This window comes from Coffea eugenioides, chromosome 6 (assembly GCF_003713205.1).
Source record: "Coffea eugenioides isolate CCC68of chromosome 6, Ceug_1.0, whole genome shotgun sequence".
Lineage (NCBI taxonomy): Eukaryota > Viridiplantae > Streptophyta > Magnoliopsida > Gentianales > Rubiaceae > Coffea > Coffea eugenioides.
Genome location: NC_040040.1, coordinates 50,637,509 through 50,706,434, shown reverse-complemented (window position 1 = coordinate 50,706,434; position 68,926 = coordinate 50,637,509). Strand labels below are relative to the sequence as shown.

General features: G+C 34.8%; 4 protein-coding genes across 4 annotated transcripts; 2 read left to right on the top strand and 2 right to left on the bottom strand.

Moving 5' to 3' along the window:
* Nucleotides 1-18,964: 18,964 nt before the first annotated feature.
* On the top strand, nucleotides 18,965-45,146 carry LOC113774381 (probable leucine-rich repeat receptor-like protein kinase At5g49770). The gene is made up of 13 exons (XM_027318925.1): nucleotides 18,965-19,049; nucleotides 19,474-19,597; nucleotides 19,739-19,810; nucleotides 19,962-20,036; nucleotides 20,134-20,205; nucleotides 20,347-20,508; nucleotides 20,592-20,666; nucleotides 20,742-20,813; nucleotides 44,314-44,385; nucleotides 44,499-44,567; nucleotides 44,673-44,747; nucleotides 44,833-44,904; nucleotides 45,008-45,146. The coding sequence occupies exons 1-13, from the start codon at nucleotides 18,965-18,967 to the stop codon at nucleotides 45,144-45,146; spliced, it is 1,164 nt and encodes a 387-aa protein (XP_027174726.1).
* A 6,686-nt stretch (nucleotides 45,147-51,832) lies between these two features.
* LOC113774380 (putative late blight resistance protein homolog R1A-3) lies at nucleotides 51,833-56,427 on the top strand. The gene is made up of 2 exons (XM_027318924.1): nucleotides 51,833-55,575; nucleotides 56,293-56,427. The coding sequence occupies exon 1, from the start codon at nucleotides 51,833-51,835 to the stop codon at nucleotides 55,532-55,534; it is 3,702 nt and encodes a 1,233-aa protein (XP_027174725.1). The 3' UTR covers nucleotides 55,535-55,575; nucleotides 56,293-56,427.
* A 2,509-nt stretch (nucleotides 56,428-58,936) lies between these two features.
* On the bottom strand, nucleotides 58,937-60,118 carry LOC113774582 (cysteine-rich repeat secretory protein 55-like). Its single transcript, XM_027319142.1, has one exon. It carries the CDS (start codon nucleotides 59,963-59,965, stop codon nucleotides 59,210-59,212), a length of 756 nt encoding a protein of 251 aa, XP_027174943.1. The 5' UTR covers nucleotides 59,966-60,118; the 3' UTR covers nucleotides 58,937-59,209.
* A 6,110-nt stretch (nucleotides 60,119-66,228) lies between these two features.
* LOC113775371 (cysteine-rich repeat secretory protein 55-like) lies at nucleotides 66,229-67,174 on the bottom strand. Its single transcript, XM_027320212.1, has one exon. The coding sequence runs from the start codon at nucleotides 67,100-67,102 to the stop codon at nucleotides 66,344-66,346; it is 759 nt and encodes a 252-aa protein (XP_027176013.1). The 5' UTR covers nucleotides 67,103-67,174; the 3' UTR covers nucleotides 66,229-66,343.
* Between the last annotated feature and the right edge of the window lie 1,752 nt (nucleotides 67,175-68,926).

Sequence of the window (68,926 nt, the reverse complement as noted above, 5' to 3'; positions counted from 1 at the left end):
CAAAACGACTTGGGCAACCAGGCCAAGAACAAAAAAGGTTAAATTATAAATAACCCCTTGTAGTTTCATTTATTATCACATAACTCTCCTAACATTTTAAAATATCCACTTCATCCCCTAAAGTTTCATGTAAGGGAAAATCGTTCAAAACGTCCCTCACATTTTGCAAAATGACTTTTTTCATCCCTCACTTTTAAAAATGTATTTTTACATCCCTTACAAATTCACATTGATCAAATTTGATCATTATTTAGGTTTTCGACTAATTTTTTGTAGGAATCCACCACGTGCCTTGCACGTGATCATTTTTTAAGGGCAAAATTGTCACATCAAATTTTACATCATCCAATCCATAGTCTCTCACATTTCACAAAATGAAATTTTTTGTCCCTCACATTTCACAAAATAAATTTTTTCATCCCTCATTATACATGTGTACGAATAACTTTTTTTTAAACTAATGTATATATCTATTTGATCTCACATGAACAATACAAATAGCATGCAATATATCTCTATTTGATTTCTCCTGAATGTGTTCATGTGAAATTAAAATAGATATATACAGGAGTTTAAAAAAAATTGTTAGTTTTTCACTCATGTTCATTCTTTTTACTTGAAAATTGAAAACAAAGAAGACATTTAATTCTAAACATTATCAAGTTTTTATATCGAATTAAATTTGGACAAAAAAATTAAACAAAGGAAAAGTATGATAAAAAGAAGTAAGTAATTGACACTTTCAAATTTTAAAATAATTATAAGGCAAGAAATTCGACTGTTGGTCTTAAAAGTAACGAATAAAAATTTCAGATTTAAACTGCAATTTGTTAACATGACTATAAAATTCGAATTAACACCTATTAATTAGATACTCTTATTAAACAACTCAATAAATGAATTATTACTAAAATAGAAAATGTTATGAATATTGAATAGATTTACATGGTGAAATCACACATATATATATATGTTTAAAACAAAATTATTAGATTTAAACCCATGTATATATCGATCTGTTTAGGTGAAATCAAATAGAGATATATTACATATTATTTGTACTGTTTAGATGAAATCAAATAGATATATACATGAATTAAAAAAAAACTATTCGTACACGTGATCAATGAGAGATAAAAAAATTCATTTTGTGAAATATGAGAGATGAAAAAATTTATTTTGTGAAATGTAAGGGATGAAACAATTCATTTTGTGAAATGTAAGGGACTATACATAGATTATGTAAATTTTGATTTGATAATTTTGCTCCTAATAAATGATCACATGCAAGGCATGTGATGAATTCCGGCTAAAAACTAGTCGGAAACCTAGATAGGGACCAAATTTGACCAATGTAAATTTGTAAGGGACGTAAAAGTACACTTTTAAAAGTAAGGGACAAAAAAAGTCATTTTACAAAATGTGAGGGACGTTTTGAACGATTTTCCCTTCATGTAAAATAGAAATTTGATGGAATAGTTTATGCGACATCGTTAGTTAAAATACTAGTAGTGCCTCTAATTAAATGTTAAATCAAACCACGATTTAATCATCTTATATAAAACTACTGGGAGAATTACATGAATAAATGCAGAATCATAGAGAGTAAAATGAATATTTATGCAAACCATAAGGGATTAAGTAGATATTATCATATTATCATATGCACTTTTGGAGCACATCTCGTGTAATTGCCATAACTGATTGTACAATCCTACCATTTTCTAATTTACATAAAATCATATGGGAATTATATGGATATTTTGAAACTTTAGAAGTCATCTGACATAATGCAAAATGACAAGGGGTGTTCTATGTAATTTACCCAAAAAATGACCAAGTAAAACTTTTGATATTTTTATGTAAAACTTTTGATTCTTGCTCAAATAATAATAATAATAATAATAATAATAAAACTTTAGATTCCATTTGTAGGAGGGCCATAAGTGTTAAACAGTATATAAGTGTCTTTTATTTAGAAGTTGCAGAGGAGTTTACAAAGATATCAAGAGTTATAAAGAAAGTCCTATGGCCGGCAATGAGCATACTTTTAACCTTAGAAGACTTGGACTTGCAATAATGAAGCCAAAGTAAACCCGATAATATATTGTAGATGATCAAGAAAACTAAAATACGCTGGAAGTCAAATACCAAACGAAGCTGTCACTGTTGTTTGTAGGAATCCAAATGAAAATGATAATCCAAAATGCCAGAATATGCCATCCAGTTATATGATTTTAATGCATGAAAAGTACTGGTCACCTATCTTACAAATGTAGTGCATTAAGTAATAAAGGCATACAACTACTTTTTTTCTTCATAAGATGTTCCATGATTTGACTATTTTAAACTGCAAGTGCTCCGAAGTTTCGCTCAAAAGCGTTGGAAGTTCACCTTCTGACTTCCATGACAAAATAAGGCTAGTTTTTACCCTCTTTTTCCAATGTGTAGAACCCAAAAATTCTAACACAAATATATGGGAGACATATTTCATAAAATCAATGTATATGGGGAGACAATTAACACACAATAATATGTGTGGGAGAAAATGAATAATACTAATAATAATCTATTAATCACATCATAAGAACAAAACTCTCATTCATTCACTCTTCTCAGCTAAAGACAATAATATGACTTCCAATTTATAGACTAGATGACTTGATAAACAAGTCTTAGACCACAAGAAATTTTCTAATAAGATACTGATTTCTAAACAATAAAACTGCCATAATTTGACTCTAATAGAATTACTAAAACCCTAACTTGACTAAAATACTACTAAATAATAATATGAAAATTTTTAATTTTGAGTTTTGATTTAATATGCCAACACAATGAGTTAAAGCTTTTGCTTTTGTTATGGAAAGTTGTCATTTGTCTTTGCATATGTAGTTGAAAGTTGAAAGCTACATGGAAAATAATATGAAGCACGAAAAAAATGGATCTTTGGTTCGGAGCAAAAAAATCCCATTCCTGCTGCTACTAGAGAATGATTAAATTAACTTAAAATGTCAGATCAAAGGTTTTCTCATTTATCACTAGAGTCCCTAAAGTCATATTTTTAAATGTTTTACACCCAATATTTTGCTACCACTCATCTTTCAGCGGAGCACAGACTCCTCTCTCAAGAAATTTCTAAACTGGTCCATCTCCTAAAATATTCTGATAGCAACACTAACTAGTTAACTAACAAACTTGAGACCATAGACCTGTTCAATCGACATGGCACAACATAATAGGCCCTTAGAAGTTCCATGCAAAAGCAAGGAAAGTGCCTTGCTTTTGATAGTTTATCTGGTTAACAGGAAATCTATCCTGCGGGTTGCATTGCTAACCGCAAAAGTCCATGATCCTGATGTCTTAAGCTATGGCTGTCACGTCTCACAATTGGAACACAACGCTGTCATGCCTTATTTTAAACCGAGTACACAAGACTCAAAATCACATGAGTAGCTACATTCATTCACAGAATAATTTGTATCTTCAATTACATTTATCATTCAGCGTTATCTTTTTCTTCTTTGCTAGCTACAAGTGGAATTGGACAAAAAGGATTACGGTTTGGTGCAATTGGCTGGAGTACTTGTTCTATTTCTTTTAGTATTTGGTTTACATTATTTATGTACATTTGAGTCTTCATATTTCAAATTTGGTGCTCATGAACTAAATCAACGCATAGAACAAAGTTTTAAAGTGCATGCCAAATCATTCAAGAAGTGAAACAACTGCACTTGCCAACTAACTAATTAATTAAATGCATTACTCAACATATTCCCCCCTTATTGTCCTATTTTTGGACTTTGAACCTCTCTCAAAAATAGTTGAATTTGTCTTTTGGAAGTGCTTTGGTAAAGATGTCTGCAACTTGATCTTTATTCTTGTAAAATTTCAACTCAACTTCATCATTTTCAATTGCATCTTGAATAAAATGGTGCTTGATAGCAATGTGGAGAATTCTACTATGATAAACTAGATTTTTGGCATCACAAAACATCACCGTAGCTTCCTTTTGCTTCTCATAAATGTTTTCAAGAATTCTCCTCATTAAGCCAAATGACTAGCGATGTTGTCAAACTTGCAGACACATATCTAATTTTAACAAATGATTGTACCATGTTTTGTTGCTTCTTTGATATCTAAGAAAATACTCCAAAACCAAGTGAAAGACAATAGTTTGGAGTGCTCTTCAAGTTAAAAAAACAAGGCATATTAGCCCCTTCGAATAGTTTTGGTTAAGCATCAAATAGTTAACTAATTTCCTAACAAAGATTAGCAACGCTATCCTTCTAACAATTTACATAAACCAACAATAGTTAACTAACTTTATTTGTTAAGAATTACATATTATTTACAAATTTTGCTAACTTTATTTATTGTAATTATTGCTGTCCTCATCATTATTAATCGATTTAAAGTTTAATAAACTAAAAACAAAAAGTATAAAAGTAGACATTAATCCAATAGGAATAAGAAAAATATTTTAAAAATAAAAGGGAGTTTTTCATGCTTTTATTACTAAATATACTTGCACAGTCAACAATACCTATTTTTTTATCAATTGGAAAAAAAATACTGCCATATTTTGTTTGTTTACTTTTTACTAGTATGAAATATGGGAATACATATTTATTTTTTACTTTTTGACATCTTTTTAATGTGGACACTAATATATTATATAATAAAGGGAAAAAGTCTCTTTTATTTTTCCTTAAAATTTTTTTACTCATGTTGGATTAAGGTTTATAATCTATATACTACTTTCGATTTATCACATTTTTTTAATGTTAAAACCATGTACACAAGCGAGGAATGTTAGTCCTAAATTTTATTAATAAATTAAAATTAAAAGAAAAGGAACATAAACTTGACCTCCAGAGGTACGTGAATAATTTATCAAAATGAAAGGAAAAACTTAAATGTACTTGGACTTCTTTCGCAAAGATGGAAAATCTAATCTATCGACTCTAACTTCTCCTCTAACCATTCATGGAGGTTGATTATTGTAAGCACCAAATTTTTCTCAAAAATTTTGTTGATTTTTTATTGTATCTTTATACTATTGGTTAGGTAATATTTTTTCATTTTTTGTATTATTTTGTAGGAAAAAGAAGAAGAAATGGAATTTTAAAATATTATTCATTTTTAGCCCAATGCAAAAAAAAAACCCAATCAAAATTTTCTCCAAAGCCCAACGCAAAATCCATCAAAAGGCCTGGAAGAGAAAGAAAACAAGAAAGGCTCGTCGGCCCATTTCTTTGGTTTTCTTAAAAAAAAAAAAAAAAAATTTTGCTGCAATTTCACCCGCTTCTTCTCCATTTTGCAGCAACGCAAAAAACGGTACAAGGCGACGGACATCTGGTTTTTGAGGCAGCCAAAATTTTTTTTTTCTTCTTATCTCTCTCTCCAAGTTTAGCAAGTACTTGGACACCTAATCATCAAAAAATCTAGCAAGAGACAGCTATCAAAAATCATCAAAATGGATCAAAACAGCCCACATGAACCCTTTTTTTTTTCTCTTTTTGATCCCAACCATTCATTTTAGCAAAGAACGCGACTTTTAGAAGGGGAGAGGTGAGAAAAGTCGGCAAAAACAACAAAAAGAGAGAAAACGGGAGAGAGAGAAAAAGCAGAAATTTTCTGAAAAATTCGTGAGTAGGGCTGATGATTCAGCCTAATTTCTGCTCAAAATCCAATTTCAATTGTAGTCCTTTAGGTGATTTTTTGTTTCCGCACCATCTAAATTCATCAAGCAACAACTTTCATTCAGAGAAATTTTATAAAAAATGTCTATAGGTTCTTTGAATTTGGGCTTAAAGTCCTAGCTTCGCCAGCTCTTGAAATCTGTCACAAGAAGCTATCAGTTTCATCTTTCATCATTCGGATCCACTTTTCCTTAGATTTACCACATTCTTTCAACTCCATAAAGCATCCAAGGTAGCTTATTTCATTTCTTTCCTTTTCATAATATTTAGATCCACACTAGATCTATTGGCTGCACTTGTTTGTTTTCTTTTTTCTGCTGTTTTCCTCTTCTTGTTGCAGTCCATTAGTTTAGATTCTTATCACATAATCTTGTTTTAAATCATGCATTGATGTTTGGGTTGTATGATCTTGTGTATTTGGAACATGATGTGAATCTGTTGTAGTCATTTTTGTAAGTTTCCTGAGTTTGCCGAATCTTCAAATTCCTTTAGAGTTCGTGGACATTGCATGGTTTGATAGGGAATGTTTGTATCTTGCCCCCTTAATTTTGGTATAATTGTACTAAGGCCCAAAAATTTGAGAAAAATGAATCAATTCCTTCTGATTTTCTTTTATATGTTTCATGTATGCTATGAGTGAATTATTTCTAGTCTTTAGAATATAATTAGAGCTTAAATAATTTTGTTGGATTTAGATTACTTAATTAGATATCTTCTTTTGAGTCGGAAAAAATTAGATATCTTCTTTTGCTTTTGGGATTTATGAAAATGATTTAAGAAATGGGCTGATGTATTATACTGGATCTGGTTGGTTAAATCGTCGGATTTTGACACGTGGATTTGCTTTTATTTTCTTCAGGTTTATCACATGGTTTAGAATCTAAAGCCCAACATTTTTGGTTGAATGTATGTTTATCGAATGATCGTGTTAGGCGGTTTCTTTCAATAGGGCAGATCTGCTTATTTCCTTTTGGATCAAAATGGCCCAACATGGTTTTTAGTGTGGAATCAGAAACCAACTTTGCAATTTGACGTCTAATCTTTTGAATAATTTTATTATGGCCCTACAATTTTGAATTCTTTCATTTAGGACCTTAATTTAATTATATTTTGGTCTCTAAACTTTATTTTTCCTTGATTTTGACCTCTAATCTTTTAAAAATTATAATTTGACCTTAAAAACTTTTAATTTTTGCAAATGAGTCCCTAATAGTTTTGATTTCTTAGTTACAATTCTTCATCTTCTTTAATTGTTAATCATGGTTTATTTGAATGCATTTAATTAGTAAATTTTAGAAATTTAATGTTTATTCATATTTTTTTTATAATAATAAAGTGAGTTTATTGTATGTTTATGTTTTTCTTTAAATTGTTCATTAAATTAGTGTCTTGACCATTTTGTTGATTTTGGAGTATAAAGAGAACAAACTCTACCTCATTTAGCCACTACTTCAAGGGAGATACCCACTATTATTTTAATCTTTTTTATGTGCTCCTATATGTTTTATGTGTAATTGCATGTTTTAAGTACTTTTCTTTTATTTACTCATTTTATTCATTTTAAGCTCTTATTTATTTAATTTTGATATTTATTTGGGGGGCATTTAAATGCCAAATTGTATTAAATAGATTTTCCCCTTTTGCTCAAGAAAAATTTATTTAGATAGACAAATGTAATAGATAAATTTATTATTTTTAAAAATTCCCCTTCTACATTGTAGTTAGGGGCCCCAATATAATAGTTGGTTTTTATTTACTTGCATGCTTATGTGCTTGTGTGCTTATGTGTTTATTCGCTTTTTTTAGAGTTTTGCATTTAGATGTTATGTCTATATGCTATGTGCTCTACATGCTCTATATATTTTATGTGTTTATTAACTTTAATTATGTTTTATATATTTTATTTATTTATAATAAGTGCATGGCGTCAACACGCTAATCCAATGCTAGTTGTAGCTTTTCTCCGCGATTTTTCACTAGTCCAACGTTAGTGAGAACTTGTAGAAGCTTGTTAGTCCAATGTTAGACCCTTTAGGCCATCGATAAGCTAGATTCATACTTTGGTGTGACATTTATTCCATCTCATACATTTTTTTTCTATTTTTAGGTTATTTTCATTTGTATGATATTTTTCTACTATTATTTCCTTACCCTATATATGTTTGGATCATATCATTTAGACTTGCATTTCATGTAGATCATGTAGATCATTTAGACCATTTGCTTGTTTTAGGAGAGTTATCCTTAGAATATGGAAAATGGACGAATATAGCTTTTTAATTTTAGCTCACTCTTACCCCCTCTATAAGAAGGAAAATTGTGTCACGAATTTTAGCATTCCATAACCATTATGTTACATTCTTCTCTTTTAGATCATGTATATTTATTTATATAGCATAATTTTCTATTTTTATTTGAGTCTCATCTTTTTGCATATTCGTGAACTTTTCAAGGGATCATTTTTAGGATTTACAATTAATGTGATTTGCGCTAATTAAATCTCGAAGAGAAATTTCGTCCCTCTTGATACCCCCTGTTGGTTTGAGTTTTATCTCACGAACCATTTCCCAAACCCAATAAAATAAATAGTTGGTGGGATAAAACCCAAACCCAACACCCCCTAGGTATAGGTTTACATCCATATAGAAGCATCCAAATGTGATAAATTTTATAAGTTAGATTAAGAAAATTTTTGACTAAATCTTGCAACTAGTTTCGACTAGGTTGAAAGGGTGCCTTAAATCAAAATCTTTGTCATCCCTTTCTTCAATCGTGGCTCCCGAAATCTTTTCTCTCATTTTCAAAGACCTGGAGTCATCTAAAAGGGTTTTATTTACTTCTTTTTATTTTCAAATATTTTGGGTGATTTGGTACACCTAAACTCGATACCAAGTAGCATGTTATCATTTTTCATTAGTCAAATTAGTCAACTGGTAAAAGCTTATTGAAAACTATAGAATAGGTCTGACATGTCTTATTTTCATATTTTGAGGACAAAATAAACATGAAATGAAACTTTAGGAGGCAAAGTGAACATTCGCCATACCTATATTTGGTTTGGAGAGATTATTTAGAACAAAATCTAAAACTAGAGAGATGTAAAGACACTTTAAAAAGTCGAGAGACAGAATAGGATTATGGGAAAAAGTTAAGGCACTATGAAAGTTGTTAGATCTGGTCCCAGGAAATTAACTAATGAGAATAATAAGATTCTTGGCAATCTAATAAAGACAATAACAAAACAAATAAATTAACCAAAGCGAAGAGGTAGCATATTTACTATAACAAAAAGAGAGTACAAGACCCTAGGATATAATTGACAGGTGCCGAACCTGTGCAATAATAATAAAAATCTACTCGAGAAAAATACAGATTTTGTATATAACGGTGAGTAGGGTCGAATCCACAGGGACTGGGGATAATTCGTTTCTTCTAGAGTCCAAAGTATGGGGGGTTTTTGGATCAAATACTAACTAAATAAATTAACTGCAAAAAATAATTGATTAAGAGAAATAATTAAAAGAAACTCTAGCCAAGGGTACACTTCAGAAATGGTTCATGCACTGATCATCGATTCACAGATAATTCCACATTTATTAATAGATTGGTTATAGTTGTCATACACGCGATAAACAACCAACCCTTCCTTAATTTATCGATAGTCAAGGTACGACCGTTAACTATTTCCCTAACCCAAAAACAATCCTAGGTACGACCGTAAGATTTAATTTCTAGATTGCATTAATAATTAGAAAGGCCCAATCCTAACTAACAAACACGCTATGAGGGTTTGTTTAAATTAGATCGTATGTTTCCTTGACATAAACCCAATTACGCCAGTTGCTACTGAGATAGAGATAACGAACAATTACGGATTCAATTACCCCTAACTAGCAAAATAGCCTACATGAATAATTAATTATTGCGCACTAACCAATCATTCACACGAGCTATAGCAATTAAAAACAGGAAACATATAAATATCAATAAATGAAGAAAATAATTAAAATAATTTAGATCTCACAGTAATTACCGAACCAAATTTTCAATTGTCCCTTGACCAGAATTAAGAAACTAGTTCTCCATTAATGGAGAACCAGCCGTGCGAAAATAAAACAATCCCAGCTTTTCTAATGTTTTCTCCCTTCCCAAAAGTCGGCTGCGTAGAGAAAGTCAAAAGGAAAAGAAGGCGTCTGACAGGGAGACCCAGACGTGAATCTGGCTTTTCCTTTTTATATTCTCCAAGTAGCGCCCCAGCAGCAATGTTTTGAAAACCGGACCGGACCGGCCGGTTCGACCGGTTGAACCGCGAACCGGCCATGGCACCGGTCCGGTTCAATGACATTGTTGACTTTGCTAGAAACCCGGTCAAAGACCGGTTGAACCGTGAAAACCGCCGAACCGGATTGAACCGGCGGTTTTCCGGTTTTCAGCTTTCCCTCTCCCTTTTTTTTTTTTTTTTTTAAGTTTTGCAAAATGCAACAATCAAGATTCGAACCCAAGACCTTTGTAATAAAAGACCAATGTATTAACCGTTGCACCATCACATCTTATTAGTTTTTTTTGATAACTTATTTATATAAAGCAAATACTCATATTTCTTTTTTCCATTTTTCTTACAAAATCTCATCCCCTCATGGCTCTTTCTTTTTAATTTTCAACTCTCTCTCTCTATCATCTTTTCTTTTGTCACTCCCTTTTTAATCAAACCTCTTTATTTTTAATTTATTAATGTTTTCTTCCATCTTTTAATTTTGTTTTTGTCCATTAAATTGAAAAAAGTTAAAAAAGAATTTTTTTTAACCCAAATTATTTAATGCCACAACCACTCACTTTTATCTTATTTTTTGTTTCTTATCAAGTTTACATTTCTATTTTCGATTTTCTTGATTTCCTTCGAACTCCAAATTTTCTTTTTTAAATTGCAATATCTAAATCTCAAAACGTAAATTAAAATTTAAATTCATAATATCTAAATTCTCAGATACATGAATTTTGTATAATTTCAAAATATTGTGATATTTTGGGGTTGGATTTAGATATAATTGAAATTGAGATGAAATTTATTTGTTTTAACTTATAATTTAAAAAATTTATTTTTAAAAATCCAAGTTATTAAAAAATAGTAAACTTTCCATCATATAAAATATTAAATTAGTCCATTACATGTCTTATTTTGTACATATATATATATTTATATAAATTATTTTTTAAAAAATTCATTGAACCGAGGTTGAACCGGTCCGACCGGTTGAACCTCGACCCTTTCACTTCACCGGTTCAATTAACGGTCCGATTTTTAAAACATTGCCCAGCAGAGAAGTAAAAACGTCTGGGAGTTAGGCTTTGTCTAAGGGTCCTGATCCCATGCATCTGGTTCACGTGGACCCAACTTCTTAATTGGCCCTGCTGCTACCAATCCCGCGAGTCCGTCTTTTTCTCTTCTTTGCTTTGTTTTCTCCCAAATTAGCCAAAGCCCCAAATACAAAGGTCCACCACCGTGGCTTTCTCTCCATGGTCCCCACATAGCAAAGCCAAACGGAAATTCATGCCAAGCCAAGCAGACCTACTAGGAGTCTAATACTTCCCCCTTTTTCCTTTTAGTAGCCACGAAATTGAAGGAATTGATTTTCCTAATTTTTAGCTTTTTGAAACCAAATAGACTTCCTCCTAATCTTCCGTTAATAATCCATGTAGGCTCCCTTTTGAATTAGAAAACTCTTGAAAAATCAGATCTTTTATTTCTTTTTGCTCCACCTTCCTACAATTAGTACCAAATACCAAATATAAGTAGAATCGATCAATTAAAATAATATTTGGTATAATAAAAGAGGAAAATAATCATAGAATTAATGGCAAAAATACAACCCATCAATAATTCCAAGGCTCAAAGGCACCTAAAATTGAAAACATAAAATAGCCTAAATAACACACAATGCTTAGAGACCCAAAAAGCCCATAAGTTGCTCTTTTGGTTAGATGTCTAACCAAATTTCCTCTCAAATTAGGGAGTGGATTCTCTAAAACTCTCTTGAATTGGTGTATATGGCACTTTTGCTAGTGCTCTTAGCACACTTTAACTCATTTAAATCCACTATATTTATAACCAGCAAAAAGGGAGACTTCTTTATAAAACATCTGATGTAGGATACAAAGACAAACTCAACAAATCTCCGTCTTGGCGTGTATCCAATATTAATAAATAGCAAATAGCACATGTGCTCCACCTTCTCCATAAAAGTCCCAACGAATCCTAACGAACCACAAAAGTCCCAACAAACCCCAACGAGCCACCAACAAATCAATATGCAAAAGTCTCAACGGCTTCCAATGGGCCAAAACTCACAAAAGATTCAACAAATCCTAACGGGTTAAAAACATGAATATAGTAATCTTACTCCACCTTCTTCACAAAAGTTTTAATGAGTTCCAACGTGCCAAATACTTCTTCTTCAAAACCCAACTGAACTCCAACAAAAAATTTTCTTCACTCTCTATGGCGCTTAGCCTATTATCGTCATCACGAATGCAAAGTCTAACGTTTTGATACCAATTTATTAGGTCTGTGATAAGTGTTTATTATATGTGTTTTTAAGTGGTGTTTTATGTGTATTTTTGGTATAAAGTAGGAGTTTTAAGATGTAACTTGCTCTCTAAGCTTCTAAAGTTTGCAAGTTTCACTTAAGCAATTTAAAGTGCAAATTTGGTTATATTTGCAGGAATTGAAAAGAGTTATCAACATTGGATTGAGACAGATACACTTCAACTCCATTAGAGTTTGATTCAACGATGATTTGGAAAAGAAATAGGTTATTCAATGCAAATTTTATTGGAGCAATGCATGAACACAAATGTGACATCTTGTCTTGGATCTTAAAATTGAATTGGAGCAGAAAAGCAAAAAAACGCAACAAGAAAGAAAACGCGTCCTTGCATACGCAGGCTTAGGTTGCGTATTCGGAGCCGGCATATTATACTCTATTTTTCTACAACTTATTCTATTTTCACACTGCTTTTCAGCTCAATTCTAGCTCAGAATTTCAACCACACATGCTCAAGATTCCTTAGGGAAGAGAACAGGAACTTTATGTCATACCATTTACCACTTTTTGACTCTCCTAACAATATATATATATATATATAAGAATCATCGAAGAAAGAGGGAGTTAGTCATTAGAGAGAGTTATTATCATATTTTAATAAAAGAGTTTAGTTTTAGTCTTTTCTTATTCTCTGTAACTAAGAACTTGTAAGAAACTCTTGGAGAATTAAGCCTGTGTAATGCTACCTGAGGTAAAAATCACATACCGTAATCTGGTGGCGGTGCTCCATTCATTTCTTTTGGTCTTACTGTCATTTCCTCCTCCCAGACTCATGAACAACTCCACTATCACCGATTCTTCAAGATTTTGCATCCAATTTGCTGGTTTTATGCACAATGTTAGGTCTGGTTTTTTGTTCTCGTTTCTGGAGACCGAAGAGAAAGAAAGGGGGGGACCATTGCTAATTGTGTTTTGTCTTTGCTACTTAAAAAGTGGGGCACCAGAAAGCTGGAAATAATTTTTTATGGGTTTTCACGCATAAAAAATTGAGAAAAGGATTTTAAATGCCGGCACGTGCTCTCACGTGACTTGTTTCCGGCAAAAAATGAAGAAAATCAGTCAATTGTCCACTTTCGAGCAAAATTGGATCGATTGGGGACCGCATTTGTTCTCCCCAATAGATTGGGGACTAGTTTCGCGCATTTGTAATACATTGGGGACCAAAACTCCAATTCTCCCTAAATTAAAATTAAAAGAAAGAGAACATAAACCTGACCTCCGGAGATACATGAATAATTATCAAAATGAAAGGAAAAACTTAAATGAACTAGGACTTCTTTCGCAAAGATGGAGAATCTAATCTATCGACTCTAACTTCTCCTCCAACCATGCATGGAGGTTGATTACAGTTGAAACTATACAACAATGATGATAATGACAATAATAAGAAATAAATAAGGTTAGCAAAATTTTGTAAACATAAGATAATATTAAGTTTGTTGATTGTTAAAAACTAACTTTGTATTTTCTTATGCAAGTTGATAGAAGGTAATGTTATCATTTTTCATTAGTCAAATTAGTCAACCATTAAAAACTTATTCAAAACTACAAAATAGGTCTAACATGTCTTATTTTCATATTTAGAGGGGAAAATAAACATGAAATGAAACTTCAGGAGGCAAAGTGGAAATTCACCATACCTATATTTGGTTTGTAGGGATCATTTAGAACCAAATCTATAACTAGAGGGATGTAAAGACGCTTTAAAAAGTTGAGACAGAATAGGATTATGGGTAAAAGTTAAGGCACTATGAAAGTCATTTTCCGTTGATAAAATGAACTGATCAACAAGCCACATAGGACGAAAATTGGAGAAAGATCAATGATAAAGCTTGAGCATGATGGCAATCACTTTCATCGTATGCAGAACACAATATAGTTCAAGTGCCGCTGTCTATACGTAGTATAAAACAACCCGAGGAACTCAACCATCTTTGTTGTCTGGTTATAGATTTCTTGAGTTCTGGAAACCTTTGAAAACCTTCCTACGAGTAAATGTTCAAACAAGAATCATTCCAACTTGAGAAGATCTTTTACTGGAATCATTGGTGGTTGGACGGATGTCTTCTCTTTTAATATCTCATAATAGCTATTTTTGCATTCTGTTTTTTCTATTCAATAAAATCTTAAAGAAAATGCTAGTGAGAGTCATTATCATTTTGTCACATAAATTTTATGATCATTTGATTTAGTTGTACATTGATATGCACTTATCTAAACACCAAATCCAAGTGTTGAAAGATGTTTTGTTGCTCAATTTACGGAACTTATGTTCCTTGTTTAATTGATTCATTTTGGACAACTGACATGTGTCTCATTTCATGAGAATTGTTGTTAAACCGAAATTAGGTTCAATCTATTTCGTTTTTGCCCGTAAAATACCTCCACTCAAAATCTTTTCCCAAAACAATATTTGATTCAATTTAGCTAGCAAATTTCGAATTTCGAATACCTCTTTCGTTCCCTTTTCCTTATAACGCCATAATTCTTCTTTCCGTATTCTTTTTTTCTATTTTGTTCCCTTGGGCCGGTAAGATGGTCTCTTTGTCAAGTCCAGACATTGTACATAATTCCAGAAAACCACTGGATCATTTTCCTGTACTTTTGTGTAGGAACCGGTTGTTTGTATGCTAGTAAGTGTTTCCGCGGCTTTAGTATTTCCTTGGCTTCAGAAAAGTAACAATAAACGATTTTCAGCTGCAGATTGAATCGAGAAAACACCACTGGTAAAATCCAGCAAGCCGACTGTAGTGGGGCAAATTTCCCAGTAGCCACATGTCAGTTCGGACATGATGACCTGTCAGCTCGGCCAACCAATCTACGGATACTGTGATATGGCAGCTCGGGCAGAGCAGCTCGGAGTAGAGGGAGGTCAGTTCGGCCGTAGCCGCCGCCTCTCCATGAAGTGGGCCTGATGGGCCGCCGCCTCCGGATCTTTAGGGGTGTCATATGAAACCCTAGAAGGACTCCGAACCCTAAGGGGACTTTGACTCCTATATGGAAACTACTACCCATTAAGCCTATATATACAGCACCATAAGACGACACAAGGTACACCATCTACAGTTCTCTCTACTGTTGTTCTACTCTTGAGCTCTACTGACTTGACCATCGGAGTTATTCCGGGGACTCTAGTCCCGCCGTTGTTCTTTCTTCGCAGCTCAGGCTGCTCGGTCTTCCCCTGTCAGCTCAGCAGCTCCCGACCAGCTCGGCATCAGCTGGCCAGCTCGGGGAACTAGCCCCGTCTGCCCATTTCCAGGTCGGCTCGTTCACCTAACCAGCTCGCCAGCTCGCTCCCACTCAGCTCGCTCAACCCGTCGCAGCTCAGCTCGGATCTTGTTTTTGGCAGCCGCATCAATTGGCGCCGTCTGTGGGAAGCAAGTATTCTCTTTTGCGAAAACATGCCGAAAACTAGATCTCAGAGGAATGTGGACGGATCTAAGGGGAACGAACAGAGTAATCCACCGCACCCCCGTCAAGATCCAATCTTGGAGAATGAAAGGCTTGAGCTCTCACGGATCCCGCCTGAACAACTGGTTCAGACGGTGGCGAAAAACCTACCTACCTTTGAGGCAATCATGAATTACCTCAAGGGGCAGATGGGAGGTCATCATGATCCGGGGCTCAAGTCCCAAGGAGAGGAAGGGGTAGGGCTGTCAGAATCCCGAACAGGGAGCCCTAACCCCCGGCCCAAGCGGGTGTGCCGGGAGCTCACGCGTGAACAGGTCGACGTCGTGGAGCCTTCTCACAAACACTCCCGACCTGAGCACCCGGAGCTCTTCCGAATGTATTCAAGAGGAGAGCTCTCCCAGCGGAGAGAGCCGCACCAGGTGCGGGACGAGCTGGACCTGCTGTTGGATTCTGAGGCGGACAGGTACATCGCCTCTCCCTTTGTCCTTGACATTGAGAACTACCCGCTGCCTGCGAAGTTCAAAATACCGACCATGAAATCCTACGACGCGACTACGGATCCGGAAGATCATCTGTTCACATTCTTGACACAAATGCGCCTACAAACGGCCGCCGATGCAGTTAGATGTAAGACCTTTCCAATGTTCCTGGAGGGAAAGGCACGCCAGTGGTTCCAGGGACTACCCCCCAGGTCAGTTCGGTCCTTCAGCCAGCTCGCGCGATTGTTCTCAGCTCAGTTCATTTCGTCGCGAGCCTTTTCCAAGAGTACTGCTCACCTGATGACAGTTCAGCAAAGGTCCGAGGAATCGCTGCGCGAGTACATGGTCCGATTCAACAACGAGTCCCTCCAGGTCCGGGATCGGGACGATAAGGTCGTCATGGCCGCCTTCATCAACGGACTGCGCAAGCAGAAACTATACACCGAATTCGTAGAGAGACCTCCCAGGTCAGTTCGGGAGATGCTGAATCGAGCTTACGAGAAAGCTAATGCAGAGGAAGCCAATCGCTTGAAAAGCGCACAAGAGAGGTCGGAGAGGCTCGCGTTGAGCTAGCTGAGGCCAAATAGGCCAAAGAAGCTTCTGCGCGAGCTGAGGCCGAGCTGAGGCCCAACAGGCCAGAGAGGCTCCTGCGCGAGCCGAGGTCGTATGGGCCGCAAGGGTCGCCGAGGCCGAGCTGACCTGAGACGCAGCTGAGGCCGAGTTGGTTAGAGACGCAGCTGAGGCCAAGCAGGTCGGAGAAGCTGCCGAGACCGAACAGGTCGGAGAAGCTGCCGAGGTCGTACAGGCCACAAGACTTGTCGAGGCCGGGCTGACCTGAGACGCAGCTGAGGTCGAGCTGGTCAGAGACGCAGCTGAGGCCAAGCAGGTCGGAGAAGCTGCCGAGACCGAACAGGTCGGAGAAGCTGCCGAGGTCGTACAGGTCGCACGAGTTGGTTAGAGACGCAGCTGAGGCCAAGCAGGTCGGAGAAGCTGCCGAGACCGAACAGGTCGGAGAAGCTGCCGAGGTCGTACAGGCCACAAGACTTGTCGAGGCCGGGCTGACCTGAGACGCAGCTGAGGTCGAGCTGGTCAGAGACGCAGCTGAGGCCAAGCAGGTCGGAGAAGCTGCCGAGACCGAACAGGTCGGAGAAGCTGCCGAGGTCGTACAGGTCGCACGAGTTGTCGAGGCCGAGCTGGCCAGAGACGCAGCTGAAGCCGTGCAAGCCGGAGAAGTTGCCGAGGTCATACTGGCCGTAAGAGCCGACGAGGCCGAGCTGGCCAGAGACAGCTGAGGCCGAGCAGGTCGGAGAAGCTGTCGAGGCCAAACAGGTCGTACAGGTCGAAGAAGCCAGGTAGGTTGCTGGACAGGCCATCCCAACCTAGACATCGTATATTGATAGAGCATCAAGCAAGGGTGTGGAGTCAGACCCCTCCTAATCAGCCCTACGGAGGAAGAATTGGCTTGCGCCTTGAGGTTCGACTTCAGGGCTTCCAATAACGAGTCCGAGTATGAAGCTCTTTCATTAAAACTCTCACTCTGTCCATACATGACCTAAGTTGTTTGGTCGCGCATGGTCCTATCTTTTCGTGCAAATATATGAACTATTTGGAAGTCAGTTCGCGCGCTAACCCAGGGTCTGCTCGCGCAAGTGTATTTAAATAGCATGATAAGAAAGACATGAATGAAAAATTTTGCTAAGTATAGAAGAAACAAAGGTCTATTCATTCGACAAGAGTCTACTTACAAAGGAGGAGTTCATACAAAAAACGAACTGGTCCTACTCAGTTCGGTCTTACGAGTTATTCGAGCAAGGGCCGCAATCGTGGAATCTGGGTCTCATACCGAACTGACTCTTCGCCAAGAAACTTGGTCCAGACTCATGCGACTTTTCGATGACTCTAGACTCAAAGGGGGGCTAGTGTAGTGGGGCAAATTTCCCAGTAGCCACATGTCAGTTCGGACATGATGACCTGTCAGCTCGGCCAACCAATCTACGGATACTGTGATATGGCAGCTCGGGCAGAGCAGCTCGGAGTAGAGGGAGGTCAGTTCGGCCGTAGCCGCCGCCTCTCCATGAAGTGGGCCTGATGGGCCGCCGCCTCCGGATCTTTAGGGGTGTCATATGAAACCCTAGAAGGACTCCGAACCCTAAGGGGACTTTGACTCCTATATGGAAACTACTACCCATTAAGCCTATATATACAGCACCATAAGACGACACAAGGTACACCATCTACAGTTCTCTCTACTGTTGTTCTACTCTTGAGCTCTACTGACTTGACCATCGGAGTTATTCCGGGGACTCTAGTCCCGCCGTTGTTCTTTCTTCGCAGCTCAGGCTGCTCGGTCTTCCCCTGTCAGCTCAGCAGCTCCCGACCAGCTCGGCATCAGCTGGCCAGCTCGGGGAACTAGCCCCGTCTGCCCATTTCCAGGTCGGCTCGTTCACCTAACCAGCTCGCCAGCTCGCTCCCACTCAGCTCGCTCAACCCGTCGCAGCTCAGCTCGGATCTTGTTTTTGCCAGCCGCATCACCGACCATGAAATCTTCATTTTTATCTTGAGGTAATTAGCCCTTCTTTTTTGTGTTAACATGGTTTATTCGGCTAAAGAAATGCTAAGGCCTGGTGTACCTGCATATATAAAAAATGCGAACATGTATCCTGAATTTTCCTATATAAGGCCATGCCACCATGCAACCAAGCACAAAACATTGTAGTAAACACTAAACATCTCTGCTTTGCTATTAGTCTGAAAAAAGTTCGGAGTCATGGCTTTCGTTCGGATGCTACTTTGCTTCCTGGTCTTGTCTGCAGGATTTCATGCAATCACATCCGAGACTAACCCCAGTGATGGTAATTAAGTGCTATATGAAATTTTCGCACATGGTTATCTAATTAAACAAATATATGTAGAATAGTTCATTTCTAATTTTTCGAACTGGCAAACAGGTGCAGTGAAAGAATTCTGACATTATAGTTCCTTAATAGCCATTTTCCACAAATTTCCATCTTTTGAATTGTGTGAATAATGACTCTGAGAAATGTCACTTATGCACATAGACATGTGTCGTGTTATAGCCTTTTTTTTGCTAGTTTTAATCATGAAAGGTATAATCTAAACGAATCAATCCATTTGCAACTGGACTTGAAGTACTAGACCAGGCAATATATAAAATATACTTCTGTGTGGTACGAGAATTGTTGTTCATTAGATATATAGGACTGAAAAACTCGGCAAATGTTATTAATTTTTACAAGTTGAAATGCCTTATTGTAGTTGCAGCACTTCAATCTTTCAAAGAAAAGTTGCAAAACACTCCACCGAGTTGGAGCAATGGGGATGATCCTTGTGGAGCAAAGTGGGATGGAGTTACCTGCAGCAGCACGAGGGTGACTTCATTGTAAGCAAATTGAATATTTTATGACTTCCAATAGATCAAAAATAAATTAAAAGTCTGGAAAGAATGTAAACAATTTTTTCATCATTTTGTATATTTTGATTCCATAACTAATTGTTTACCAACTAATGTTTTACTCACCAGGAAATTGTCATCAAAAGGACTAGTTGGGGAGCTGAGTGCTGACATCGGTGAACTCACTGAATTGACATCCCTGTGAGCTTTCCATCTTTCCTCCTGCAAAATTAAGATCAGAATAATATCTTGTTTCGTACACTAATTTCGACATGGAATTAAGTTTCAAGTTATAAGCACTTCTTTATGCAACCTGATTCATCTTTCTCAAGTTTTTCTTGATTATTTTCAGGGATCTGTCATTCAACCAAGGACTTTGCGGTTCCCTCACTCCTCATATAGGAGATCTACAAAAGTTGGAAACATTGTAAGCTCCTACAAGATGTGCTCCTTGTTTTCTGAGCATCCCTTTCATAACTTGAAAATTCTTTATAATTTTACTTACTGTCTTCTTTATTTCCTAGAATCTTACAAGGATGTAGCTTCACTGGCACTTTGCCTCCTGAGTTGGGAAACCTTGGGCAGTTGTCCTTTCTGTATGATCTGCCACAATCTTTTTCAATGATATTTTCTTGCATTGATAGTCTTGCTATATAACTATCCTTTCTTGCATTGATAGTCTTGCACTCTTGCTATATAACTATCCTCTTCCACTTCTGATCTTGCACTGATAATAGATCGTTGAGAGGAAATAACTTCACTGGTGAGATACCATTTAGTTTGGGAAATATCACCAAATTGCAATGGCTCGACCTAGCTGATAATCAGTTGACAGGATCTATCCCTGTTTCAACATCAACATCTCCAGGATTGGACCATCTTAAAAATGCTAAACAACTGTGAGTAAAATCTGAACCTCAAATCACTTCTTTTTGCTATTTGTCCTTGTTTCGACAATTGTCTCATTATTATGGCTTTACAGCATTTTTAGCAAAAACCAGCTATCTGGTCCAATCCCTCCCGAACTTTTCAGCTCTGACATGGTCCTAACACAAGTGTAAGTTACTAGCCATTCTCCAATCATACCATCCTCCAAGAACTATTCCTGATAGTTTGTGCCATTGGACGACAGAATGTTTGATAAAAATCAATTCAGTGGAGAAATTCCTTCTAGTATTGGACTAGTACAAACAATTCTCACACTGTAAGTAAAACTTACCATTTTCTTTTTGAGAATATTTAGGTTCTGTTAGTTTCTTAATTCGTTTTTGGAGACGTATTACAGACGTCTAGATGGAAATTCCCTCGTTGGCAACATCCCTTCAAACGTTAACGAACTGAAGAATCTCATGTTGCTGTGGGTATTTTTTCTTTAAATTCAATTAATCATCTATTTGACAATGATGAGAGCTGGCACTAAAGGTCCTACCTCTTACAAAACTTGCAGGGAATTACAAAACAATAAGCTATCTGGTCCATTGCCAAACTTAGCTGGATTGAATAACCTTTTTCGCTTGTAAGGAACAAACAGAGATTTTCTGCAATCCAATTCTTCATACCGTCACAACATTGAGATTTTGTTAAACTTATTCACAAATTCTCTTCACAGGGACTTCAGCAACAACTCTTTTCAAAAATCCGAAGCTCCAACCTGGCTTTCAGCCTTACCTTCTGTTATACCAAATGCAGCGGAACAGAAGAACAAACAAGAACAAGCAAGAACAACTTTGGAGGAAATCAGATTTTATTAGGGTTCTAATCGGAATAGTTTACAGACCAAATATACGGTGTATATATATATATAACCAAAACGGACTGAACCCAAAAATAGGTCCAAAAACAAGATTCAAAATAAAACAGACACGGTAGCTAATATGTACCGTAAGCTTCGGGGGCGTTGCCCCTGAACCCCCACCGGGGGCAACGCTGCCCCCCGGGCACCCCAGCCGGGGCGCGTCGCCCCTGGACCCCCGACTCGATGACCGGGCAACGAGACCCCCGAACAGCTCGGCGAAGGTCAAAAACCTGATTCAAGGCATCTCAACACCATCTCTTAATATACAGTAAGATTCGGGAGTTCAAGGACAAATTCTACAGTTTTTTGGCCTTCTGTATTCATCCTAGTTTAACTTGTTTGGTGCTCAGGATTATTGACAACGGACCATTTTATGGATTGGTTCCCACAGACATCTTCAACTTGCCACGGATTGTTGTAGTGTAAGCAAGAACAATCCCTCATATGTGTGAAATTCTGAAAATCAATTCAATGAAATCAAATGGATTCTTAACTCCAAATTGTCGGGTTTCCTTATGTCAAACTTTTACAGGAGTCTGAGGAGCAATGCATTTAGTGGCACATTACATCTCAGTAGCAACATCAACCGTGGACTTCAACTCGTCCGTTTGGAGAACAATGGCATATCCTCTATAACAGTTGATTCAACATTCAAGCAGACATTTAGGTAAGATAGATACCTGTTCTTGAGTTCCCTCGATTTTACTCTGTTTTCCTTTTCTATTGGCATTCATGATCTCTTCATTTTTATGCTCAACAGCTTGTCTGGAAATCCAGTTTGCAGTTTTGCTCAGGCCAATGTCACAACGTTCTGTCAAGCACCATCGACTGAGCCTTGAGTAATGAATAATGAGGCTAGCTCCCAGCAGAAAAGCCTCCTACCAAAAATGTTGACTTTACATTTTCACTGCAACTCTTTAAAAAACACTTCCAACATGTGTTGGATCAGTAGACCAAGTATGATTCTGAAGTAATTCTTGGTTTTTATCAATGTCTACTTGGTATTAATTATGGAAATGGAATAAAATGTATCAGCTTCTAAAATTCTTGTTCTTCTCTGTTTTTAGATGACAATTTAGCTAATATGTTTGCTACTGTTTCTTTATGGAAGCATAACCATCATATAGCTGCTTCAAAAACTACAAGCGCTAAAAGGCGTCAATTATATCTTAATCAACAAAGAGGAAATAAAGCAGCCATATGTTAGATTACGACAGGATCATGCATGCATTCACAATAACAGCCAAACTAGCAAAAACAAGAAATCATCTCAACTATCATTCCGATTCCCGCCCCTACCTAGCAGAAATTGTAAAACATTTAGTTCTCATTGGAATTTAGGCTATAAATAACTCCTCTTTTCTACGTCTATATCCACTAGGAAGGAGCGCGTGCTGAACATCTATGATTTAGCAATTATCATCTTCAGACTTTGGTCAACTTCAGATATTTTTTTCCTTTTGTCTGAAAATAGCTATATAACCAACGCTCAATTTAATCATTATAATACCTCATTTTGGTTCAGTTTCATTAGGTAACTCTTCAATAGTATTGTTAATCCACCCTTTATTATTAAACCAGTTGTGAATTAAATTATGAATATATTCAATCTTGAATAACAATTAGAGAAGTTTGGATTGTAAATTATTTGAGATATTTTTACCGTAGTACTTTTTGTGATGTGATGTATATGAGATAAAAAGGTAATTGGGAAGATAAAAAGGTGTGTTGAAAATTGTAATGATGATGTAAGCAAATAAATTTTGACAAATAATCCTCTATCCAAACAAACACCATATATTGAATTGTGGATGCAATATTTGTAAAAATTATTGGAAGAGCCAGATTCCAGAGCAAAAGCTCAAAGGAGCTGAGTTGTAGATGATTGGCTTAGTCTATACATTTTTCTCGCCCATGGAAAACTATACAAAGGTATATATACTATAAAATGAGGTTTCATCTTGAAACAGTTATGGCTAAGCTACAGTTCATAAGTATAAAGCCGAATCAATTGATCCAAAAACATATTCTGATATTCTCTGCCCAAAAACTAAACAGAAAATCACTACTATGATTAGACTTTATGTGTAGCTGCGTTCAAACTTTAATTCTTCTTCTAGAATTCTGTAGGTTTTTCTCTATTCTAAAAACATATTGATTTCCGATAATGAAAGCAACTGCTGTATTTTACTACAGTGCACACAATAAAAATTTGAGTAAATTACTAAGAACCCCATGTGGTGTCATCTATTGCCACATAGTCCCCTAATGTTTCAAAATATCTACTTCACCCCCTATGGTTTCATGTAAACTAGAAATTTAATGAAAATAGCCTATGTAACGTCATTAATTGAAACATTAGCATTGCCCTTGCTTAAATATTACATCAAATGAAGACTTAACCATCTTGTACAAAATCATAGAGGAATTATATGAATAAATACAAAAATCACAAAGAGATAAAGTGGATATTTATGCAAATTATAACGGAGTGAAATGGATGTTATGATTTCATCACATGCACTTTTGGAGTGCGTGTGATCTAATCGCCATAATTGATTATTTATTCTGCCAATTTTTCATTTTACATAAAACCATAGGGGAGTAATGTGGCTATTTTGAAACTTTAGGGGGTCATCTGACATTATGCAAAATTACAAGGAGATTTTAGGTAATTTACCCTAAAAATTTTATTGGTTTTTTCACCACCCGTAAACTTTAGTTTTGGTAATGAAAGCTCTTGAGGTGTGTGTGTGTGTGTGTGTGTGTGTGGTGTGTGTAAAGAAAAATGAAAAAATTAAAGTAGTATAAAAAATCTCATTATATACACTAATTTGGACAAACAAATGTTCCAACCAATGGTAAAAAGATTTCTAATTAGGAAGGCCTCTATTAAGCCTAATCTCAGATCCGCTCTAATAAGCCCATTCTCTAATAGTGAGATGGTTTGGGCAAAATAGCGACATTTGGATTTAAGAACTGGTTTATCTTTTGTATGTATTTATAGAGTATTATCAATTTTCAAGATCCGATTAAGCTGGTAAACACATTAGCAACCATGCATGAAGTTTTTTGTTTGACTCTCAATTTTTCTCTTTCCCCTTCCCTATTTCAAAGTTTGCCATCTCCCTTTGGGGGGACAAAAGTGCTATCATTAGTTGAAAATATGATGATTATAGAACTATCAAATCATACAAGAAGAGTTTTTCCCACCCTATATTTAAAGTTCATAAAGAGAATTAATTGGTTTGTGGGACTTGGCAACGATAAAATCTAATAAATTTCGTTATACAGAATTCTTCAACATCGTTATTAACTGAATTAGTTGATTTTTTTTTTCCGACAACACAAGTTACTTTATATGATCACAAAGTTATCATCTTTAGTTGCCTCTTTTAACCTAAAGTATTATTAATTTAATACTTTTACAAAATTATACCTTAAGGAAAGTTCAAAAATCATAATCTATTTTTCACTTGTTAGTATATTTTATGATATCATAAATTAACAATCAATTAAAGGATTTCAATATAGAAGGGCAATGTTGTAACTTTATGTTGATATTGTAATAATTTAGACCAATAGAAAAGTAAGAGTGGAATAATTAAAGGTTATTTGGAATACCAAAAACTAAAAATAAAAGAACCAAAGTGATTTCATTATCACTATTATTACTATATAAAAAGTATCATGAGTCTTGGCACTTTAGAGTGCAAGTGTAAGTATTGTTGTGATATTAATTTTTGCTATCCAATTATGCCGATATTAATTGATGATTGAAGATTCATATTATGCTCTTTTTAATCTATTATGATGATTAAAATTCATTATATCGTATTTATTGGTTTAGAAGAAAATAAGAATTCATTGTTACTATTATTATTATTGCAATATAAAAAGTACCATGAATTTTGGCACTTTGGAGTGTAACTATAAGCATTGTCGTTATCTTAGTTTTTATTATTCTAATTATGCCCTTATTAATTGATGATTGAAGTTTCATATGATGCTCTTTTTAGTTTTTAATTTATTCTGATGATTAAAAATTCATTATATCATATCTATTGATTTAAAAGAAAATAACGGTTGTTAAAAAGACAAAATTTTAAGCATTAGAAACTAAATTGTATTTGGTCTTTATTTTTTGTTCAAATTACCCCTCTCCCTAATAATTAGATTTATTGCATTTCAATAATAGCAATAATTGTAGTAGTTCAGAAAAAAAAAGGTAAAAAATAAACCAAAACATAACATTTCAAACCAATGTGCCTCTTTGCATTCTATTTTTAGTTTTTTATTTCCAATAAAAATTCTTAATTAGTCATGGCCTAATTAAATTTTCAAATCTTCAAAAATATTACTATTTATGCCAAAACAAGTTGCTCTTAGGACAATAAAATCATTTTCATTTGTGCTTTATATTAGATTGTGTCCAAAAAATTTAAAAATAAAATAAAACAAAACAAAAAAAAAAGAAAAACTCAATTATCTCTACCAATGAAATTTCAATTCTCCAAAAAAAAAAAAGCAGTTAGACAGAAAATTGTATGTGTGGTGGATCATTTATATTCCATTGTTAATAGAAATAGTACACCAAATAATACAAAGAGTTCAACTTCAAAGAATATATAAAGTGTGTTTGGATTGTAAGTTATTTGAGATATTTTTACTGTAGCATTTTTTGTGATGTGATGTATGTGAGATAAAAAGGTAATTGGGAAGATAAAAAGATGTATTGGAAATTGTAATGGTGATGTAAGCAAATATATTTGGGTAAATAACTTACAATTCAAACACACTCATCTCTTCATTTTTCAAAAAGCGCTACATATAACTTCTTATTGAGAAATTCCTTCAAGCAACTGACAAATTTAACTTATGTAACATGAAAAATAATAATGGTAGAGCATGCAACTGATATTTATGCAAATAATTATTTTTTTATTTTATTTTATTTTTACCCGTCCATACCTAACTGTTAGACACAAAATTCGAATTCTGAACCTGACATCCAAGAGAACCCTAAGAGTTCTCTTCTAACCACTGGACCAACCTCAGTGATTCACAAACAACTAACATTTGTTTAACATGCACATTCATGTCATCCAACTCCAAAAGAAAAATAAAAAAATTGTTTATATATCTAATTAAAAATAAAAAAAAACTTAGTGGTATTATCATAATTTATTTATCTTGGAAAAAACCAAAAGAAGTAATTAGAAGTATCAACATTATAAGTACCATTCAAAATATTGATACCTTTATCAATCATTTCATATTTGATCAAATCTTTGTCTTTTAAATGTTAATTTTTCATCTTCTTTAATAATTGTCCTTACAAGTCTAATTCCAATTGAGAATGCCAAAAATCCACTGGTTGCCTTAAAAGCATGAAATTCCATTATTATAAATTGAAAGAGACCGAATGTATCATCATTTATTTCTGGAGATTTTATATGAATTTATAGATAAAACATTTTGTGAACCTTTTTTTTTTGGCTTTTAAAATAACAGTTTTAAGGACAATTAATTAAAGAAGATGAAAACTTAAATAAAAAAAATATGGAGAGGGTTGAGTTGGGTGGAAAGGCAGGTAGGGTTATAAGTAGGAGATTCTGAATTCAAAACCTCCCACTTATTGAAAAAATAAAAAATATGAAAATAGAAAAAATATGAAAATGTTAAATATGTTTAAAAATTTTCACAAACAAATTTTAATATGCAAGAAATATTATAATTTGTAATATTATAATCACATACAAAACACGTGAGCAATTCATAGCTTAGAGGCTTAATGAAACATTAATTGCATAAGTTGGCATGGCATGTATTCATAGCAACAAAACTGATAAGTGACTAATTTACGCTATATTTGAATGATATTTTATGCTATTTTTAGTCACTTTGGCTATATTATAGGAAGAAAATGGATCATTTTGGCTATAATTAGTGTTAAATGCTCTTAAGTGTTTAAATGAGGTTTTTGTTATTTTTTACTTGCATTTTGTCCATAATTTGTATAGAAGTTGAGAATATACTTCATTTAGATGAAAAGGAAGTTGACAGCTTTGACACATTTTCGTATTTTGGCTATAACTTGAACTACAATAATCGGATTGAGATGATTCTTGAACCATTTGAAGATAAGAGATAGATCTACAATGTTTATGAAGACATCGAAATCCAGTTTGAAGGTTTTCCAGGTCAAAAGGCCGAATTACAGTAGCCAATTTCTATGGTTGAAACTGAAACAAGGCATTGAGCAGTCAAGGGTTTTTCAATCATTTCTCATCCTACAGAAATCCAAATGAGGTGATTCTTGATGCATTGAAAAGCTAACTCAAAGAGCTATAAGTTTTACATTTTGGTGAAGAGTTAATTCAGCTTCTATCATCAAGAAAAGTTCAGTTGAAGTTGAGGCAAAATTGGAGCAACATTGAAGACTGAACAGAAATTGCAAAGAAAGGCAGGGGGAACAATCCGACCAATAATCCGGCCGTATTATGGCCGGATTATTGGCCGGATTCTGGTTAGAAATGGCTGCTCTCCACTTGCACAACTTGTTTCCTCCTCCAATAATTCACAACTATTGATGGACGTGTGACAACCACTTTACAGCTGTAAAAAGGATGTTTGAAGCCTCATTTCTTGACTAAATTCATCTATATATAGCCGTGGACTTGCAAGATTCAAGAGAGCTTGGAGAGTACAAGACATACCACAAAAATGTAGTTCTTACATTTTCTTAGTGTTAGGTTAGTATAGTATAGGATAGTTTAACTAGTAGTTCATCCTTCTTGTTTATTAGCTAGACAAAGATGAAGAAGGCAAGGAAAGAGCTCTGTGACAAGGGTTACTTTTCATTTCCAACTTTTTATCTTTTGTACTTGATTCTAAGTTTAGTTAATATACAAGTGATAGGGTATTAATTTGTAGTACTTTTATTGTTAATTTTCCCCTTTGTTCTTACCAAATATTGTTTTAATTATTAACATATACTTATATTTGATATTTGGCTTGAATTACAGGAGGTGGAGCAGAAAAATGCTAAAAAAGTGGCCTTCTTGAGAAATATTCAATACGTGGGGAGCTTCCAAAAAGATCCACAACCATGGCCCCACAATTGTGCTACAACGGAGCCCTTTTCCTAGGGAGGCTGGACTCTCTTTTCTCTTCTTCTGCTGGGCAGCCGCAAAGCAGGAGGCTTTTTAGATAGGGAACTAGATAGAAAATAGGATAGTAGACAATTAGGACCATCGTTGAGTGACTTTTCCCCTTTCGTCTCTTAGTAGCTTTGTCTTCCCGCATGTCAGGAACAATTAGAAGATTTAACCATTCTATGCAGTTTTCATTTCCTTTCATTATTTGAACGAATTGAACTCTCAAAAATCAGCGACAAAGGCCGCAATTACTTCTGCAATTTCGCGTGGGTCTTTCTTATTGGGGATGAACTAAATTCTCTTTTCTAGTCAAGAAACAACGGAGGTCTTGGTTCATCTAAAAATTGTGAGATCGATTTAATTTTATCTTTTCCTCTTATTTATTGGTATTTGCATATTTCCTGATTGCAGTGCTTATGATTATTTAATTAATTGATTGTTTTGGATCCGAATAATGAGTTAATTTAATAATCTATTGTCAATTGGGGTATTAAATCCGTAATTGTTTAATTGCCTCGAAATAGTGACAACTGGCATGGTTAGGTTTGTGTCAGGGGAATACGCAGACTAATCTAAAATAACCCTGGTAGTGCGTTATTTGGTTAGAATAGGGCTCCTATAATACGTAAGGCAATTGAAGAATTAAATCTTATGAGCGTACCTAGGATTATTTCTCAATTAGAGTAGTGATTAACGGGCATACCTTAACACCGACACAGTAAGGAGGGGTTGATTGTCATCGCTTGTTTGACAGTTATAACCTATTTATTAGTAAATAATTGGAATTGCTTGTGCATCAATGATCAATTAGGTGAACCATTGTTGAAGTTATTTCTTGGCTTGACCTTTAATTATTATTACTCTGATTTTAGTGAATTGTCATTTAATTTTTAGTTGGCTATTTCATTTTTAGTTAAACTGCTTTAATTGTCATCCTTTATACAAAAACATCCCCCGTGTTACTTTGGATTTCAAAAGAGACAAATATCCCCAATCCCTGAGAATACGACCCTATTTGCCCTGTTTACAAATTAATAATTATTTGTGAAAAAGCTATCCCATTCGGGTATATCGGATCAAGCAAACTCTTCGGGAGTAGGGTGAATCAAGTAACCCATTGCACACCTAGAGTCCCTATTCCAGTACTTGGAATCGGGTTTTGGTTACTTTAATTGGCAATTAGGTTTATTTTTATTATTGCACAGGCATCGACAACCTGTCAACAAGTTTTGGATTCTATGTTTATAATGTATTTCTAAAATTTATGTCTTGGGTTTGGTTGAACTTTCTATGATTGTTAGTGTTTACTATTTGGCAATTTGATGCTATTATTTTGAGCAAATTATCTAGCACTTTAGCTCTTTAAATCATGATTAACTTGGTACCATTAATTGTGATTATCTAAAGGTGTTGTTTCTTCAACGAAAATTGAGATTTAACACTAGTTCAAGAAGTGCGAAACCTAGGACGTACACTCACGAGAGTAGAGGTGCACATTTGTGACTTTAGTGATTCATTTCGTGTAATTTTATAGAAGAAATGAACTTGTAACTAATTTCATAACCACGAGAGTAGGTATGGATTAGTTATAAGTATAGTTAATTCACTATGAAAGTAGGTTTCACATACATAAGGAAATTACGTCATAACTAGCCAAGATAGTAGTACTCAATGATCCAAAAATAACACTTATATGAGTAGTTAGGAATACCATAACCTAAGGAGCTTTCATTTGCTATTTTCGTGCATAAGTTTAACATAGTTTTATTTCTTTTAAGTCATTGATCGTCTAAATAATAGAGAAATTTTAGTAATGCCGGTAGTTGTTCAATCTTCCTCATGGATCGACTCGATATATACCCTTACTACTAGTTGACATGTATACTTACAGTCAAAACGGGTATAAATTGGACTTAAACTTATACTTATACTAAAATCCCATCAAGAACTTTGGGCAATTCTTGTTATAATCTTCAGGAAATGTGCGTAAGTTTATGACAACCGGGGTATTACTCTCGGATCTTCCAGATTGCATTAAATACTTCCTGCAGACTTGACGGGCGCCTTCGATCATCATTTAGTTTCTTAATAATCTGTTGCTAGGTCAAAAAAATTTCTTTCCCTTTCTCTTGATCATTTTGACGTAGTATCAAGTAACAAAGTTTTTTATCATTGTTCCACTAAGCTCTGATCAATTTCTAAATTCCATTGATTTGTTCTTTGGCTTTTGTCGATGAAAAATAACCCACCATGATGTTTACTTGTTTGTAGAGTACTAATGAAATTTTCTGTGTGGAATACAGAAAAGTCAAGAGTTAGATTAAACAAGCTATCCATGATGGTCGGTTAGAATGATTGCAGTTTCCAGCACACCAATAGGGAAGTATACACATATGCCGACTATACTCTGTTTTCTAGTTTGTATTTGTTATGAACATCTCTTTCTTGGGTGACAGGGAATTGATATAACATAAGTTGTCAGCTTACTGTTAGTAACTATAAGGCACACTTCTCAAGTGACCCTATATAAGGTGATGCCATGATCCATGCAATGCAACCAAAACTAGCACATCAAACATCTTCAAGTTTCAGTTGCAGGAATTTTTCTGCCATGGCAGTCATTAAGCTACTAATCTGCTGCCTACTCTTGTCTGCAAGATGTAGTTTAATCTCCTCTGAGACCGACCCTGGAGATAGTAAAGTGCCATTATAATTTTAATGGTCACTTTTCATGCTTCTTTTTGAGTTCATATTACTGGCATACACATTAAAACAAGTAAATGAACCAACTCCAGAGCAGCAAATGCCATACATGAGTTTGCTGCTAAATTCGAGCAAGCATGCTAGTGACTGTTACCTGGATAAATTCCAAACAGAACTTGGTGATGGCTTATCCCTTGAGATATGACTGGGTAAAACTAATGAACTGTTAACATGATCATTTGCTGCGGAATACTGACAAATGATAAAAGAAAACAGCCATCATAGGAAAAGGATGTTGAATAGATAAACATCAAAAGAAACCCTCCAAAATTCTTGTCTACTGTAAAAGCATTGTTTTTCAATTCATTGATTATATCTTTATTTCATCTGTCATTTCTTTTACTAGTCATGTATCTTGGTGTTTGTCTATCATGTGACTTGATAAACCACAAACCACAAGAAGAGACAAAAAAAAAAAAAAAAAAAAAAAAAAAAAAGAAGAAGAAGAAGAAAAGAAGAAAGTGTGGAAAAAATACACCAAAAAATCATACACAAGATGCTAGGAGTATAATCATGTGCTCGTAAATTTATGCATGTATGTTGAAGCTCATGGAAAATTATTTTAGCTCATATATATTCTCAAAACCGATTTTCGGTAACTTCATTGTGTAAAGAAATTATGGGTGTCTGGGATAGAAAATTTTGATTTTGGACACAAAATTTGGCACTTTTTAATCTGAGGCATTACACATCCAAGACGAGATGCATGTTTTTTGTCATACCAAAGAAGCCACATGACTGATTCACTGAATCAAGTTTCTTTTAGGACCAATTCTAACCTACAGCCTATAATACTCATACGAAAGCAACTGACCAAGAAAAAACATTCATTAGCAGACCAAAAAGCAAAACATGAACCAAAAATACAAACATTATCTTGCAGTAGAGAATTGGTTTTTCTTAATGAATGTATCCATCTCATTCTTTTTAATTTGTTCCATATTATTTGCATGTAAACTAGCCAAAATAAATGAAAAGAATCCATTATAGCCTAATCTTCTACAGTTTGAAATCCTATTTTATAAGCACATTTCGAGCACACTATGATCAATTGAGTAAGAAAATCATAGTCATTATTAGCAGCCGTTATTGTAATACCAGACTGAAAATGGGGTAGCCAATTTATTAGTGCTCCAATACCTAAAATATTAGTATCTATTAATCTTTTTTATTATTTCAGATATGGGACACGAAGTGCGACAATTTATGAGCAAGGATAATTAATTTTGCAGATTTAGCCCCTCCCTACAAGATATTGTACTTCCATTGGAATTTAGAATAATATTTAATTATGAAACCAAATAAAATGAGTCTTTTCATATCCATTGATTCTTGACTTTAACCAAAACATTTGTATGGGTGTGATTAATTTTAAAATCCATTTGTCGCTAAAAATACTTGCGAAATCCCCCCAAATAAAAATTGTGCATTATTTATTACCTCTGGGTCGGCAACTGTAAGACGCAATTAACTGGGTCACAAGCAGCCCAAACTGGGTTGCGCTAATGCGGCCCAAGTGTAAACTATCAATTTCAAATTTCAAAAGACAATGAACAGCCCATTTCAAAAGAACGCCATCACAACTTAATATCTCTCAAATGCTGTTAATCAATTGACTTTTACCTCACCAAAGGTAGGGAGGCCTAATTAACGACCATCCATTCTTATCTCTCCTTAGATGAGATCATAAAAGGCATTAATCTTTTAAGTAAACCCTTTGGGTTATGTACATTCTTTTTTCAGAAGCAGATATTTTTACTTTTGTTACTCATGGTTTGCCTAGTTAGCCATTAACCTTGACAGTAATCTGCGGGGAAAGGAAAACTTCTGTTTATAACTTGTAAAAAAGGCACATGATAGGTATGTTTGGCCATCAAGATTTGCAAAAAAAAAATTTCAAATTTTGTTCTGCTTACACATAAACACAATTTCCAACCACTTTTTTATCTCACATATATTACATTACAAAAAGTACTACAATAATTATTTCAAATAAATATTTCAAAAAAAATGATTCGTGGCAGTTGCTTGCCAATCTTAAATAACAACAATTGTAATTTGCTTTTTACTTATATTTACAAAGTGATTTATCAAACAAATAATAATAACCATAGTGATATTGTATGGGAAAAACTGAGCACTTGAAACTTTAAATTGGATTTTGGTTCCTACTCTCATTAGGGCAGCAAGTGAGACAAACCACTCATGAGCGATTTGGTCAAATCTCGACTCGAACACGGCCAACATTGAACTCAAGTCTAATTCAAGCAAACCAAGTCGAGTTCTAACTCGAGCACAATAAAAAAAATAGTTTGTTAACTCGTCAGTCGCTTGATTATATTTTTTTATATTTTTTATTTTAATAATGAAATTACACATATCTATAATATTTTATAATTTTTTTAAAAAATTTACTATTTTTTATCTTTTAAAAATAAAATAATTATTTTTTATTTTTTCAAGGTCGAGTAGGCTCAAACTCGAGCTCGACTTGACTCGAATTTGAGGTCAAGTTTAAGTTCTAGTTTTACATTAAGAGTTCGTCAAGTTCGAGCTTGAGTTTGAACTTGATAAAACTGAGGCTCGATTCGATTCGATTCAATTACGCTAAAACTTGATTCGACTCAACTTGTCTACAACTTTTGTACAGGCTAAACTGGAAGTTGAATTCGAACGTCCATAGTACATACCACCCGTTATATAGAGTTTTGACAGTTATACTAGACATCCCAAAATCTGGCCTTATTTCTAGTGGAACATTCTCTTTGTTTTGTCCTTAACTTTTGTCAATGAAAGGAACAAACTCATCTGGCTTACTTTGGTGTATACTCGTGTACACAATTTTGGGAAAGTACATATAAACAAAACAAACACAAAAAATTTAGTGATTTCAATTCCTACAAATAAATTTGTTTTCTAGTTTCGATTGGTTACTTCACATCTATTTCATTATCAGTGTCCACATGAAGTGAATATTATGATCAGGTTTGTTGTTTTGTCCGAGACTTCCCATGCGATCCTATATAAGAACAGCCCATAATATACGGGAAGCAAGCAAAGATAGCCTAAACATCTTAATCGGTTGTTGAAGGAAGTCTTCAGTCATGGCAGCAATCCGTCTACTACTCTGCTATCTGATCTTCTCTGAAGCATATCATTCAATTTCCTCGGAGACAGACCCCATTGATGGTAAAGTAGCTTTAATTTTGGGCCCCTTATCTTAACTCAAAGCATCGTATAAGATTTACGCCATTTTATGTTCGTACACGAGATCAAGTGAGACGTATTGTTTCTGTGTAAATTTAGTTTCATATTTTTGAACCATTTCACCGTGTTTGACTGGAGCTAGAATTGGATAATTTGTTTTGGTAATCTGTGATAATTAAACATCAATTTTTAGCCTTCTAGATGAAAGTTGATTGACTTAACTTTCACAAGTTCTAGTTAATGCTTACTGCTGGAATATATAGTATCAGGTGTGTCCAAAAAGTTCTAGTTTCAGGACTACAAGACAATCAAGGGCTACTGTAACTAAAGAAATGGCTTCTTGCAGCTGCAGTACTTCTCTCATTTAGAGAACAGTGGCAAAATACTCCTCCAAGCTGGAGTACGTCAGCTGATCCTTGTGGAGCTCCCTGGGAAGGTGTCACCTGCAGCAACTCGAGGGTGACAGGATTGTAAGCAAAATTTGTCTTGACCTTCATCAATATCATTGATTATTGCAATTTAATTCCTTTTTTATTTCCTATTTTTCTTTTATAGATCTGAATCTTGATACTCATTAACTTATCAGGTAGACAGAATCCTTGTAACTTCATTGATGTAGCTCAAGTTTTTGAATGTGTTGCAGGCATCTTTCTTTTAATCGGAAACTTTCAGGTTTACTCACTCCACAGATTGGAGATCTAAAAAAGCTAGAGACCTTGTAAGATGCAGTAGGATTTGAATGTTGTTGTGCTATAGCATTCTTGTTTAAGCTTACAATTCTTGTCCACGCATTAAAGAGATATTACATTTTTTGTTAATTATTTTCTTTCTGTTATTAGAATCCTACAGCATTGTAGCTTCACTGGTTGGATTCCACGTTCTTTGGGTAACCTTGCAGAATTATCCTTTCTGTAAGACCTCAAGACAAAGCATTTTCAACATATATTGTAACTTACAGGAAGTTATGATCTTATAAATTTCATCTGCTACTTTCTTAAACAGTTCTCTGAGTGGCAATAACTTCACCGGATGGATACCACGTTCTTTGGGTGCTCTCAGCAAGTTGCAATGGCTTGACTTGTCAGATAATCAGTTGACAGGATATATTCCGGTATCAACGCACTTCCTTCCAGGATTGGACCTTCTTCATAATTTGAAAGAGTTGTAAGTATAATTGATCTCTGAAGTCTTTCATTTTCCTTGTTTTCTGGTTTTTCCTTTGAATTGTTTAATTTTATTTGCCTGACAGGATTCTTAGTAGGAACAAACTATCTGGGAAAATCCCAGAAAAGCTTTTCCGTTCTAATATGGCATTAACACAAGTGTAAGTCAAGATCCACTCGTCAATAGTAGCATCCATTCATCCGATGCTGCTTCAACCCTAAAGTCTATGGTTTCTGCTTTTGTATGACAGATTACTGGATGAAAATGAATTGACTGGAGAAATCCCTTCTACACTAGGACTAGTTCGGACACTTCAATCTCTGTACGTGAAGCTTTTATCCCTTTTTCTTTGGCACAATGCTTAATCTACATGCATTCAATCTTCCTTCTAGGACTTCATTCTACATTCTGTTTCTGAAGTTAAGCGTGTCATGTTTTCCACATCCTCTGATGCAGACATCTGGGTGGGAATTCTCTGAATGGCAGTGTTCCATCAAATATTAACAATTTGATAAATCTTCTTGGCTTGTGAGTATTGCTTCAAGAGACAACAGAAGTTGTATTATTCATTTGATATTTTTATATATGGTTAAACCTGAAGTTCATCACAATGTTCTTGCAGGGACATACAAAACAACAAGTTAACTGGCCGACTTCCAAACTTATCTGGAATGAATTCCTTACTTCGAGTGTAAGATATGTGTGTCGAAACAATTTCACATTCTCCTGTGATATCAAGCTTTCCTGGTTACGTACACTTACTAGGGCAACTTTATTTCATATCTTTCTCTTCTCAGGGACTTGAGCAACAACTCTTTCGAGGAAACTGAAGCTCCAGCTTGGCTATCAACCTTACCATCGCTTGGAATTTTGTTAGTATACTATTTTGTTCACAAAATATTTATCAGTTTTAAGCCTTCTCTGATCAATATCAACGTCAAATTTAAACGTGGTGCTCAGGATTATCGACAATGGACCACTTAAAGGATTGGTGCCAAGAAACCTTTTTGCTTCACCTCGTCTTGTTGTTGTGTAAGTTTTAAGTGCCAGCATTCTATGCACAATTCTGTGAACTACCTATAATACAATCCAGAAAAAGAGGATCTTAAATACTAAAGCATTGTTTTTTTGTTTCTAAAACTTTTGCAGGAGTTTGAGGAACAATGCATTCAATGGAAAATTACGCATTGATAGGAATATCAACCATCAAATTCAATCTATTGACTTGGGGAACAATAGAATATCTTCCATATCTATCGACTCAGAATTCAACAATACACTAGTGTAAGACTCTCTTCGTGATTTCCATTAAAATAGGTGAAAATTAATCTGGCTTCTTCCTTTCTTCCCATTTCTAATGCATCCATTTCATGTACAACAGCTTGACTGGGAACCCGGTATGTAGCTCTTCTCCTGCAAAAGCAACAAATTTCTGTCGGGCTGAGTAACAACCTGCAAAACCTGGAGAAACTACAGCAAAGCTTGCAAAATCCTCCAATATCTTTTGGAGATTCTTCTTGCACTGCAGCTTCTTACAAAGCTTCAAGATATTGGCTCATTGCATCCTCTTTGATTTTGAAGAAATCAATGTTTTAGTTTATCGTAATTTTCCTATTCAATGTCTTCTAGTTTGAATTTCATGAGATAAGACTGTATCCAGATTCCTGCATTAATGTTTAAATGCTTGTGTGTTTATGTGTGTTGAAATATTCTCATTTCTCAGTCAAATTAATACAGGTTGAATATTTTCTCCACGAGTAATCGAACTGAAAAGCTACCACCAAAAGAGCTGCTTCGGCTTAGCAACCCCAACCCTCCCCCCCCCCCCCCCCCCCCCCCCCCGGCTCTCCTTCTCAACCTTATAAAAGAAAAAAGAGCTGCTTCATGGGCTAATACATTTCAAGCTTAATCCTAACTCAACTGAAGATTTCAATTAAATGACAGCATAAGCCTCAACAGATATGTGCAAAAGCCACACAATCCCATCAATACTCAAGAAAAGGGAATGAAAAGCAAGTTGAGTGAGAAGACAAAGAAGAAAATGACAATGAAGCCAAAAAGATACCAAATTAAATCAAGAAGACTTTACCTGCATGTAACCTTTTGTTCCAACTTTTCAAGTTTTGTTGTACTTCTCATGATCTTTAATTTCGCTGACTTGATTCGCGCTTTGGTTTTCTAGTCCTTTCTCCTTAGCCAATTGACAAACTTTTCTTGTTTACAAGGTTGGCTAGGCGGAACAAACTATAAAACCTTATAAACGTTGACGTCTGAATTAAAGTAATTAATCATCTATCACAAACGTGGAAAATTAAACTGATGCTACTATTCAAGAGGTGATGCCATAATGCAGCAAAGATTGTAGTAGGCATAGCACACTGATTTGACAGGAGCAAGCAGCAATGGCAATCATCAACTCTATGCTCTACTTTATGTCCGTATCTATAGAATTTATTGTTAGCTTCTGTCAAACTGATCCCATGATGGTAACAACGTAAAAGTCTTACACTATGTCAGCATTTTTCTGGCACAAACACAATTTTCTTTAAGTTAACAAAAGTCAGGCAACTGCCGCCGGCCATTTGGTCCAGTGGTCATCACCCTCTTTAGTGGTGCTGGAGGTCAGGAGTTCAACCCTTGCCTCCTTCAAATTTGTCACAATATATGGCTGGTCTTAGTTGACCATCTCCCCTTGTCCCTTTTTCCTAGATTAGGCTAGTTTAGGTTATAAGACATCTATCGTTACAGACAAAAAAAAAAAAAACGAAAGTCATTCAACTAGTTTGGACTCCCTTGGTCTAGTTGGGTCTGTATACCCACTAGTCCCTACAACAGCCTCCTTAGGCTCCCCTCCCCCTTAGATTAGGATAGAGTAGGTTATACACATGTATCGTTGCTGAAAAAAAAAAAATTCAACTGGTTTGGACAAAAAAACACAATTTTCTTTAATCCTAGCAACGCCTTGTGCTAATCCCACAAATCTGCATCTCCAATCGACTTGCGTTTAGCAATGTCAAAGCATTAACCAAGGGCTAATACGAATTCCGTGCCTCTAATGCTCCAATAAATCTCTGCCAGACTCAACCACCAGCATCACTGTTCGGATATGCCAATTTTTCTTATAGATTTTATTAAATTGTATTTGATATTAAAATAATTTAGTTAGTGCTAAATAAGTTTTGTTGTTAGGAAATTTATTAATCGAAAATCATGTTTAGTGAGTTGATAAATGAAAAGTATAAAGTTAATTTTTAACTCTTAGTACAAGTCTCTCATAAGTCTTTTTTTTTTTTTTTTTTTTTGAAACACTATGGTGTGTTGTTGCTTAATTTATGCCCCAAAAATCAACAATCACTTAGTAGAAATTTAATAGGATAGGAAAGACTTTTAATTCTCATGCAAAATTCTACTATAGATATATCATCATAAGTATGAGGGACAACTTGAAAAGCTCGTAATAGTGAGTAGAAAAATTTATATCCTTTAACTGCATCTGGATTCTCACTTTGATCACTATACTCAAAATTGGAACACTTTAGTTCCTAAATTATATTTTAATTGACACTTTAGCCCCCGCACTCTAAATTTGGACACTCTAGTCCAAGACTACACCTTGATTTCTGCTAATTAATCCTTAAACTCCTTTCTTTATTTCCATTTTGGGATTTTTTGGTTATTGTTTAATCTGATTGTCCTTTTAAGCTCTTAGAAAATGCAATCATGCTGCTCTACATTTCTAGCATTCCGTTAGTTTTAGAGATTTGGTTAACAAATTTACTTAAATGGAATGATTTTTATAAACGAGGGATTAAGTGTTACAATTTATAATTTAAGGATCAAAATAGGAATTGAGATATAGTGGCAGGTTTAAAATGAAATTAACCTGAAAAAACTATGACGAACTCTGAACCAAAATGCACATTATATGACTGATTTAACAAGACACAGTTCAGATTTGCCGATTATGAACCATTTCATGGAATTGTTCCCCAGAGCCTGTTCTCTTCACCTGGGATTTTTTTTTTTTGTAGGTGTAACACCTACAATCAAAATTTTTCAACTTCAAGATCAAACTTTCATTCTACTTATCTATTATATTTTCTATGAATAATGCATTAATTCAGCCAGATATTATATACTGGTCCGAACATTAACCCTCTACTTTACACTGTTGATTAACTGAAGAACAGCGTATCTTCAACAATCATTGATTCCGAATTCAAGCAGACACTAATGCAAGACAGATCACGGATTCTACTTCCTAAGTCACTTTGCATGATATTACTTACATAAAATTTACTTACATAAAGTTTAAATTTTTCTCAACTATTATCACAGACGTTTAGTTGGTTTATACCAACAAAATTAACGCGTACAATAAGATTACAGTAGTGTGTACGTCAAATCATGTAAGAAGTAAAGCAACCACAAAACCAGATCAAACCAGAACTTTACCTGCCCTAGCTTTGCATATACAATCTTTCTTGTTTAAGATTTGTTATATATAACTACTCAAATTGGTTTTTAAGTCATCTAATTTTTAGAACTAGCTTATTTGTCTCGCTAAGCTATCTTTACAAGTTTATTCTTTATTTTTTGCTTCAATTTTTATTCTACAAGTCTCAACTTTTTAATATTTTAATCTTCATGGATCAGTCGTGAATTAAATTATGAATATGTTCAATCTTCAATGACGTCGTTAAACCATTATTGAATTGTGGTGCAACATTCGTAAAAATTCCTGTACGAGCCAGATTTCAGAGCAAAGTCCCAAAAGAGCTGAGTTGTAAATGATTGGCTTAGTCCATAGATGTAAAGCCGATGGAAAACTATACACTAGAGTTCACAGGTGTATGGCCAAACCAATTGATCCAAAAAGATAGTTTGATATCCCCAACCCAAAAACAAAACAGAAAATCACTACTATGATTGAAGGCAGTTGCTTTCAAACTTTAATTCTTCTTCTAGAATTCTGTTGGTTTTTTCCTACCCTACAAACATTAATTTTTGGTAACAAAAGCAGCTCCTGTATTTTTCTGCCTTGCATGTAATAAAGTTGCTGTTGGTTTTTTCCCTACTTTGTAAACTTTAGTTTTTGGTAATGAAAGCTCCTGATGTATAGATAGATCCAAAAAATTTTGTCTTACAAACAAAAAATAAAAAATAAAAAAATCATATATATATATATATATATAATAAAGTCGTATTCGCATTCTTATTGCTTCATGTTTTCTCTTTTCTACGTCGCTTAATGATACGGCAAGTAGTTTCAACACGCTCTATAAAATGACCTACTATCTTCCATCTTTCTCTTCTTTTGCCTTTGTTTTCTCTTTCCTACATGGCTTACGTACTTTAAGCAACTTAAATTAAGATAAAACTACTTTTAATATTCTTATCAATATTTCTTTATATCCTTATCAATTCTTATTTCTTATGCCTATACTACATATAGCCTCTAATATATGAATTTCAAGCATCAAATTCATGGTTAGGTATTTGCAATGCAAGCAGTTGGCACATTAAAGCATCGGTTTTGGATTTCCATTCCTCTTGATTATCAGATACATCTTCCTTCAATACACTAAGACAGGTTATAAGAATATTTTATATTACAATGCGCACATAGAAATATACTTAAGACATGTTATAATAGATTATACATTAAGTTTGTATTTTATATCGACATTTTTATAAAATTGACTGAATAGTTTATTATTTTTCGACGATTCCCGTTCAACGAATGGGTACAAAACTAGTTAAAGTATAATTTGGACAAGCATATGATCCGATGAAAGGTAACAAGATTCCTATTTTAAGTAGGCATCTACTATGCCTAATCCCATTCTTTAATAAGACCATTCTCTAATGCTGAGATGGTTTGGGTACAAAAGCTATAGTTGGATTTACGAAATGGTTTATATTTTGTATGAATTGATAAAATGTTATCAATTTCCAAAATTCAACTAAACTAGTAAACACATTAGCAACCATGTATAGAGTTCTTAGTTCGACTCTCAAACTTTCTCTTTTCTCCTTTTCCATTTATCATTAGTTGAAAATACGATGGTTATAGAACTATCAAATCATACAAGAAGAGTTTCTTTTTACAACTAAAATTCATAAAGAGAATTTGTACCAAAAAAAGTTCATAAAGAGAATTAATTGGTCAATGGATCTTGGCAACGATAAAATCTAGTAAATTTCATTATATAGACTTCTGCGCCATTGTTATTAACGGTATTGGTGTGTGTTGATTTCTTTCGACAATACAAGTTACTTTGTGTATGATGATAGAGTTACCAGCTTTAGTTGACTTTTTAACCCAAAGTATTATTTTTTTAATTGATTTTACAATTTATACCTTAAGAAAAGTTCTAAAATCATAATCTATGTATGACTTATTAGTATATTTTATGATATTTCATCAATTAGCAATCAATGAAAGGATTTCAATATAGAAGGGAGATGTTGTAACTTTATGTGGATATTGTAGTAAGTTGGACCATAAGAAAAAGTAAGAGTGGAGTGCCTAAAGGTTATTTTGGAATACCAAAAATTAACAATAAAAGAACCAAGTAATTTACTTAATTTGGGCTTAAATCATATAAACAAAGATTAATTAGAGGCTTAATGAAACACTAATTGCATAAGTTGGCATGGCATCTATTCAAAGCAACAGAACTTTGGGCAATTGTAGTTTTAATCTTCAGGAAATGTGTGTATCATCATTTAGTTTCTTAATAAACTCTTGCTAGGTCAAAAAAAAAAATTTTTTCCCTTCTTTTTTCATTTTGACGTAGTATCAAGTTACAAAGTTTGTTATCATTATTCCAGCAGCAACTTCTAAATTACATCGGTTTGTTCTTTGGCTTTTGTCAATGAAAGTAACCCACCATGATGTTTACTTACTATTGAAATTTTCTGTGTAGAATATAGAAAAGTTAAGAGTTTGATTAAAAATATTATCCATGATAATCAGAAAGAACGATGGCAATTTCCAGCACACCAATGGGGAAGTATGTATGCCGACTTTGCTTTATTTGTTACTAACAACTCTTTCGGGGGTTACAGAGAATTTGATGTAACATAATTTGTCAGTTTATTGTTAGCAACGATATGGTATACTTCTCAAGTGATCCTATATAAGGTCATACCATAGTTCATGCAATGCAAGCAAAACTAGCACATTAAACATCTTCAAGTTTCAGTTGCAGGAATTTTTCAGCCATGGCAGTCATCAAGCTACTAATCTGCTGCCTACTCTTGTCTGCAGGATGTAGTTTAATCTTCTCTGAGACCGACCCTGGAGATGGTAAAGTGCCATTATTCTTCAGTTGAGTTTATAGATTGATGCATGCATTTTCTTTACTAACTAGAGCAAATGGCAAAGTGCAGCTGCAGTGCTGTGCTCTTTGAGAGAACATTGGCATAATACACCAGCAAGCTGGAGCGAGTCGGATGATCCTTGTGGTGGATTGTGGGAAGGAGTCACCTGCATCAACTCAAGAGTGACTGGATTGTAAGCAAATTATATTATTTCAGCTCAGAATCCCAATAAGACAGAACCAGAAGTGGTTATGGAATACGGTTACAATTAGCATGATCAGGTACTAATATTGATCGATTATGTTTTTCAGGTATCGCTCTTTTAACAAGGAACTTTCAGGTTGCATAATTCCACAGATAGGAGAATTGCAAAAGCTGAAGACTTTGTAAGATTCAGCAGAATGCCACTTGTGTTCTATGGCAATCCCTTTTCTAGTTTATAGTTCTTATCTTGAGATAAGCTGAACAGAGAGAAAACCTAATTATTGATTCTTTTTCTATTGTCTAGAGTTCTTGAAGAATGTAGCTTCACTGGGACCTTACCAGAAGAGTTGGGGAATCTAGAGGAATTGTCCTTTCTGTAAGAACTTCAAACACAGTACTCTAGTTTTCAGTGATTTTGTCATGCAAGATTCATCCTATTATAATTTCGCCTTTATCACTTGCTTTTCCAGATCACTTAATGGCAATAACTTTACCGGAGAAATTCCACCTTCCTTGGGTAATCTTAGCAAACTAACATGGCTCAACCTAGCAGATAATCACCTGACAGGATCCATCCCTGTATCAACCTACGGAATTCCAGGATTGGACCTCCTTCATAATCTAAAACACTTGTTAGTAAAATTTGATTTCTGAAACCACTTTGTGCCTTTTCTACTAATTCCCTTGGTTATCAACTGTCTTGTTTCTATGACAATCCAGGGTGCTTAGTGGAAACCAGCTATCAGGTCCAATTCCGCAGAAACTATTCAGTTCTAATATGGTATTCAACAAAATGTAAGTATGATATCTCCCACTTGAAAAATATCACACATGCACTGGTTGTTACTCTTCACTGTCTTATCCTTTTAAATGACAGATTACTTAGCGGAAATCAATTAAATGGACAGCTTCCTTCTACAATAGGGCTTGTTCAGACACTTAAAACTCTGTATGTGAACTTTTCTACATCATCCTTTGCATCCTGTTACAAGACTCAAAAATCTTGACATTTTGATCTTCTTTAGGGCTCTTCTTTTGTGTTTTAAAGTATAGATCCACTTCTATTGTTTACTCTATTACAGATTTCTTGGCGAAAACTCCCTAACTGGAAGGATTCCATCAAATATCAACAACCTGACAAATCTCATTGCCCTGTGAGTACTTCAGTTTAACTCAACAAGGCTGGCTTAGTTAATTACATAATATCCATGACCCATCAAACTGCTTATAATCTTTCAATATATAATGTTTTATTTCATTCTTGTAGGGACATGCCAAACAATAAGCTGTCTGGACCATTACCAAACTTATCCGGAATGAATTCCCTCCTTCGTGTGTAAGAACTACCTTCAGAATTTCCATCATCCAACTCAATTTATCTCTCCCTAGCCCCCAGTTTTCTGGATTACAACACAAGAGTTGGCCTATTATTCATTAACAGGGAATTGAGCAACAACTCTTTCGAGGAGTCGGAAGCTCCAGCTTGGTTTTCAACCTTGCCTTCTTTAAACATTTTGTAAGTTCACAAATGGCATAACTACAGGAAATAGGTTTTAACTTTTCTGATCCGTACCATATGAAAGTTTTAACACGACTCTCAGGAATATCGACAATGGATCACTTCGTGGATCATTGCCCCCAACCCTTTTCGGCTTGCCTGATCTTGCAGTAGTGTAAGTTTGGTAACTCAATTTAGCAACCCCATATATTTTTGCAATCTGGATAGGACTTTAAAGGCTAAAGCTCTGCATTTTCTTTTTCTCAAACTTTTTGCAGGAGTCTGAGGAATAACGCATTCAATGGAACTTTGTTTATTGGTAGCAACATCAACCAAAATATTCTGGGTGTTGATTTGGAGAACAATGGCATATCCTCAATATCAATTGATCCTGTGTTCAAAAGTACACTAAAGTGAGGCCAATTAATCATGAACTTCATAAATCACTATAAAAGAGAACATTTCAGTTAATTCCTTTTCTGCTTTGCACTTAATTGTGATAATATTTTGATGTCGTGTACAACAGCTTGATTGGCAATCCAATATGCAATTCTGCATATATGAAGAAGACTAGCGTATTCTGTCAGGTTCAGAAACAATCTGCAAATCCTTGAGAAGTCAGGCTGAGTTTCCACAGAATTACTTCTCTTATGGACGTTGGACCTTACATTTTCCATGCGGCTCTTTACGAATTCAGCTTCGACAAGACTGGCTCTTTCGGTCCAATTTGCTCTCTTGAACAAGTTTGATTATCCGAAAGGACTTTGAATAGTTAATTTCTGCATTCCGTTTTGTACCAAGTGTTTTCTTCTGTTCTCTAATAATCACAATCCAATGTACGAAGTGTTTTGTTTTTTGATTAAGGTGTTTAATCAAGCTATAAGCTTTTTCAGAGAACTCCAACCAGAAGCTTAATAAATGAATACCAGAACAGAAGATGTACTGATCGATCCGATTGAAGTGTCTATTCAAAAGAATAAAGGATGAGAACAGAACGTTTGATCGATTACATAAAAATTCATCTAAAAAAAATGATATTTTTGACTCATAACCATCAACAACGTAACATGATTATGGATGGTCAATCTTTAAAAAAAAAAAAAATTAAGTTTATATTTTGTTCCATATGAGAAATTGAGAATCGAATCGGAATTGGATCTGGATTTAAACCCCTATAAAATTTAGATCTATAGTCCCTAGTCAGATTAGGAAAAAGCACATATAAATCTACAAGTTTGAATGAATGATAAGGGCCACATTGCTTCTTGTCCAATATTTTGCTTATACAATTCTACTATTGATAGAATTTTGATATGGACTTGTCTATTTAAGTGGCCATTTACCTCAATGCTTTGCTTTTCTTTGGTTACATTAATCCTAATTCAAGACCTAAAAGAATAAATTTTTAAGGGATAATTTTAGAAACCTCCTCTGAAGTTTCTGACAATTTCACAGGCCTCCCTTGAGGTTTGTAAAATTATACTGACCTTCCCTGATAGATATGTGGGCCCAATTACTTATATCACATGAATAGAAATTACTCATATACCCTAAAACATAATATCTTATTAGAAACTAATATATGACGATTGAGTAATTAGGGCATTAATTAATTGATAACGAAAATAACTAATGGGAATTTCTTTAATAATGAACAATAACTTGTGATTACAAAATGATGCTAATTGATATACCAAATGGAGCCATTTTGTAAGTGATAGAACTTAACAATGATCATAAATTAGGTATATAATATGAGAAGAAGGGCTTTGGTAAAAGGAAAAAACAGGGCAAAGAGAGAGAAAAAGAATGCTATGCATGAGGAAATCTTCTCTAAAACTGTTAAAGATATGATAGTTGCAAAGTAATTTCATGGAAGTGAAGGAAAAAGGAGGAAGAAGAAAGGCAAAATTCGAAATTTTTTCTACTCAAAATCACAAAAATTATAGCAAACCTCCTGTTAAAAGAGATATGTCAACTGTTTTGAAAAATCTTGTGAGCATTTGTGTAGTTTTTTACTTATTTGTGTTGTCTAATGACAGGGTGTCGAGCCTGTGCAATAATAATAAATAAATCCTAAATACCACTAAAATACTGGAGCGGGGACTCTAGTTGTGCAATGGGTTACTTGATTCACCCTGTTCCCGAAGAGTTTGTTTAATCCGATATACCAGAATTAATTAGGTGACAAAAATTACTGAAAAGTAGCCAGTGGCAAGTAGGGTCGTCTCCTCAAGGACTGGAGATATTTGCCTCCTTTAAATTCCAACTGGTAAGGGGGGATTTCACCGGAATGAAATTAACAACAATTAAACAATTCAACTAAAAATGAATAATTAACTAGCACAAATATAGCAGGAATTAAATCAAAAATAAATAAATTCTAGCCAAGGATGCAACTACTCAGACACAGTCCATTTATCCGATCATTGATGCAAGGGAGGTTCTCTTAATTTCTTAATAGGCAATTTAAAGTCGCCGATGAACTCTAACAACCAATTTTTCCTTAAATTATTGATAACCAAGGTACGACCATTGATCACCCCTAACCAGAAAATACTCTTAGGTACGACCGTAGGAATTAATTTTCCAATTGCATTAATAACTAGAAATACCTAGCCCTAATCAATAACACGCTACGAGAGTTATTTAAATTAGATCGCACGTTCCCCTAATGTGTAAACACACCAGTTGCCACTAATATTAATCAATCAAACAATTACGGATTTAATTGACTAAATTGGCACGAGATTAATAAATCACATTGAACATCGGGCACTTGACATCCAATTAATAAAATAATCTCACGAAATTAAAATTCAAGCAGACAACGTGCAAATATTAATAAATTAAAGAACGCGCGAAAACTAATTAGATCTCACAGATTTTCGGGACTGCGCCGTCGAGTTGACCCTTGACTAGATGGAAGGCTTAACCACGCCGCATAATTAAATCACCACACGAATTAATTGATTGCAAAGGCATTGCGTTTTTACTAGAAAGCAAGGAATAAAAGATGTTTTTCCCGTTGGGGGATATTGTCGAACACCTGGCGTATGTCAGAGGCCAATCAGAAAAAGAAAGAAAGAAAAACTAAAACTAGGCTAAAAACTAAACTAGAGCCGTCCTTTGCTTCTGTACTTTCTCCACTTAAAAAGCCAAAAGAAAGATGACTAAAGGCTATCTCCGGTGGTCCCCACACATGTGGACAAAGCCTCCAAATTACTTCTTGTTCCAAGTCTCTCTACGTTCCTTTCTTTGGAGAGCCCAAAAATGACTATAGCTTTGTGGTCCCCACCAATTCAAGGGCCCAAGGATTGAAGCCCTTAGAAGTCTCCATTTTCCCATAAAGTCCCTCCTTTTTTGGTAATCTTCTGCTTCATTCCTGAAATTAAGTTTACATACCAAATATAAGTAGATATCCGCAATTAACACAATATTTGGCAGGGATAAAAGGGGAAATTACTAATAAAATTACTAACAAATGATACCCTATCATCTAATGTGTTAAATGTAAACTTTTTCAATAGTGAAATATGTGTGTTAATTGTTTTCATTCTTTTACTAATAGAACTTGTACACATGCATAAGGAGCATTTATGAAATAAAAGATTCATCTCTTTCCTCATAGTACCTTTTTAATGATACCTTTTTTTTTACTTGGATTTATTTTGTTACCAAAACCTTAACCTCGAGGGAGGTTAGTGTGATTCTGTAAATCTCGGGAAGAGGTTAGTAAAATTGTTAGAAACCTCAAGAAAGGTTTATGAAATTATCCCTTTTTCTAACCATGATAAACAAGCTTTGTTTCAATAAAAATTTTATACAATAATAGTTAAAAGTATCAACTGATCCTTTTTCTAGATTAGTTTAAATTAGTTTTGTTTGAAGCATCATGTTTGGAATTTGTTAAACTTTTGCTTCATTTGGGACTTTATGGGAAAATTGTTAGCATTAATATTCTCAAAAAATTTTTGCAAGGGCACTTGTCATTAGAAGCAAGAGTAAATGGATAAAAAAGAAGGGCTACACGATCTTGATAAAACCATGGTCAAAACACATTTTGTTGTAGTTATTGGTCTTATTCAGTCCACAGCAAAATATGATTTTTGTCTTATAAAACAAAAAGACAAAATATTTTCATCACATAAGATATTATAACTCTTCTTTAATGAATTTTTGTCAACGAGTGTCAAGCCCATTAGACACTTGTATAATACGCATGAAATTCATTTAACCTATCACGTATATTTATATACTAACAAATATTACCATTTTTTTATATTCATGTACTTTTCTGATTTCTAACATTATGATGAATTTTAAAAAAATTCTACAAAGGGGGCATTTTGAGTGCTAGATTCTATCTAAGGGGTCTTCGCATTCAGCAAATGCGAGCTAACGGAGCTCGCATTCGTTAGCTCGCATTTGCTGAATGCGAAGTCCCTTGAATTTTGCGACCAACAAAACCCAAAACGAAAAAAAGAAAAAGAAATATGGACCTCGCATTTGTCAAATGCGAGGTCTATATTTCTGACCCTTAAATGATTTTTGCGGGTGCAGGTTGTAATATATACACGACCACACAATACGCGAACTCATGGTTGCGTATAGGGGTTGCGTTTTCTTCTTGGTGGCCATGATTTTTCCATGAATCTAGATTTTGCCATGATTTTTCTTTTTGCTTCAGTTGTAATGCCATTTTCCCTTGCTTTATGATTTCACTGCAAATTATAAAATGATTTACAATTTGCAATGAAAATTTCTACAAATTTTACTACTTAAGGCTCTAAATTCATCAGAACCGGAAAAACAAAAGATCCCATAATATTGCCATCAATACTTGATAATAATTTGTGGCAATAAATCTTAACCGAACTAGTAGGCTTTCAGCTTTATTGTATCTCACATCCGATAAATGCGAATTCCTAGAAAATTATATTCAAAATTTGCTTTTTTTTTTATTAGGAGCACACAATCATTTTTGTTTTTGCTTTGACATTTATCATAGAAGAATAAATCCTTTTTATTTTAAAACTCACACGAGTTAGAAGTTAGCAAATGTGAGCTCTCAGTACAAAATTTTATCTACTAGAAATTCTTTGTATATAAATAACAAAAAAGTTATATTTCTTATACATTAAAAGATTTGATAATTTCTCGATTAGAAAGCTATGTGATGCTCAAAAGCTGTTGGATTGATGGTTTTTAGTAAGATTATGGAGCAAAAATGAAGATTTGTGAATTGGGTAAGTTTGGAAGAGAGAAAACGCAAGGAAGAAGAAGAAGAAGAAGAATGAAGAAACTGACCGCGTATTCGTTTTGTTATGGCCGAGGGATCAATACGCGACCCCATGGTCGCGTTTTTAGCTTTGCAATTGCGGGTTGTAATATGTGACCACTGAAGTCATTCATATTGCATACCTCGCATTCAACAAATGCGAGGTAATACAGCTCACATTTGGCGAATGCGAGCTTAGTAAGCTCGCATTTGGCAAATGCAAGCTATTTTTCCTTTTTTTCCTGAGAGACTGACCTCGCATTTGTGAAGTGCGAAGTATCTGAACTCGCATTTCACAAATGCGAAGATCATAATCCTGGAACTAACTTTAAAAATTACCCCCTTGTAGAAAAACTTTTTTTTCATCACAATTTAAGAATTTACTCATACTTTTCTTATCTAATCTTATCTATTCTTCGTCGTACTTATTTATTTTTTCTAATTAATCTTATATTTTTAAAATATAACACTTACACTATATTTTAATAAGTGTTCAATAAGCACCCGTTAAATAGCTTGAGCACCAGCCCTTCTTTAATTTTATCTCTTAAAATGGATTGATAAATTCGAATTAAAAACACGTCCTAGGATTCCCGTTACCAAACGGCTTGTTTTCTAGTTTCTACCAAGTCAATATGTTTTGTTCTGTTCATGGGCCCCAAAAGTTTAAAAACAAATTAAAGAAAGAAAAGATAAACGCTCCACAACTTTACTTTATGTTTCGAGCAAAAATACCTACTCCACTCGACATTAAGAACTTTTTTTTCAAGACTTTTTGGTAGGTCTCAAGTACAACAAACGATTAATTGATTGTGAAAGACAGCGCAAGTTCTTCCCAATATTTTATCACTATGAGGGATCGGTTAAAGTTAAACCCAAGTTCTTTCCCATTTATAGATAATAGATTGATTTGCTTACCCATTTATATTTATTTAAAAATAATTATACAGTTAAATTCAATTTTTAGTAGATATTAAGCAAATAAATTTGAATTTTCTACCAATCTAATAATAATAAAATATCATTATTTCTTGTCAAATAACATGCAGAAAATTTTTTAAAAATAATAAAAATTTTAAGTAAGTCATAAATGGATCATTGGTATACTCATATCGATTGTTTAAATGAATATAAACAGGTTGACTCATTTTGATCGATTTATAAAATACGTATAAATGAATTAACCCAATTATATTCATTGTTTAACCCAATTATATTCATTGTCCGATAATGACCTGCCTAAACCTGCCCAAATCACTGATCTTAACACTTCTACTTGGGCCAAAGGCACTAGATTTTTAACAAATCGAAATTGAGTAAAGAAGTATTTAACCATAAATGTGAATATCGTTTGCATGTTATTTTTATTTTTTGTTTTTGTTTTTATTTTGTATAAACTAGGTGCGCCTATAAACGCCTAATAAGCACCAGTGAGAAGCTATCCATGGAAGGTAAACGGATGATGAAGCTATCTATGTATGTATCCATGAAAGCTCCAGGAATTTTACAGGGATTGACGTACTTAAGATAATTGGAGGACCATCTTGTACCCGTGGTCATGGAGACAAGCGTCAAAGTTCAACATATGATATTCAGTGATCATGTTAGTTTCTTTCTTTACTTAAATAAAAAGTAGTACTAGCACCGAGTAGCTTTAAGCCTTTAATGTAAAGTGAACGGAATAATTGGATGGTAGAACTGGAAGTCAGAGTCATTGACAAAGAAAGATACCAAATGGTTGTTCACATATCCATCAAGTTTCCCTGAATCATCTTCTTTGATGCTCTAAAGAAAGATCTGAGGACAAATTTAGGAGAAGAAAATGGCAAATACTCGTCTTGATTCCACCATGGAACAGTTAACACGCTTAGGAAATGAACGAGGCTTGACTGATCCAATGAAGGATCAAATACAAAAGTTTCAAGTGGAGCTAAATTTCCTGAAGATGTTTCTCTGGTGCTTGCCCAAGTCCGAAGAAGCTGGTAAGAATTGTCAGTTGCAGTTCGCTATTAATTCCATTAGTTCTGCAGTAGAAGTAGCAAATAAGGGCCTTTATTCAGCTGGTCTCTGTGCAATCCGGAAGAAAAAGGGTAGAAATTGGCGTCTTCTGACTTCTAATTTGCTAGAAAATGTTGAGCAGTTTAAGTCTGATATTAGAAAGAATTGCAATTTTATGCTTCATTTCTCAGTAGAATTCATCAAGGCTTCTCAGACTGGAGAGGTCTTCAATTTCATGGACTGTATCATCACAAATCTTAAGGATCTTCGTCACTCGGAAGATGAACAGATTGCTCCACTGAGTAAGCATATTAGTGCCCTTGAAGAGAAACTAAGGTTCTTTAGAAAGTTTTTTGATTTCACCGCACAACGTTGCTATGAGCATCAGAAATTTGAATATTTGTTGGTTCATATCCGTTCTTGGGCTAACAAAGTAGCATGTCTATCATTTTTGTGCTGGATCAATAAAAATGATGAAAACATGCAGTGCAGAATGAATACCATGATTTCTGATCTGCATGAGGAGAGTTGGCCTTGTGCTTCAGGGGTTACAGGGATGTGTCTTGGAGTCCTCAAAGCTTTAAAGTTGTCAGCGTATGACACTTCTCTGATGGGTGAAATTGTTGCAGACTTTGTCAACATTCTGCTGGAGAATACTCCTGCTGTTTTCAGGGACCGCATTGAGATCATTCGAGAAGGGCTTATCATCATAATAGCATTTCTGATGGATTCACCAGAGGACTGTGAAGATGAAATCCTCACACAAGCTCATGCCGTTGTCATTGAGGCAGCATCTCTCCTTTCCTCAGTCTGTTTGGAGGAAATGAATGACAATGTCATCAAAAAGAAGAATTTTCTTTTGTCTGAAATCCTAGGAAAGATTAAGACACTCCGGGAAGTGGTCAGAAAGTTCTACATCTACATTCCAGATGCATCAGAATTTTATTCTCTCAGGACTCATGGAACCGGATATATTGCTTTCATCTTGGAAAATTTAGCGAAAATGCAAAAAAAGAATGCCAATTTTATCCCTTTTGTAAAGCAAAAGGTTGTGATTGTTCAGAAGGAGCTGCAGTCACTGAGGACTTGCCTCACGGATAAAATGGATGGACGAAATGAGCAAGAGCAGCTGAAAGATCTTTGGAGAAGAATTATCAATGTGGCATACCGCGCAGAGCATGTCACTGACTTGTGTTCAATCAGAAATAGTCGTTTCTGGTATACCGTAATATGTCTTTCTACAGTCATTGAAGAAATTAAGACCACCAGGAATGAGGTTGAGAATCTTGGAAGTAAGCATATGAAAAACCCTGGGATCCTCTGCGCAAATTTGAACTCCATGCATCTCTTCCCAGCACAAGCTAGTAACTCAAGAATAGATGAGCCTGTTGTAGGATTTGACGATGAGGCAGAAACCATAATCGATCGACTTACAAGAGGATCAGAACAACTTCAAATTGTTTCGATTATTGGTATGCCTGGCCAAGGTAAGACAACTTTAGCCAAGAAAGTCTACAACCATCCATCAATCCGTTATCACTTTATTCAATGTGTCTGGTGTTGTGTGTCTCAAGAATATAGGTATAGAAGTGCATTGCTTGAAATGTTAAGTAATGTCACTGAGCTTTCTAGTCATGATACTTTTGAAACGAGTGATGAGGAACTTGCAAATCGGCTTAGAAAATGTTTGATTGGACGAAGCTATCTTATAGTTATGGATGATATCTGGGATATTCGAGCTTGGAATGAATTAAAGGGATCATTTCCTGACAACAACAATGGAAGCAGAATTCTGTTCACGAGCCGAATTCACAAGTTATCTTGGCAAGATGAATGCAAGTGCTACTTACATACTCTTCGGCCATTTCATGAGAAGGAAGGTTGGGAGTTATTGAAACAGAAAACATTCCATAAAGATGAATGTCCACAAGATTTAGTTGAAGTTGGCATGGAAATTGCAAGAAAGTGCAAGGGACTACCTTTGTCAATTGTTTTGGTTGCTGGAATCCTTGCTAAGTCAAAGAATAGTCTATATTGGTGGAAAAAAATTGCTCGAAGTCTGAGTTCGAGCCATCCAATTGATGGGTCCATGGACATATTGGAGTTAAGCTACAGACACATACCAGATCATCTTAAACCATGCTTTCTCTATTTTGGAGCATTTGCTGAGGGTCAAAATATCAGAGCCCGGAAGATGACCCTATTATGGATTTCAGAAGGATTTATAAGAACAACAGATCAAAGGAGGTTGGAAGATGTGGCAATGGAGTACTTGATGGATCTTGTTAATCATAGCCTTGTAATTGTCAGTGAAAGAAGTTCCGATGGTGGGGTCAATAGATGTCAGGTTCATAATCTCTTGCGTGAATTTTGCATGACAAAAGCTAAAGAAGAGAACTTTTTACAGCTAATTCATCATTATGATCTAGGTAATTATCCCTCCAATGGGTGTGATGTTGACATGCATCGGCTATCATTTCACAGTTCATTGTTTCATGTTACTGATTCGCATCCTGTTTGCTCGCCCGTCCATTCTATAGTGTTTGCTCATGGTATGCTGTTCATTGGCACTAGCTTTTCCAGAACCTTCAGACTTCTCAAAGTATTGGATATGGAGAAGTTACACTTGGATGATTCTGATCTTGACGCCCTGATGTCAATAGTACATTTACGGTACTTAGCGATTTCAGGTCTAATTACAAAGATTCCATCATCCATAGCCAACCTCTGGAACTTGGAAACTTTAATCGTGAGAGCGCCACTTCTTGTTGTCAAGATTGATCTACCGGATACCATTTGGCAGATGAAAAGTTTAAGGCATGTAGAAATCCGTCCTTGTGCTAATATCTCTTTGGGTGATGACAAATCTGAGGAGTTTTATCAATTAGACAATGTGCATACTTTTTCATCGGTAGTTCTTTGTGATGGAAGAGATGCACAGATCCTGCTAAGACGGTTACCAAGACTTCGCAAGCTGATTTGTTCACTTCCAGAGTCAGGTAAGCATCGCGGTGGAAGCTGCAAAGTTGTAGACTTGAGCATCCGGAGTGAACTGGAGGCACTGACCATGTGCTATCATTGGGTTTCTACTCCTAAACTACCAGCAATTGAGTTTCCAAAAGCGCTTAAAAAGTTAACATTGTTCAACTGTTTACTACCAAGGACTGGAATATCAGCAATTGGCCAGCTACCTAATCTTGTGGTTCTCAAATTCCGACTTATAGACTTTGCAAAGCACACATTTTATATGAAAGAGGGGGAGTTCTCAAACCTCAAATTCCTCAGAATATATAATTCAGAATTTGAAAGATGGGTTGTGCCCGCTGAGCCCTTCCCCAGCCTTGAGAACCTTGTCTTGATAGATTGTACCAAGCTTCAGGAGATCCCCTCTTCTTTTGCTGAGATCTCCACCCTGAGAATGATCAAGGTGCGAGGCTGCAGTCCCAATGTCGAGAAGTCTGCCCAGACAATTTTTGAAGAGCAAAAGGATATGGGAAATGGCGATCTGCAACTCATCTGCTGGTAAAAGAATTCCAATGGAGAACTGGCTGCTGCTTTTGTTTATCAGTAAGTGAATGTGAACAGATGGTCATTCCTCATTACTGCTTACAGTTATTCAAGTAGATTTATGCACGCACTTTATGCAGAACACAGTACGTGCCATCATCATTTCTATCATTTCAACATCAGGAATCAGAATCCTTAATTGTATAAAACCATCGTGTGAGCCGTTTCTAAGCTAACAAGATACAGATAAAATGCTTTTTGCAACACCTGTATATATATATATCATTTTCCTATTCCTCGAGAAGAGTTTTTGTTTTTTATTTTTTAATTATGCTCAAAGAATTGCTTCCAGAGAAATGTTTATGAATAGGCACCATATAATTCCGGATCTGCTTTTCAGGCTATTTTCTTTCTCTTCAATTTTCTTCCCCCCATCACGATACATTTTCTGGTCTGTGAAACTTGTGCTGAATTTTCTCAACCTAAACAGGTGAATTTTCTAATTCATGTTTGAATTGGAACTAGTTGAATGGAAATAATGTGGAACTAATGCATTTTTTAAGACAAATTCTGTTTTGTCTAGTTGTCAGAGTGATACTGGTATCAGTTCCAGATTGGAACTTTAATTATCTCAATCTATATGTAGTTCATCTTTCATACATTCGCTCTATGGATAAACCTTTATTAATTAGGCTTCCCTGCTCCCAACATACTACTCGATTTACTAAAATATTGAAGTCTCTCCTGTCCATAATATATTGAAGGTTATCCTTGCAGGTTGGTAGTTATGAAATGCTCCTTTCTCAATTTGGTTTGGCATACCATGACTTGCTGCAGATTTGAGGATATTTGAAGAGGTAAATAGAGTATGATGGGATTTGATCTGTACATCTTTTGAAGTACTACTATCTTGTGGAATGTAATTGTAAAATTTTTGTTTCAAAATAAAAATTTCTAGTAGGGAAAAGATCGAACTTAAGAAACAGGGGAGGGGACAGGGCTTGCTCTCCCCGCCCCCCCCCCCCCCCCCCAACCCCTGCACGCGCCCGGTTAGCTTTGTCAAAATAGCTATTGTTTCATTCTTCATTGTAGTTTAATTTGCATTCAAGAACTCGCAAGGGCTTGTTCCCCTGCAGGCTAACCATTTTACAGAGATCCAAAAGACACAAGTTAACAAAAAGTATCACCTGATGCTATCATATAACATAGAAACTTTACCCAAACTGTGGAGATTTTGACTTGATAGAAGCACCATAATGCCTTCTCAGTAGCTAGACCAAGTAGGAGTTCTTGGAAATGGGTTCAAAGTTGTATGGAATACTGCAATCTTCCTTTAATTGGTTGATCCCATGAGCGATGAAGAAATGCAACCACTAGAAATCAGTTCCTAACACATCATCTGAGGCAATTTTTTGGCTCTTAGCTAGAACAGCAGTTTCTTTGCAATGGCTAACAGTTAGGCTAAAATCATTTCAGACCTTGAGTCTTGACCGCAGCGGTGCAAAGGCCATTTTGAAACTTTTAAGAATGAGCTTCTAAATGTCCTCCAATAGCACAAACAGCTAAACACAGCTCCATCAACAATCATTCTGTATCTGTATCAACCAAAAAAAAGGCGGTGACCAAAAGATGTTAAGGAATTAAGCTTTGAGGGGACACAGACACAGGCAAATGTTCCAGCAACACATGTTTAGCTCAGAAATGATTGAGCATGAAGGGGGAAAAAGCCATTTACCGACGAAAAAGAACCATATTCTAATCCAGAAACAACAGAGGAAAAAAGGAGGAGCGCAAATGAGCAGAAGTGAACTAAGAACTTGGATTTTAACATGAGATGCTATTGGGCAGGCATCAGACTGGGAAACAGACTTCAAACTATAATAGTAACCTGGAGATATTAATGAACAAAGCATCCCCAACAGAATAGAAGAATGTTTGAACAAGAAGCTTAGGCACACCAAATATTGCTATTACATCAGAAAAATTGAACCAGAGAAACACGCAAAAATGCAACATATTGGCAAGTAAAAGTAACTTGTGCAGGCACAACTGTAATGTGCATATTTGCTGAATGATAAAAGTGTAGCTTGATTAAAGCAAACTTAGAAGAGAAGCTCGCCATAGGCAAGAAGAGAAAATTGTGACCTAAAGGTGACACTGGGGATTTGTAAATGTAAAAAATGCTTGAGCTTTCTAAAACATCTGAAAATGACCTAGATACAGACACTTTATCCAATCCAACATAGCACCAAAGCTTAACGTTTAAATAAATTAGGGCAAGCATAAACCGAATAGAGAAGTGGGTATCTCCTCTCCAGCCTTCATCATACACAAATTCCATGCTTTTCACAGGTACAGATTTTGATTGTTTATCAAGTATAAAAATTTTTCAAATCTGAATGAAGGTATGGACTTTCGGGTGCAGATGAATGGCTAAACTACAGACATGCATGGGATGACATACCAACATCCAGCACATAGCACAGAGCCCATAAAATCACACAAATGCCAATCTTTTATTTCTTGGTTAGAATATTTAAGATATCTATTCCATATTAAATTTTCCCAGATTCAATGTTGGCGTGTATTTCTGTCATACCAAAACTTCCGCTGAACTGCAGAAACTGCATCCAGGTAACCTTAGTACCAAGCAACCTTTATCAACAACTAATAATCCTGATAGATCTTCTCGTGCAAAAAGTCACAGTGAACCACCACATGAGATTGACTTGTATAAAATGTAAAATTTAACGCTTCATTTGGTCAAGAAACATGGTGTAACTACGTTTATAAAGCAATTTGAAATCTTGTTGATTTCCATGCTATGATTCAAGTGTGTTTACTTTTTGCCAGTAGATGATCATGAACGAGTCTTTTTGTGAAGCATAGCAAACTGTTACCTACTGTATCATTGAAATTGTTAACGTCCAATGTTTAAAAGACTATTACAATTAAGGCAGAGAGATTCTGGTGTGATAATCAAGGATTACTTCACCAATTCAAACTAAAAATTAGATTTCATAGGCATGTTCATTCGTCAATCATCTAAGTCCAGTTCAAAACTTTCATGATTTTGTAAAACAGATCAAAACTTCTTGAGCCAACATTAAACTATTGCGAAGCAATATTGGTGGCCAAGTCAATAATTTAGAATCAACCAAAAGTTCCCCTGCCGTGTCATCCACCAAAACAGGTTTTATATATATATATATAAAAGAAGGGTGACAACTTGACAGCAATCAATGATAAAGCTACGAGTCGCAATATTTGACTAAAGCATAAGGGATGAAAGGACTGGGCTTGACGAAGCAAGCATGCAACTTGTCAGTAATCACTGATGCTTTGGATCTTCGCAGACATGAAACGGTTAAACATTAGGTCTTTTTGCTACCGGCCTCAATGATGTCAAAGACGTTGTTACTTTCTGCAGAAGTTACGGCAGAGCCAATCACTATAAGTTTGTGAAGAAATCTTCGTACATATATGTGTTGTTACAACAATAAGGCTCTCCATTTATTTTGCAGACATGTAAATCACACGTAGTAAATCAAATGTAAGAGATACAGAGAGAAATGATTAACACAGTACAGAACTCAATTTCATGAGTTGACTCCTCTTTGGCATCACCTTTTAGTTCAAGGTTTATTGAACTCTGGAGGAATTTTATTTCTTCTTACACTGACAAGGGCTCTCACTAATCAAGAGGAAAGTAAAACGGATATATTTCATAATGAACATAGCAGCCGGTAGATGCAACTCGACATCCTACACTTTTGTCATTGTTGCAGAATTTGAGGAAGTTGCCAGTGACTGTGTTCAGACAATCGTTGCAAGAATGCTGGGACAAATCCCTGGTGCACTGTGCCAAGGCATAAATAGTAGCATTAGATGCGACGCTGAAACTCCTTTCCTTGCCAACCCCTTCATTTGCAGGCACAATAGCCTCCGAGCTGACCTTACTTATAAGAGCATCTAGCTGTTTCTTGAAAGCAGAGGGATGTTGTGGATGATCAGATGCGTATAAGTTGTCAAAGCTAGATGGATCAACTGTTCCAAAGAATTTGTTGTCGTCAAACCTTAGAAAGCAGGTATCATTATACCACATCCAGACATCAGCCCGGTTTTGACAAAATGTGCGAATGGATAGTGTTGCATTACGAAGGCATCTTGCGCAATCTTTAATATTCACGTCTCTCCTGCATTGTCCCAAGCCGTAGACTTGGTCTGTACCTTTGCCATAAGTGGCAACACTGAAGCGATTCTGAGAAGTGCTTGATGTCAGCTGAGCCACCAAGCTATTGATGTTTGCTGACATTTGAGGGGTTGCTATTGTTGAATTTTCACTGCATCTATAAACGCTAACAGCTCCACTGTCAAAGAGAAAATCAGCAAGTACTGCAGTGCAGCTGCTGAGGAATAGCAAGAGAACAAGGCGAAACAAAGCCATCATGTACTGATCTTAGTTATCAGCGATTTGCAGTTGCATTTGCTTCCTAAATGCTATCCAATTTATAGGAGAAAATAATGTGCGCGTCTCTATTGCTAGATCTATTAGCTGGAACATGACATTGGTTGCAGATTTTTCGAGGTCAAAGTAAACTATTCAATCCTTTGGAAATCCTATCTAAACTAAAGGAAACAACTAGCACTATCCAGGAAAAGAGGGTGGCTGCCAGAATAAGAGAGGTCCCCAGCAAAAGAGAGGGGCTGCTGCGCGCTTCTGCCAGGTCCACAGGGTAGTGGGGGGCTGCCGTGCTTCTGCCAGGTCCACACGCTTCAGGCCATCCCAAAGCAGCATAATAATAATCATACAAATCAAATACTAGGGACGATGGCAAACCAATATCAAATACTAGGGACGATAGCAAACCAAGTAGTAGAATTAACAAGACAAGCAAAAAAACCCCAAAGCCAAATCCTACACAACCATGGTTTTCGTTCAAATGGCATGATACTGGCTGCTAATCAAAGTAATTATTCAATCTTCTGGAAATCCTATTCAAAAAAAAAAAAAGACTAGCTTTATATCCAACAAAAAAAAAAAAAAAACCAGCAAGTCAAGAAAATCTGCAACCAGTGTTATGCTGCAGCAAGTCCAAGGAGAAGGTTGTGTAATTTCATTCACGCTTCTGTTAGGTACAAAGATCATGGATTCGGGTCATTAAACAGGTTATTATATATTATCTACTATAACTATATAATATAAATGTGTTTGTTTCCTTTCTCGTGATGCCTAACATGCCTCTCATTCACTATTAAATTAACAGACACAAAAGGGCCTTAATTAAAGACTTCGACCTCCAAGTCCTAATGTCTAACTACATTTGCCAACAGACAGTAATTAAACAAATGAAAGCTCAAAAAGATAGAACTGGATTAGCCTTCACATGCGAACATGGTTATTTAAGAAAAAATTTCTACTCCTGAACAATTGCGAAACCCCTTCTAAACAATTAGATTGTGTAGCAAACTTGAGACTTCAAAATTTTCGTAAGCCAAAGAGAATGTATAAATGGTAATAAAGGTTTAAACTATAATATTAAAACCTAGAGGGGCATTAGAGTCAATGTGTCAGCTTATTTTATTTTTATTATTGTAGGACACTTGTTATGTCATTCTTTCACCCCCCCCCCCCCCAAAATTACTAACAATCTAGAGTACAAATTTGTCTTTTTGAAGTAAAAGTAAAATCCATAATGGGCCTTCAAGTGAAATTAAACAAAAAAATCAACAGTTTGAAACAATTTTTTGACCAAATATTAAAGGATTTGATAAAAGTATCAATATTTTGAATAGTACATACAATATGGATACCTCTAATTACTTCTTCTGGTTTTTCCTTTTTCTTTTTGTGCCATAACAAACAAATCGTGGTAATACAATTAAAATAGTTTGATTTTGAAATAAATATATGAACAGTTTTTGTTTGGGTTATTATCACTTTATCCCCTTCAACTATATCACTACTATCAGTTTACCTCCTAACGTTATCTTTTAGTCACTTCACCCCATAAATAATTCAACTCAACATATTAAGAAATTTTGGACAAAAATTCCCTTTTATTCGATAGCATTACTATATTGTTATTATTACTTTATTCCTTTAAATTATAGTGATATAATCGCTTTAATTCCTAACATTATTTTCAAGACATTTTACTTCATCGTTAATCTAATTAGTATGGTCAAAAATTTTTAAATACATTGACCCTTTTATATATATAATTAAATATACAAAAGTTGGAATGATTATTCTTCTTTTTTTCACTTTAAGAGATCAAAAAAATAAAAATAAAAGAATTTTCTCAAATTTCTTTTTTCAATATTAGGAAAAGAAAAAGAGATAGGAAAGAAGGAGACAGAAAATTAGATTTTGCCAAAAAAATAATAAAGAAAAGTCTAATATTATCGTATTAATTTAAAGTTGTTGGGATTAGGATTGAAATCTGGTGGTAAACATTAAAGTAAAATAATTTTAAAATAATAAAAGTATTTATTTCTTTCTTATTTGTATTTTTTATAAAAAAAAGAATTGAGTTCTCTCTCTCTCTCTTTCTCTCTCTCTCTCTCTCTCTCTCTCTCTCTCTCTCTCTCTCTCTATCTCTCTCTCTCTCTCACTCCCCCTCCCAATCTTTTTATTTGTTTTAATATTAATAAGATTGCCAAGAAGAAAGAGATTAATACTTTGATTTTTTTTTCTTGATACTAAATATGAAAAGACACACTTTAAATTTTTTATTTTTTTTATTCTACAAAGAGGAGGGTACTTTCTCTAAAGTTTTTTAACTTACTAAGTTGGTTTAATGGTGGGATTAGGGGTGTGCATTCGGTGCATATTCGATAATTCGGTTAGTTGAATTCAGTTTTTTCGGTTATTTTACTTGTAAAACTCTAAACCGCTTTCAATTTCGAATTGGAAATAACCGAATTCATTCGGTTACCAAATTGAATTTGGAAACGGTCATGAAATCGGTTATAACCGAATTGGATAGTAATTTTCACATGATTAAATAGGACTCACTTGTGTAGTTGTATATACTTATTCACTTATGATTTACTAATTATGTATTGCACTACACTTACATTTATTTTTATTTTTTATATAATTTAAATGCTTAATTTGCAAATAACTTGATTGCTTTCAGCGATGAATGCTAATATACTAATATGTTGGCATGCAATTCATATACATTTATTTAGACTGCTTAATCATACTATTTTGTTGTCTTCATTTAAACAAAATTAGTGATTAAAGAATATAAATTCACATATTATATATGTAATGTAAATTTAGAGTATACTAATACTTGCAAGTTAAACAATACACATTCAAATATTTAATAATCCAAACATAAATGATGAACTAATGTCTAAATTCTAATTACTAATTATGTTTAATATTTAGTACAATATTTATACTTATTATCTAATTCTAGTTATGTATAAAAGGATAAGTATTATAGTTTTGTATTATTGTATATTTGTATTATTATAATCATATAACAAATACTAAAATAGGATATTTTACATCATTATATATTTTTATTATTATAGGTACATGATAATACTATGTACTATCTATTATTAATAGACTTACCTATGTATTAATAGTATATAGTATTTATCTATATAATATATAAATTTATAAACTAATTTGAATTTGAAATCGGTTATTACCAAATTGATAATCCCATTACCTATTTCATACCATATTAGAATTCGGTGAATTTGGTAAATACCGCTTTTGTACCAAATTACCAAATACCTGATTTCAAATTACCAAATTGAATTTGAAATTGGGTATAAATTCGGTTCTTACCAAATTTGTTCACCCCTAAGTGGGATAAATTACCTAAAAAATAACTCTATGGGGTAAATTAATAGTGAGGTCATAGTTTATGGGGGTAAAGTGATAATAACTTTTAGGGCTAAACTTGTCTTTTTACTTTAATTAACAGACTCCGTTAAGTTTGACCGTTAGTTTTGGGGGTAAAGTGACTAAAAAATAACGTTAAGGGGGAAATTGATAGTAGCACCAAACGTTAAGGGGGTGAAGTGATAATAACCCTTTTTATTTTACCTTTAGAGTTGGATAACCTAAACTCACAATAAATAAAATTTAATTTGCATGTTCTGTCATTATTATTTTTCAAGTTAAGTGAGTTGAATTTGTTAGTGTCTTAATGAAATTCCTTAATATAAAGTTATGTACACATCATTTCAAAAATAAAAAAGATGTATAATCTTTCAAGTTCAACTATTTGTATTCTTTTGTGTGTTATTTTTATTAATAATGCAATGTAAATGATTCACCACATATGAATTTTTTTCGCATAAGTATTCAATTTTTATTTGAAAACTCATTGCTAGAGATAATTGATTTTCTCCTTTCTCTTTTATTTTCTTTATTCTTTTATTTTTGGATAGAATATAACACAAAGCACAAACAACAAAGACTCCATTGTTTTAAGAGCACTTTATTTTAGTATCAATAGTACTATCTTGGATGATTTAGAAATTAGATTAGATTATGACTAATCAAGAATTTTAAATGAAACAAAAACTAAAGATGGAATGCAAAAAGACAGATTAAATTGGAGTGTCTTATTTTGGAAGTAGCAAAAGAATTTATTTATACTTACAAAGATTTAAACTATAATATCAAAACTAGAGGGGCATTAGGATCAATATATATGCTACTCTAAATATAGTTGGTTTGTCATGTATTAATTGAGATCAAAGCTAACCTAAAGAGTTCTCATGGCAAATTCAACGCTAATCGTGGATTTAGATTCCAAACAGAACTTATTTCACGTAAACCTAGAAGGTATATTTGATTTTCCAACACCAAGAATCTCCGACAAACACAATTTTAAATAAGGAGCCGTTTGATTCAAATTTCACAATCATTATCACTATCGGTATCGTGATCCATGATAATGGATTTTGATGAAAACTCATAGTGTGTGTTGTTAATGTGGAATGGATTTTATAATTTATAATTTTTCTTTTTCATTATTTCTTTTTTTCTTTTCTTTTTTTTCATTTGTTGAAACTAGCACAAGCGGTGGTATTATAAGATGAGTATTTTTACCTTTAGAGAGAGTAAAATGGATAATTAAGATGATTCCCTAGTGAGAAGTGGTTAATCAGGAAATGCATAGAAGAGGCCTATTATTCCCACTGATTTATTACCATTGGCCCCAAGCAAATATGATGAATGGGTATAATTGAATTTGAAACCCATAGTAGAGGTTAAAACCTATTTACCAACACCCCCTAAAGTAATCATACTGATAAGCCCCCTTGTAAGCCATTTATATTTTTCTTTGTACATCCCACCAACCTACATTCACCCAAATCAAGTATTTAGTTAACAAGAATCACATAGTTGATTACAGGGAAAGGCCACACACTAGAATTCAAAAAACCCAGATCAATGCAACACAAAGATATCGACCCCATTAAAGAAAAAAAAAATCTGATAATGCTGATCCAAATCATGGACTATGCAGAGAACAGAATAGTTTGCCAAGATACTAACCATGAAAAGATGGCAAGCACAGGTGCAAGGGGAGATTATATTGTTACGAGGACATTAGGAGCAATTTTTAAATTTTAGTCAGAGAAGAGGAGAGAGAAGATTTTGAGAAGCAAAATAACGTTTGAGGCCGTAGAGTTTATAAGATTTATTCTTTTTTACTTGAACTTTTTAATTTTTTATATATATATAAGTTGGAGAACTCGAATCCAAGACCTTTTACTTACCTTCCCTTCCCTTCTAGAGTTTATAAGATGCTTAATCATTTCTTGCGAAATTTTGCAAGGTATACAAGATTCGTCCCAAGCACTGCAAAACACCAGATTTAAAAAAAAAAATGATCATTTCCCGTGTATTTGCCTGCAAAAAAAAAATAGCGGCGAAATTCCACACAGCACACGCCAGATGGGCCTTAAAAATAGGCTAGATGAAAGCCTCCGATCCACCATACTTTTGGACTTACTTTGGAATTTGGATTAATAATGGCCACAACAGATTGGACAAATAACAGGTACAACCAACCCAATTTAGACACTAGGCTTGTTCCAGACGAATCAGATTTTCTTTGTTTGGACTTTGTACTTTCGAAGCCTCTGAATGACCTCTCGTGGGAGTAAACTTTACGAGTAAATCTTATATACACTGATAATGTATATATTATTACTATTTGATTCATAATATGTGTGTAAAAGTTGAATTTTAAATTCAAATTCCGTATGGTTATCATTCATCCAATGCTGACAGTGCTGTCAGCGTAGTAAAGATTAATCCAAACTTTATAGGTTTGCTTTGAAAAAGAAATAGAATAAAGAGAGACTTTATACATGGCAAACGAGAAATTCACGAAATTTGTAACTTTCAAATTCTCCCAAAAGAATAAAAAAAGAGTAAATCTTATATATACTGATAGTGTATACACGATTATGGTTGGATACATGATTTATGAGTAAAATTTGAATTTTAAATTTAAATTCATATGACTTATCATGCGTCCAATAATAATGGTGTATACAATGTCAGTGTATAAAAGATTAATTAAAAAAAAATTGTTTCTTTGAATGTAAACTCTTATGTACTTTATTAGTGTTTACCTTAATGTAATCTCTCCATTTATTTGCAGACATGTAAATTACACGTAGTAAATCAAATGTAAGAGATACAGAGAGAAATGATTAACACGGTACAGAATACAATTTCTTGATTTGACTCCTCTTTGGCATCACCTTTTAGTTCAAGGTTTAGTGAACTCTGGAGGAATTTTATTTCTTGTTACACTGACAAGGGCTCTCACGAATCAAGAGGATAGTAAAACTGATATGTTTCATAATGAACATAGCAGGCGGTAGATGCAACTCGACATCCTACAGTTTTCTCGTTGTTGCAGAATTTGAGTAAGTTACCAGTGACTATGTTCAGGCACTCATTGCAAGAATGCTGGGATAAATCCCTGGTGCACTGGGCCAAGGCATAAATAGTAGCATTAGATGCGACACTGAAACTCCTTCCCTTGCCAACCGCTTCATTTGCAGGCACAATAGCCTCCGAGCTGACCTTACTTATAAGTGCATCTAGCTGTTTCTTGAAAGCTGAGGGATGTTGCGGATGATCACCTAGGTAGTAGTTGGTAAAGCTAGATGGATCAACTGTTCCAAAGAATTTGCTGTCGTGAAACCTTAGAGTGCAGGTATCATTATACCACATCCAGACATCAGCCCGGTTTGCACAAAATGTGCGAATGGATAGTGTTGCATTACGAAGGCATCTCGCGCAATCTTTAATATTCACGTCTCTTCTGCATTGTCCCAAGCCGTAGACTTGGTCTGTACCTTTGCCATAAGTGGCAACACTGAAACGATTCTGAGAAGTGCTTGATGTTAGCTGAGCCACCAAGCTATTGATGTTTGCTGACATTCGAGGGGTTGCTATTGTTGAATTTTCACTGCAACTATAAACGCTAACAACCCCACTATCAATGAGAACATCTGCAAGTACTGCAGTGCAGCTGCTGAGGAATAGCAAGAGAACAAGGCGAAACAAAGCCATCATGTACTGATCTTAGTTATCGCAATTTGCACTTGCATTTGCTTTCTAAATTCTATCCAATTTATAGGAGAAAATAATAATGCGCGCGTCTCTATTGCTAGATTAGCTGGAACATGACACTTGTTGCAGATTTTTCTCAAGGTCAAAGTAAACTATTCAATCCTTTGGAAATCCTATCTAAAAGAAACAACTAGCATTATCCAGGAAAAGGGAGGGGTTGCCAGCAAAAGAGAGGGCCACAGCAAAAGAGAGGGGCTGCTGCGCTTCCCTAGGTCCACAGGTTGGGGGGGGAGGGGGGGGGTGCCGTGTTTCTGCCTTTCTGGCAGGTCCACACGCTTTAGGATCCAAAAGCAGCATAATAATAATTATACAAATCAAATACTAGGGACGATGGCAAACCAATATCAAATACTAGGGACGATAACAAACCAACTAGTAGAATTAACAAGACAAGCAAAAAACCCCCAAGCCAAAGCCTACACAACCATGGTTTTCGTTCAAATGGCTTGATACTGGTTGCTAATCAAAGTAATTATTCAATCTTCTGGATATCCTATCCAAAAAAAAAAAAAACTAGCTTTATATCCGACAAAAAAAACAACTAGCAAGTCAAGAAATCTGCAACCAGTGTTATGCTGCAGCAAGTCCAAGGAGAAGGTTGTGTAATTTCATTCACGCTTGTGTTAGGTACAAAGATCATGGATTCGGGTCATTGCACAGGTTATTATATATTATCTACTATACCTATATAATACTAGGGGGAGTGCCCGCACATCGCGCGGGTGTTTGGTACCAGTGGAAAAAGAAGTTTTTTTGTTGAACAAACAATAGTACATTGTGAGAATATATAAAACTTAATATGAAAAGATAAATGATATAATTAATCAATTCACACAGCGTTACAATAAAACTGTGTCAAATTGAAGGTCGTTGATAATGCGGAAAGACAGAGCAACACAGAAAGCTAATCTTATTCTAGAATCCCCATCGAGATCTCTTTCTTGTTGTTGTTCCAAACCTATAAGATTATAACCAATCCAGACCAATTGGGGTTAGGCAACGCGAAAAATGCTATCATGCAACTAGGCAATGCGATAAGAGTCGCTAATTGTAGGTACTAAGAACACACCGACAAAATTAATGGAGGAACTGAAAAAATTGGGAGGGGGGAAAGGGTGAAATCTAACCTCACGCTGAATCACCATGAGTAGTTGGGACTGAAGAGCATTCTGAGCGAATTAGTATGAAGTCAGGTAAAATTATCCCAATCCTAGAATGCGAACAGGTAGAAACTGATAATCAACCGTTTAGGCATTAACATACCAACAGTTCGGCAATTGAATTGGGTATAATTAATGACGAAATAATAGGTAATTCAGAGTTGAGCTCGGACGGTGGGTGTAATTAATGACGAAATAATAGGTAATTCAAAGTTGAGCTCGAATGGAAGAGAAAACGATGAGGCAAATCGCTGTAGACAAAGGCAAAAAGAAAAAACTTAACTCCTGAAACTGAAAGGAGATAAATTGACCAACGTTTGTGGCTCATAAATACAGATTATAAATGATAGAGAAATAGGTTCCTATCATTAATAGAGAAATCGTTGGCTCATTTCCTAAATCCGATTGACATTTAAACGTTTCAGACAAAGCAACATCTCAAATGGTCATCTGTGGCTGAAAAGGAGAATTGTTGGTAGTTAAGGGATATTCCGGTAATTATACCAACACACAAGCATATATGGGTTGTATAAAATGCAAGAACGGTTGCACACTAATTACACATTCCATCAATACCCAAATGGCTCATCAATGACAACTTTAAATG

What these genes read in the sequence shown, in the direction of transcription:
- LOC113774381 (XM_027318925.1), top strand. Translation starts at nt 18,965, where the DNA reads ATGGCTTTCGTTCGGATGCTACTTTGCTTCCTGGTCTTGTCTGCAGGA. An exon ending in CTACAAAAGTTGGAAACATT is followed by an intron (nt 20,037 to 20,133) that starts GTAAGCTCCTAC and finishes TTTATTTCCTAG; the next exon opens with AATCTTACAAGGATGTAGCT. An exon ending in CTTGGGCAGTTGTCCTTTCT is followed by an intron (nt 20,206 to 20,346) that starts GTATGATCTGCC and finishes CACTGATAATAG; the next exon opens with ATCGTTGAGAGGAAATAACT.
- LOC113774582 (XM_027319142.1), bottom strand. Translation starts at nt 59,965, where the DNA reads ATGATGGCTTTGTTTCGCCTTGTTCTCTTGCTATTCCTCAGCAGCTGC.
- LOC113775371 (XM_027320212.1), bottom strand. Translation starts at nt 67,102, where the DNA reads ATGATGGCTTTGTTTCGCCTTGTTCTCTTGCTATTCCTCAGCAGCTGC.
- LOC113774380 (XM_027318924.1), top strand. Translation starts at nt 51,833, where the DNA reads ATGGCAAATACTCGTCTTGATTCCACCATGGAACAGTTAACACGCTTA.